Genomic DNA, 72,089 nt, shown 5'->3' with positions numbered 1-72,089 from the left:
ATGCATGCTTCTAAATCAGGAAATCCTTTTCTTCTTTCTTTTGTTGGAATGGCTGAAGTTCTTGGCTGGGAGTATAGGTGGGCCTCTTAGAAATTTTCAGTAACTTACTTGGTAAATTTAGCCCAATATTAAGGAGGACATACTGAAGTCCTTAACAAATCATTACTGTTTTCCTTTTGTACAGGCCTCCCATAGTTGCTCATTGTGATCGGAAGCGAGTCCTTTTGTCTTGGGCTCCATATTGTAGAAATGTGGTGCCTCTTGAATATCAAGTTGAGTTTGCAAAGGTCAGGTACCTAACTCCACGCCAGTTTGTTGAGAGGTTATCAACGGATCTTAGAATAAAAGGTGTTGTAGCAGGTACAAACATGTTGGTTTACCTTACAAGGCTCGGTCTTGTGCTGCACTGCCCTACCTAATATTTTTCTTCATGTGCACAGGTGAAAACTACAGATTCGGGTACAAAGCATCTGGTGATGCAGCTGAGTTAGTGAAACTGTGTGAGGAATTCGGTTTAAGTGCATTTATTGTACGGTCTGTCATGGACACCGCAAAGGGATCTTATAATGGAGCAACACCTGCCGTAAATTCAAGCGATAAAGGACAGGTGTCTTCTAGTCGTGTTCGCAAAGCTTTGTCGGTTGGTGACATTGAATACGTCTCCAAGTTACTTGGGAGGAAACACCGCCTTGTGCTAACTGTGACCGAATGCCCCATTAAGGAACGGAAAAACATTATAGTCCCGAAATCTTGCATGGTTAACATGCCACCAGCCGATGGATTCTACGAGAACTGTGAGCTCTTCAATGGAGGGTATCTTGGACTATGCAGGGTGGCCATTAACGCAGAGACCATTGATATCGATTGATTGCGGCCAGCTTATCTTGTCGCACCTCCTTGCAGTGGACACGAACCAAAGACAGAGCCACATCAGCGCCACACCGAGCAGAAGACTTCTTCCACTCCTGCACTCGGTCAGGGATTCCGTTAAGTTGAGTCATCAGAGACTCAAGATCGTTTTGGAGTGTGGCCTCTGGCCAAAGTGCCGGGTCGATCCGTGACATGGCGACCTTCAGTCGAGCCAAGTAGTCCACAGCACCGTCGATGCGAGATTCCAGTCGAAGCAGATTCATGGCAGTTTCATCTTTCACGGGAGAGTTGATTGGATCCAAACCTGGTTCGATCCGCCCAGTCTCCTCTTCAAAGTTCTAGCAAAACTCTGCATTCACGATCCAAGGATAAGTCAATTTTCATACACTGAGTCGACACAAAAAAAAATCAGTCAGAATAGAATGTGCACCTTCAAGCTTGATGAACAACTTCTTGGCAAGACTTCTCAGATAGCTCTCCACATCATCCCTCCTGCGAGCAATGCTTTCTATTTTCTCGCCCTGGACGAGATTCGCCTTCTTCCAGCGCGAGCACTCCTTGTTGGAGTCATTCAGAGCAGACTTCAGCCTGGTATTCTCTTCTTCCAACTGGCCGACCGAAGCCAGCTTCTGTTCAGCCAAAGCGACCCTGTCATCAGCTTCCTTTTGGGCAGTAGCCAGATCCCGGTCCTTCTTTGCCAGAGCTTCTCTCAGCTTTTCTGCAAAGAAATGGTGCTTGATTCAGAAAGAGCAGAAGGGTACTCAAGCCCAAGGCAAACCAGTTGACAAACTCGTCTTACCATTGGCACCATCCTTAGCCTTTTGCAGCTCTGTCTTGGCCAGCTCCAAGTCAAGGTTCAGTTGGATCTGCTGTTTCTCCAAATCAGCAAAGTGAGCTCCCAGATCACAAGATTTCTGCAATCAAAGAGGAGAAGTTATTTTACAGCAAAAAACAACAAAGGCAATAAATACTAAGACTACGGTCGACTGCCCGCAGTCCACCAGTCTCGGGGACTACACCCAGTGGGTGCACTTTGCGTGCCCCCACCGGTTCTGATCCCACTCGACCGGCCCGCCGAAGTTGAGTCCAGGAAGTAAAAAAAAGGCAGAAAGAGAGAAAGTAGAACTCAGACTACAGTCGTCTGCCGGCAGTCCACCATAGTCTCGGGGACTACACCCAGTGGGTGCACTTTGCGTGCCCCCACCGGTTCTGATCCCACTCAACCAGACAGAGTGGAAGAGACAAACTACCAGTTTGGTTTATACATTCGAAAAAATACAACGACTATAGTCGACTGCCAGCAGTCCACCGTAGTCTCGGGGACTACACCCAGTGGGTGCACTCAGCGTGCCCCCACCGGTTCAAAATTTCAATCGACGCACCCAGTGGGTGTACAGATGCAAAGATTTTCGAAAAAGAGTCTTCAGATAACATATCCTAACAAAACAAGCAGTGACCAATTTACCTGAACATTGCTTTGGAGGGCCGAGCTGGCGTCGTAGGCAGCCTGACTGGCGTCCCGCACCATCCTCATCTTCTCCATCATGATGCCCGCCTGACGTATGGCTTCCTTGGCAGCATTCGCTTCGTCCTCCGGGACATGATGGGTCGCAAAAACTGAAGGTGGGTCGACGGGAGCCTAAGCAATCGACGAAGAGGGCAAGGCACTCGATAGTGGCACAGCAAAGGTAACAGAACCCCGATTGGCATCGCCAGTGTCCTGAACGACTGGTTCCGTCCTTGGCATCGACTGTGGCGCCTCGCTTGTAGGAGCCTACCTATTTTTCCTCGTCAAAGGCCTCTCGGGCTCTTCATCATCATCAGGGAGGTCAATAACGTTGGGAGCTATGCAAAGTTCAATCGTCAAAATCACATCACCCAATGGTACACGTTGTAGTTGAATCGACCAAAATAAAGACAGTATGGCAGGAGTCATACCCAGTTTTGACGTGACCGCATCCTCCATCACCTCATCATCATCCCTGTAAGCTGAGGTCCTAGAAGTGGCAGCGCTGGCAGTTCCAAAGTTCGTCCGGTTAAAATAAGAAAAACAAACGGCGCTAAGCGTCGAGTGTATACAGAGGAAAACACTTACGCAGAAGCGACGGGGATGTCAATCTTAATCTTTGGCAACGCCTTCCGGATTTTCGGCTCCGCAACTTTGGGGTGCTTGGGCGCTTTCTCGGCCGGGGTTGGTGAAGAGATCCGAGGACGCTTCGAAGATTGACCAGCTTGAGCAGTCGCCTTTTCACGGACGCTCTGTCGTTCTTGGGCAAGTTTGGATCGCCTCTCCCTGCGAAGAGGCGACTCGACTTCTTCTTCGTCGCTTGAGTCTTCACTTTCTCCATCCTCTTCACCATCAGAAGTCCACTCGCCACTGTTTCCGCCGCTCGCCTCGCCTTCCAAGTCTTGCCCTTGCTCTCCATTGGGCATTGAGTACATTTCAATGAGGGCCTGAAAAAGTAACAATCAAAAGACATTCAGTCGACCGCAAACGGGACATAACATGGAGAGTCGGAAAGTTACTTACAAAAACATACCTGCTCCGGCTGACGCGAGTTGTCGAATGGAGTCACCCTCCTGGATCCCCGAGGGTTGTCTTTGTTGCCAGTGATTCCTCTCAACCAGCTCTCCAAGGTGTCCTCACTAACCTCCTCCGGGTGGATCCGAGTGGTATCTTCGAGCCCAGAATACATCCACATCAGATGATCGCGCGCCTGAAGGGGTTGGATGTGTCGACCGAGCAAGACCTCTAGCAGATCCATCCCGGTCACTCCGTCGCGGACGAGCTGTACGACCCGTTCGACCAGCTCCTTGACCTGCGCCTTCTCTTTTGGAACTATCTTCAGGGGAGCAGGCTTCTCCACTCGAGCCAAGGAGAAAGGAGGAAGCCCAGTCGACTGGCCAAGGGTCGGCTGATCCTTGCAGTAAAACCAAGTCGACTGCCAGCCCCAGACTGAGTCAGGAAGGATCATCGCTGGGAAAGTACTTTTGCTCCTCATCTGGATCCCCAGACCACCGCACATCTGGATCACCCGAGTCCTCTCGTCACTCGACTTGGTCTTTTTGACCGACTGGGAACGGCAAGTGAAGATATGTTCGAAGAGCCCCCAGTGCGGTCAACAGCCCAAGAAGTTTTCGCACATAGACACGAAAGCGGCCAGATAGACTATGGTATTCGGAGTAAAATGGTGGAGCTGAGCCCCAAAGAAGTTCAAAAAACCCCGGAAGAAAGGGTGGGGAGGCAGCGAGAACCCACGATCTATGTGAGTTGCTAAGAGGACGCACTCACCCTCTCTGGGATGCGGCTCAGTTTCGTCAACCGGGAGCCGAGCCGACTTGTGGGGGATAAATCCCCCTTCCACCAGGTCGTCGAGGTCGTCCTACGTGATTGCCGAGCGGATCCAGTCGCCCTGGATCCAGCCCACCGGCAGGCAGGACCTCGACGAGGATCCGCCCCGGTTGGTCCGCTTGCCCTTCACCTTCGCGGTTGCCTTCTTCGCGCGTTCCAGCGTCGCCGTCTTGTCCTTCCCCATGGTGGCAGTTCGAGCTCGAGCGGAGATCCGGCGACGAGACGGGAGCAAGGGTGGCGGAGAAATCGGGAGAAAACAGAGAGAGAATGGTGGCGTGCGGAACAGAGCCCCGGCCCAACGCCTTATATGAGGCTGCTTCCGAGTGGCTGACTGGTAGGCCCGGACGGCACTGCCAAATCCCATGGCGATCGCGCGCCCGATACGTGGCGAAAAAGGTGGCGCGGGGATCGAGGCGGCTCCGCGCTATCCCATCCGTTTACTGCGGCCTCTCCTGTCCTGCGCGCTTCCCGTAATTTAGATCCCACGAAATCCGCGGGCAGCAGAACAACTCGTCGGACCGAAGATCTCCTCCGCACCGTCACTCAGAACTCTTCAAGTATAAGAACTCACTCGACAAAACCTAAGAATGGATCAAGGCGACTGGAAAGAAAGTTGTTGTCATCACTCTGGTCCATTGATCCGAAACAAGGTATGCTCATGACATGAAAAATGAGTCGGAGATGTGCTCAAACCCTTTCCCACTCAAACCTCGATCCATTCGGGGGCTAATGATGAAGCTATGTACCTAGGGTAGGGTCGTGGACCTGTCCAAACTGACCTACCCAAGGACACCTCCAGAAGAAATCACATTTCAATCGACTTGGCGGTGTTTCACTCGACGGACTCGAAGACACTCGACCAAGAAGCAACCACTCGACCAAGATCCAACCACCCGACGGCCAGGAGACCCAAAGTCACTCCGCACGCTAATGGTCGGTCATTAAGTAGCTTTTATGGTCATCATAGCACTTTATTAGGGGCGTTACCAGTAACGCCCGACCTTAATGTACTTAAAACCATGCATAACTGAGGGCCGGAGGGGTCTGGCGGACTCTATATAAGCCACCCCCCTCCTCAGTGTAAAGGGTTCGCACCCCTGTAATTCATACTCTCATAATCCAGTCGACCGCCTCCGGGCTCCGAGACGTAGGGCTATTACTTCCTCCAAGAAGGGCCTGAACTCATAAACCTTGCGTTCTTACAACTTCTCCATAGCTAAGATCTTGCCTCTCCATACTTACCCCCCTACACTACTGTCAGACTTGGAACCACGACAGCTGGGGACCAACTCGCCCCCAGGCCCATTTTTTGCGCCGGCTCACCCCCAGGCGGCGATTTTAGGAGCCCCCTGGGGGGCCAACGGCTGGAGATGCTCTAATCAATGGGCTATGGAGATGCCCACCGATTGATGTTAATGCAAGGAGTAGGGATTGCCATGCAACGGATGCACTAGAGCTATAAATGTATGAAAGCTCAACAAAAGAAACTAGTGGGTGTGCATCCAACTTGCTTGCTCACGAAGACCTAGGGCACTTGAGGAGGCCCATTGTTGGAATATACAAGCCAAGTTTTATAATGAAAACTTCCCACTAGTATATGAAAGTGATAACATGAGAGACTCTCTACTATGAAGATCATGGTGCTACTTTGAAGCACAAGTGTGGTAAAAGGATAGTAACATTGTCCCTTCTCTCTTTTTCTCTCATTTTTTTGGGGGCCTTCTCTTTTTTTTATGGTCTTTCTCTCTTTTGGGGGCCTTCTCTTTTTTATGGCCTTTTTTTTATTCCTCACTTGGGACAATGCTCTAATAATGATGATCATCACACTACTATTTATTTACAACTCAATGATTACAACTCGATACTAGAACAAAGATGACTCTATGTGAATGCCTCCGGCGGTGTACCGGGATATGCAATGAACCAAGAGTGACATGTATGAAAGAATTATGAACGGTGGCTTTGCCACAAATACTATGTCAACTACATGATCATGCTAAGCAATATGACAATGATGAATGTGTCATGATGAACGGAATGATGGAAAGTTGCATGGAAATATATCTCGGAATGGCTATGGAAATGCCATAATAGGTAGGTATGGTGGCTTTTTTGAGGAAGATATAAGGAGGTTTATGTGTGAAAGAGCGTATCATATCACGGGGTTTGGATGCACCGGCGAAGTTTGCGCCAACTCTCAATGTGAGAAAGGGCAATGCACGGTACCGAAGAGGCTAGCAATGGTGGAAGGGTGAGAGTGCATATAATCCATGGACTCAACATTAGTCATAAAGAACTCACATATTTATTGCAAAAATCTACAAGTCATCAAAAACCTCGGCACTACGTGCATGCTCCTGGGGGGATAGATTGGTAGGAAAAGACCATCGCTCGTCCCCGACCGCCACTCATAAGGAAGACAATCAAATAACACCTCATGTTTCAAATTTGTTGCATAACGTTTACCATACGTGCATGCTACGGGACTTGCAAACCTCAACACAAGTATTTCTCAATTTCACAACTACTCAACTAGCATGACTTTGATATTATTACCTCCATATCTCAAAACAATCATCAAGCATCAAACTTTTCTTAGTATTCAACACACTCATAAGAAAGTTTTATTATTAATCTTGCATACCAAGCATATTATGATTTTAAGCAAATTACCATGCTATTAAGACTCTCAAAATAATCTAAGTGAAGCATGAGAGAACAATAGTTTCTATAAAACAAATCCACCACCGTGCTCTAAAAGATATTAGTGAAGCACATAGAGTATTCTATCAAATTCCAAATAATGTATGGCTCTCTCAAAAGGTTTGTACATCAAGGATGATTGTGGTAAACTAATAAGAAAAGACTCAAATCATAAAATACGCTCCAAGCAAAACACATATCATGTGGTGAATAAAAATATAGCTCCAAGTAAAGTTACCGATAGAAGTAGACGAAAGAGGGGATGCCTTCCGGGGCATCCCCAAGCTTTGGCTTTTAGATTTCCTTAGATTATCTTGGGGGTGCCATGGGCATCCCCAAGCTTAGGCTCTTGCCACTCCTTGTTCCATAATCCATCAAATCTTTACCCAAAACTTGAAAACTTCACAACACAAAACTTAAAGTAGAAAATCTCATGAGCTCAGTTAGTGAAAGAAAACAAAAGACCACTTCAAGGTACTGTAATGAACTCATTCTTTATTTATATTGGTGTTATACCTACTGTATTCCAACTTCTCTATGGATTATAAACTATTTTACTAGCCATAGATTCATCAAAATAAGCAAACAACACACGAAAAACAGAATCTGTCAAAAACAGAACAGTCTGTAGTAATCTGTAGCTAGCGCAAGATCTGGAACCCCAAAAATTCTAAAATAAATTGCTGGACGTGAGGAATTTATCTATTAATCATCTGCAAAAATAATTAACTAAATATCACTTTACAAATAAAAATGACAGCAATTCTCGTGAGCGCTAAAGTTTCTGTTTTTTACAGCAAGTTCAATCAAGACTTTCCCCAAGTCTTCCCAACGGTTCTACTTGGCACTAACACTAACTAAACACAAAAAACACAACCAAAACAGAGGCTAGATAATTTATTTATTACTAAACAGGATAAAAAAGCAAAGAACAAAAATAAAATTGGGTTGCCTCCCAACAAGCGCTATCGTTTAACGCCCCTAGCTAGGCATAACAAGCAAGAATAGATTTAGGTATTGCCATAATAGTAAGATAGATTGTTAAAACTCATTTCATATTGTCTATGTTCCGCAGCAAGTTTTCTTTGAGGCAAGTAAAAGTAATCAAAAGGGCTAAATTTTTTGGGACAAAAGTCTCCAAGATCAACCTTGGGAGGTATAGGTTCCTCCTTTGGTCCTTCATATTGCACAACCAATTCATCATTATAAGCATTCTTTTGACAGAACTTTGTGAGCCTATATTCAAGAGAATATACCAATTCATTATCTTGAATAGCTAAATCATCATTAAGTTCAGAAATTCTATCAACTAAAACATTGGTAGGAACCCTTTTTCTAAGATTTTCATTGAAAGCAACATAGTCTAGAGATTGAAAATGCATTATTTCTTCTTGATCAAAGAGGATAGTCTCTATGGGAGGACGGCAAGAATCCACCCTATAATGCGCAAAGATTTCTTTGGCCTCTTTAATTATGAATCGAAACTCATGAGCCAAAAAGATAGTAACGGCATGCTTAACAGAAGAATGCTCAATTTTAGAAAATTCTAGGAAAATCCTTTGTATAGAAGGATGCAAGTGCATGAATTGCCTCTCAAGTTCAACTACAAGCATGGCAATAGCGTCCGCAAGACTACTAGTTCTATGAACAATAGAACTACCCATAGAAGGTAAAGCACCGGCACAAGTAAAGAAATCTTGAATAACTCCTTTTCCAATAATATTACCGCTACCAACACGAAATCTTTTTATATGTGAGATAGTGGGTTCTTTAGTAGGAGCATCAAAATTATTATCGACAATGGTATCCCCAATTTCAAACATAGAGGCAGAAGGTAAAGAACTAGCCATAACGACAAGCAAGCAAACTAACACACGAGCAAACAAGAGCAAACAAGCAAAAGAGGCAAATAGAGAGGGAGGATAGAGAGAGAGAGGGCGAATAAAACGGCAAGGGTGAAATGGGGAAGAGGAAAACGAGAGGCAAATGGCAAATAATGTAATGCGGGAGATAGCGGTTGTGATGGGTACTTGGTATGTTGACTTTTGCGCAGACTCCCCGGCAACGGCGCCAGAAATGGCTCGTTGTCGGGAGTCAAATCTTAACTTGCGCGAACCTCCCCTGCAACGGCGCCAGAAATTCTTCTTGCTACCTCTTGAGCACTGCGTTGGATTTCCCCGAAGAGGAAGGGATGATGCAGCAAAGTAGCGTAAGTATTTCCCTCAGTTTTTTAGAACCAAGGTATCAATCCAGTAGGAGGCTACGCTCGAGTCCCTCGTACCTATACAAAAACAATAGCTCAACGCAACCAACACGCTTAGGGGTTGTCAATCCCTTCACGGTCACTTACGAAAGTGAGATCTGATAGAGATGATAAATAATATTTTTTTGGTATTTTTGGTATAGAGATGCAAAGTAAATAAAGTAAAAGCAAAGTAAAAGCAAAGCAATAGTAAAGTGATGGAGATTGATATGATGAGAAAGAGACCCCGGGGCCATAGGTTTCACTAGTGGCTTCTCTCAAGAGCACAAGTATTCTACGGTGGGTGAACAAATTACTGTTGAGCAATTGACAGAATTGAGCATAGTTATGAGAATATCTAGGTATGAACATGTATATAGGCATCACGTCCGAGACAAGTAGACCGAAATGATTCTGCATCTACTACTATTACTCCACTCATCGACCGCTATCCAGCATGCATCTAGAGTATTAAGTTAAAAATAGAGTAACGCCTTAAGCAAGATGACATGATGTAGAGGGATAGTTTCATGCAATATGATAAAAACCTAATCTTGTTATCCTCGATGGCAACAATACAATACATGCCTTGCTGCCCCTTCTATCACTGGGAAATGACACTACAAGATTGAACCCAAAGCTAAGCACTTCTCCCATGGCAAGAACAACCAATCTAGTAGGCCAAACCAAACTGATAATTCAAAGAGACTTGCAAAGATAACCAATCATACATAAAAGAATTCAGAGAAGATTCAAATATTATTCATAGATAGACTTGATCATAAACCCACAATTCATCGGTCTCAACAAACACACCGCAAAAAGAAGATTACATCGAATAGATCTCCACGAGAGAGGGGGAGAACATTGTATTGAGATCCAAAAAGAGAGAAGAAGCCATCTAGCTACTAGCCATGGACCCGTAGGTCTGAAGGAAACTACTCACACTTCATCGGAGGGGCTTGGATGATGATGTACAAGCCCTCCGTGATCGATGCCTCCTCCGGCGGAGCTCCGGAACAGGCCCCAAGATGGGATCTCGTGGATACAGAAAGTTGCGGTGGTGGAATTAGGTTTTTGGCTCCGTCCCCGATCGTTTGGGGGTACGTGGATATATATATAGGAGGAAGAAGTACGTCGGTGGAGCTTCGAGGGGCCCACGAGGTAGGGGACGCGCCCTAGGGGAGGGGGCGCGCCCCTACCCTCGTGAGCACCTCATGGCTTTCTTGACGGAGGGTCCAAGTCTCCTGGATCTTATCTGATGAGAAAATCACATTTCCAAAGGTTTCATTCCGTTTGGACTCCGTTTGATATTCCTTTTCTTCGAAACCCTAAAACAGGCAAAAAACAGCAATTCTGGGTTGGGCCTCCGGTTAATAGGTTGGTCACAAAAATAATATAAAAGTGGAAAATAAAGCCCAATAATGTCTAAAACAGTAGATAATATAGCATGGAGCAATCAAAAATTATAGATACGTTGGAGACGTATCAGCGCCAGGAGCTGCACATTAGGCTCGTCATCAGAGGAGTCGGAGGAGAGTACGACGACCTCGTCCACCTCGTCGTCAGAGGAGTAGTCGCCAGAATCATTAGAGTAGTAGTCGTCAGAGGACTCGGCGTCAGAGTCCTCGTCTGGCCCGAGGACCCATGGATTGCACCTCTCCCAGTAGGCGTTGTTGATGGGGGCTGGGAGAGCAAGGACGGCGTCGGTGATTTCATCTGCGGCGGCCGCCGGCATGGTGGATGAGCGGTACATCCACCAACGGGCGCGCTGCCTGGGGTCGGGGGAGCGCTGCACCTCGTGCATCGCCCACAGGAGAATGGTCGCCGGCGGGACGATGCGGCCGGTAGGGAAAGCACGCTGCCTTTCGGCATGTGTCATCACCTTCACCAGGCCGCGGGCATGGTTCCTCAGCATCGCCAGACTAGGGAACCAGCGCGCGATCTCCTTGTACTGCGCGCGCAGCTCCTGGTTGTTGTCGGCGAGCTCTTCGATGGCCAGCTGCCAGTCCATGGCGACGGTGGGGTGGCTGTCGGCGGTGGTTTCGACGGGAGAGAGGGGGAAGTGGAGTGGGCGGTGCGGGCGGCGAGTGGGCGAGTGATCGGAGAGAGCGGTGGGTGGACATGTATTAAAGGCTGAGAAACCGAAATGACGAGTTATACTAAACGCACGTTCACCATGCTGCCGACCGCAATGCACTCTCAACACAGTACGTGCCTAACTAAATATAAGTAAAATTGCGGATGCTACTCAAACAAGATCACTAGCACTATCCCATTGGCATTGAACGCATGGTTACTACCCACTGGTCCTGGGTTCGAGCCTCAGGCCAAACTATTTTTGTGCAATTTTTTTTGTCGACGTCGAGGCACCCTAAATGCCCAAGTGATCACCATCATAACAACACCATGAAAACTAAGATCATCATATCAACTATGAAAACTATGATCACCAACATATCAATTATGATCATCAACATATCAACTATGAAAACTAAGATCATCATCATATCAACTATTAAAACTATGATCACCAACATATCAACACCATGAAAACTAAGATCATCATCATATCAACTATGAAAACTATGATCATCATCACAACAACAGAATGAAAACTTCTTGAAAACATCATAACTAACTGGTATGATAGTGCATCACAACCATTAGGTACATTACATAGTCCGCCACTTGGACTTGAACTAACTGGTTTCAACATGAAATTCTTAATATTCTTCATCACAAACTAGCCAAAACAGGCCGAATTAAACATGTTTCAACATGATATCACTTCTTGCAGCCTTGAGAACAATTGAACCAGTCAGACATCTTGTATGATGGCTTTCTCACTCTTCCAGTACCTGACACTCTTGGTGGTATGAATGTTCTCTTTGCCCTTGTCCTAGCAGCACTAGCAGAAGATGAACTAGGTCTATCAGCAACAGCAGAAGATGAACTTGGTCTTGTTGGAGCAGGAGCAGAAGGAGCTGCCCTAGGTGCAGCCCTAGTTGCAGCTGGAGCTGATGGAGCTGTCCTTGGTGTTGCACTGGTTGCAGCAGGAGCTCTTGCCCTTGCTGCTGGTGGAGCAGATGGAGCTGCCATTGGTGCATCAACTCTCCTGTTTTCTTGCAGTGACAACATATAGACAGATTAGAACTTAGTATTAAATATACACAAGATTTAACCTGCAGTGACAACATATATACACAAGATTCAACCTGGTGTTGGTTCCTTCTCATTGCTAGGGCTGGCTTCAGATTTTTGTGGCAGCTAGTGTACCTATGACCTGTCAAGTTGCAATTGCTGCATGTTATTGTTTTCATCCTTGAAGTATCTTTGGGAGCTGGCTTATCAAACTGATTCCTTCTCCTCTTATTCTGCTTCTTTCCTCGCTTGTCTCTGAAAACTGGTGGTTCTATGTTAGGGTCCCAGTATTTGGCCATAGATCAGGCCCAGACACATGATACACAATTGGATTGTAGGCTGCTTGGTACATTGGTTTCTTGAAGAAATCACTAACAAAATCTTCTGGATGAAGTTTTGCCTTATTAATTGCAGAAACACCATGCTTGCAAGGAACACCAGTCATGTCCCATTTACTACACCCACATGTGTGCACTTGTAGATTTACTGCATGTGTGCTTTCTCCACTGCTAACCTGGTATAGATCAGGTCCTGCTTTGATGGACTGGCAATATCTAGCATGGTGTTTTGCTTCTTCTAGTTTTTCAGCATATGTTGGGCATATCTGCCACTTGGTTGTCCCAGTCTTGGTCCTGTTTGCATTGAACTTAACTAGCAATTTAGTTCTGATGCCATCAACCATGGTTTTAATTGGTTTCCCTCTCACATCAAGTATCATTTTGTTGAAAACTTCACTAATATTGTTAACAACCAAATCAGTTTTACAATTTTTATCCATGGCATGTCTAGCCCATGTATGCTTGGGTATCTTTCTAGGCCATTTCCAAGCTGCCTCACACTCTCTTTTCATGCCTTCCATTGCTTCATCAAAACCATGCTCAGTATATGAATAACTAGCCTGATCCATATACTTCTTTAACTCTTCACCTCTAAAGCCAGCTGTTTGAAAGTTCTGATAAATATGTCTAAGGCAGTATCTTTGAGGGCAATTTGGGAAGACATTGTTTATGGCTTTAAGAAGGCACTGTTTAAATAACTAGTGTTCAAAATATAGTATAACAACAAACAATTTGACAGTACTAAGCATGGTAAAACTTCAGTAAATATAAGAGTGATGATGTGCGAGGTACCTTTTGTCTATCAGATATGATAGTGTAGTTGCCATAGTTCCCTGACTCACCACCAAGAGCATACTTGAGCTGGGTTAGAAACCAGGACCAGCTGGCAGTGTCTTCCTTGTCAACAATTGCAAATGCAATGGGAAAGATGTTGTTATTACTATCTCTTCCAGTTGCAGCCAATATTTGTTGCCCTGTTGTCAACTTAACAAAGCAACCATCAACACCTAAAACCAAACAGAACACATTAGTACCAAACATAACCAAATGCAATGGGAAAGATGTTGGGAAAATAATTATGCAAGTACCTATGAAGGGTCTGCAACCATTTATGAAGCCCTCTTTGCAAGCATTGAGGCACATGAACAAGCCATGAAATCTAGGGTTTTTGCTAGGCCGAGTCTTTAAATGCTTTGTTGTAACAATGCATCTACTTCCAGGATTGGTATCCAACACAACTTGGAGGTAATCCCTTATCCTAGTGTATTGTGCCCTCTGATCTCCTTGGACAACTTCCTTAGTTGCTTTCCTTGCCCTGTAGACCATGTGAATGGACACTTCAATTCCATGTTTTTTCTTCAAATTGTCCATTATTTCCTGGACTAGTGTGTTTATGTCAGACCTTAACTATTGCTCACACTCATGTGCCAACCACCTAGCAGTCACTTTGGTGCTCTCTCCAACAGCAGGGAAATTGTGGTACAAGTTCATTTTATTTATGCAAAATTTCTTCTCATGTGCAATTTTGGAAGCAGCAATGAAAAAGGACAGTCATCTGTACTACAAACTACAATAATTCTATCTGAGCAATTCCTATGAAATGAGTAGTTCCTGTTTTGTGAGATGTGAAATGTAAGCAGTGCCCTTCTGAACTGCTGCACATCTAGGAAACAAAGTTTCTTGACAAATTGTTCTTGTGGGTTTTCCCTCTTCTCATCATACCAAACCCTAACTTTATTCTTTTTGGCCTTGCTCTTCCTACCATTTGATGGCTTAAATGGTGGAAGCTAAGCCCAATCATTCTCTTCCTGACTTAAGTCACCTGGGTTGCTCTCCTCATCAGATGAAGGTGCCCAGTTTTGCTCTATGATTTGATCCAAACTTGCATGGGATCTTGTTGTCGGCCCCTTCCCCCTCCTTACTTCCTCCTATGCTGCTGCTACCTCCTGCACTGCTTCCTCCTACACTGCTTCTTCCTCTCAAGCCCTCATCTAGTGGCTCCTCTTGTCCTTCCTCTTCATCTCTTCCTTCATTCTCCTCCTCCTCCTCATCTGATCCATATAGCTCTTCTACATCAATGTCTCCTTCAAAGTGATATAGTGGATCATCCCTATGCCTCTTCATTGCCTCCAACCTAGCCAATATGTTCTCATCTTCTAGATCTTCATCCTCACTTTCACTATCAGTGAACTCCTCAGCAAGCAGCTGTGGGAGTTTTCTTTTTGCTGCCTTGTACTTCTCTCTTTGTATCTTATTACTCATGTACCTCTGAATTTCTTCATTTCTTTTCTGCTCCGTCATCTGCTCAATGTGCTCTTGCTCTTGGTCTGTCTCCATGAAATACTCATGCCTCTCATTACCATTATCCAAAGCAAACTCGGGTTCACTTGGGCCCTTTTGCTTCAACAAACAAGAGCTCTCTTGTGTGTTCATTACTTGGACTGGCTGTGGTTGGGGTTTCACTTGGCTGGGGAAAAGAACTCCTGAATTGTCTACCTCATAGACAACTGGTACACCTATTTCTGACAAAGGAACCTGCTCTTCATAAACATGAACAATGTTCAAATCAACTGGTCTAGGTGGATCACTTCTCATAACTGTAATGTTAACAACATTCTTTCCTTTACTAGCTATTGAAGGAAATATGCCCTAGAGGCAATAATAAAGTTATTATTTATTTCCTTATAATCATGATAAATGTTTATTATTCATGCTAGAATTGTATTAACCGGAAACATAATACATGTGTGAATACATAGACAAACAAAGTGTCACTAGTATGCCTCTACTTGACTAGCTCGTTAATCAAAGATGGTTATGTTTCCTAACCATGAACAATGAGTTGTTATTTGATTAACGAGGTCACATCATTAGTTGAATGATCTGATTGACATGACCCATTCCATTAGCTTAGCACACGATCGTTTAGTATGTTGCTATTGCTTTCTTCATGACTTATACATGTTCCTATGACTATGAGATTATGCAACTCCCGTTTGCCGGAGGAACACTTTGGGTGCTACCAAACGTCACAATGTAACTGGGTGATTATAAAGGAGCATTACAGGTGTCTCCGAAGGTAGATGTTGGCTTGGCGTACATCGAGATTAGGATTTGTCACTCCGATTGTCGGAGAGGTATCTCTGGGCCCTCTCGGTAATACACATCACATAAGCCTTGCAAGCATTACAACTAATATGTTAGTTGTGAGATGATGTATTACAGAACGAGTAAAGAGACTTGCCGATAACGAGATTGAACTAGGTATTGGATACCGACGATCGAATCTCGGGCAAGTAACATACCGATGACAAAGGGAACAACGTATGTTGTTATGCGGTCTGACCGATAAAGATCTTCGTAGAATATGTAGGAGCCAATATGGGCATCCAGGTCCCGCTATTGGTTATTGACCGGAGACGTGTCTCGGTCATGTCTACATTGTTCTCGAGCCCGTAGGGTCCGCACGCTTAAGGTTACGATGACAGTTACATTATGAGTTTATGCATTTTGATGTACCGAAGGTTGTTCAGAGTCCCGGATGTGATCATGGACATGACGAGGAGTCTCGAAATGGTCGAGACGTAAAGATTGATATATTGGAAGCCTATGTTTGGATATCGGATGTGTTCCGGGTGAAATCGGGATTTTACCGGAATACCGGGAGGGTTACCTGAACCCCCCGAGAGCTATATGGGCCATAGTGGGCCTTGGTGGAAAAGAGAAGAGGCTGCCCTAGATGGGCTGTGCGCCTCCCCCTTCCCCTAGTCCTATTAGGACTAGGAGAGGTGGCCAGCCCCCTCCTCCTCTTTTCCCCCTCCGCGAATCCTATTCCGACTAGGATTGGGGGGGGGAATCCTACTCCTAAAGGGAGTAGGACTCTCCTGCGCCCTCCTCCTTGGCCGGCCAGTCTCCCCCCTCTACTCCTTTATATACGGAGGCAGGGGGCACCTCTAGACACACAAGTTTATCCACGTGATCTATTCCTTAGCCGTGTGCGGTGCCCCCTGCCACCATATACCTCGATAATACTGTAGCGGAGTTTAGGCGAAACCCTGCTGCTGTAGTACATTAAGATCGTCACCACGCCGTCGTGCTGACAGAACTCTTCCCCGACACTTTGCTGGATCGGAGTCCGGGGATCGTCATCAAGCTGAACGTGTGCTCAAACTCGGAGGTGCCGTAGTTTCGATGCTTGATCGGTTGGATCGTGAAGACGTACGACTACTTCCTCTACGTCGTGTCATCACTTCCGCAGTCGGTCTGCGTTGGGTACGTAGACAACACTCTCCCCCTCGTTGCTATGCATCACATGATCTTGCGTGTGCGTAGGAATTTTTTTGAAATTACTACGAAACCCAACAGTGGCATCCGAGCCTAGGTTATTTATGTTGATGTTATATGCACGAGTAGAACACAAGTGAGTTGTGGGCGATATAAGTCATACTGCCTACCAGCATGTCATACTTTGGTTCGGCGGTATTGTTGGACGAGACGACCCGGACCAACCTTACGCGTACGCTTACGCGAGACCGGTTCCCTCGACGTGCTTTGCACAGAGATGGCTTGCGGGCGACTGTCTCTCCAACTTTAGTTGAACCAAGTATGGCTACGCCCGGTCCTTGCGAAGGTTAAAACGGAGTCTATTTGACAAACTATCGTTGTGGTTTTGATGCGTAGGTGATATTGGTTCTTACTTAAGCCCGTAGCAGCCACGTAAAACATGCAACAACAAAGTAGAGGACGTCTAACTTGTTTTTGCAGGGCATGTTGTGATGTGATATGGTCAAGGCATGATGCTGAATTTTATTGTATGAGATGATCATGTTTTGTAACCGAGTTATCGGCAACTGGCAGGAGCCATATGGTTGTCGCTTTATTGTATGAAATGCAATCGCGATGTAATGCTTTACTTTATTACTAAACGGTAGGGATAGTCGTGGAAGCATAAGATTGGCGAGACGACAACGATGCTACGATGGAGATCAAGGTGTCGCGCCGGTGACGATGGTGATCATGACGGTGCTTCGGAGATGGAGATCACAGGCACAAGATGATGATGGCCATATCATATCACTTATATTGATTGCATGTGATGTTTATCTTTTATGCATCTTATCTTGCTTTGATTGACGGTAGCATTATAAGATGATCTCTCACTAAATTATCAAGAAATGTTCTCCCTGAGTATGCACCGTTGCGAAAGTTCTTCGTGCTGAGACACCACGTGATGATCGGGTGTGATAGGCTCTACGTTCAAATACAACGGGTGCAAAACAGTTGCACACGCAGAATACTCAGGTTATACTTGACGAGCCAAGCATATACAGATATGGCCTCGGAACACGGAGACCGAAAGGTCGAGCGTGAATCATATAGTAGATATGATCAACATAATGATGTTCACCGATGAAACTACTCCATCTCACGTGATGATCGGACATGGTTTAGTTGATTTGGATCACGTGATCACTTAGAGGATTAGAGGGATGTCTATCTAAGTGGGAGTTCTTAAGTAATATGATTAATTGAACTTTAATTTATCATGAACTTAGTACCTGATAGTATCTTGCTTGTTTATGTTGATTGTAGATAGATGGCTCGTGTTGTTGTTCCGTTGAATTTTAATGCGTTCCTTGAGAAAGCAAAGTTGAAAGATGATGGTAGCAATTACACGGACTGGGTCCGTAACTTGAGGATTATCCTCATTGCTGCACAGAAGAATTACGTCCTGGAAGCACCGCTGGGTGCCAGGCCTGCTGCTGGAGCAACGCCAGATGTTATGAACGTCTGGCAGAGCAAAGCTGATGACTACTCGATAGTTTAGTGTGCCATGCTTTACGGCTTAGAATCGGGACTTCAACGACGTTTTGAACGTCATGGAGCATATGAGATGTTCCAGGAGTTGAAGTTAATATTTCAAGCAAATGCCCGGATTGAGAGATATGAAGTCTCCAATAAATTCTATAGCTGCAAGATGGAGGAGAACAGTTCTGTCAGTGAGCATATACTCAAAATGTCTGGGTATAATAATCACTTGATTCAATTGGGAGTTAATCTTCCAAATGATTGCGTCATTGACAGAATTCTCCAATCACTGCCACCAAGCTACAAGAGCTTCGTGATGAACTATAATATGCAAGGGATGAACAAGACTATTCCCGAGCTCTTCGCGATGCTGAAAGCTGCGGAGGTAGAAATCAAGAAAGAGCATCAAGTGTTGATGGTCAACAAGACCACTAGTTTCAAGAAAAAGGGCAAAGGAAAGAAGAAGGGGAACTTCAAGAAGAACAGCGAGCCAGTTGCTGCTCAAGAGAAGAAACCCAAGTCTGGACCTAAGCCTGAAACTGAGTGCTTCTACTGCAAGCAGACTGGTCACTGGAAGCGGAACTGCCCCAAGTATTTGGCGGATAAGAAGGATGGCAACGTGAACAAAGGTATATGTGATATACATGTTATTGATGTGTACCTTACTAATGCTCGCAGTAGCACCTGGGTATTTGATACTGGTTCTGTTGCTAATATTTGCAACTCGAAACAGGGGCTACGGATTAAGCGAAGATTGGCTAAGGACGAGGTGATGATGCGCGTGGGAAACGGTTCCAAAGTCGATGTGAACGCAGTCGGCACGCTACCTCTACATCTACCTTCAGGATTAATATTAGACCTAAATAATTGTTATTTGGTGCCAGCGTTGAGCATGAACATTATATCTGGATCTTGTTTAATGCGAGACGGTTATTCATTTAAATCAGAGAATAATGGTTGTTCTATTTATATGAGTAATATCTTTTATGGTCATGCACCCTTGAAGAGTGGTCTATTCTTATTGAATCTCGATAGTAGTAATACACATATTCATAATGTTGAAGCCAAAAGATGCAGAGTTGATAATGAAAGTGCAACTTATTTGTGGCACTGTCGTTTAGGTCATATCGGTATAAAGCGCATGAAGAAACTCCATACTGATGGACTTTTGGAACCACTTGATTATGAATCACTTGGTACTTGCGAACCGTGCCTCATGGGCAAGATGACTAAAACACCGTTCTCCGGTACTATGGAGAGAGCAACAGATTTGTTGGAAATCATACATACCGATGTATGTGGTCCGATGAATATTGAGGCTCGTGGCGGATATCGTTATTTTCTCACCTTCACAGATGATTTAAGCAGATATGGGTATATTTACTTAATGAAACATAAATCTGAAACATTTGGAAGGTTCAAAGAATTTCAGAGTGAAGTTGAAAATCATCGTAACAAGAAAATAAAGTTTCTACGATCTGATCGTGGAGAATATTTGAGTTACGAGTTTGGTGTACATTTGAAAAACTGTGGAATAGTTTCGCAACTCATGCCACCCGGAACACCACAACGTAATGGTGTGCCCGAACGTCGTAATCGTACTTTACTAGATATGGTGCGATCTATGATGTCTCTTACTGATTTACCGCTATCATTTTGGGGTTATGCTCTAGAGACGGCCGCATTCACGTTAAATAGGGCACCATCAAAATCCGTTGAAACGACGCCTTATGAACTGTGGTTTGGCAAGAAACCTAAGTTGTCGTTTCTTAAAGTTTGGGGCTGCGATGCTTATGTGAAAAAGCTTCAACCTGATAAGCTCGAACCCAAATCGGAGAAATGTGTCTTCATAGGATATCCAAAGGAAACTATTGGATACACCTTCTATCACAGATCCGAAGGCAAGACTTTTGTCGCTAAATTCGGAAACTTTCTTGAGAAGGAGTTTCTCTCGAAAGAAGTGAGTGGGAGAAAAGTAGAACTTGACGAGGTAACTGTACCTACTCCCTTGTTGGAAAGTAGTACATCACAGAAAATTGTTTCTGCGACACCTACACCAATAAGTGAGGAAGTTAATGATAATGATCATGAAACTTCAGAACAAGATACTACTGAACCTCGTAGATCAACCAGAGTAAGATCCGCACCAGAGTGGTACGGTAATCCAGTTCTGGAAGTCATGCCACTAGATCATGATGAACCTACGAACTATGAAGAAGCGATGGTGAGCCCAGATTCCGTAAAGTGGCTTGAAGCCATGAAATCTGAGATGGGATCCATGTATGAGAACAAAGTATGGACTTTGGTTGACTTGCCCGATGACCGGCAAGCAATTGAGAATAAATGGATCTTCAAGAAGAAGACTGACGCTGATGGTAATGTTACTGTCTACAGAGCTCGACTTGTCGCGAAAGGTTTTCGACAAGTTCAAGGGATTGACTACGATGAGACCTTCTCACCCGTAGCGATGCTTAAGTCCGTCCGAATCATGTTAGCGATTGCCGCATTTTATGATTATGAAATTTGGCAGATGGATGTCAAAACTGCATTCCTGAATGGATTTCTGGAAGAAGAGTTGTATATGATGCAACCGGAAGGTTTTGTCGATCCAAAGGGAGCTAACAAAGTGTGCAAGCTCCAGCGATCCATTTATGGACTGGTGCAAGCCTCTCGGAGTTGGAATAAACGTTTTGATAGTGTGATCAGAGCATTTGGTTTTATACAGACTTTCGGAGAAGCCTGTATTTACAAGAAAGTGAGTGGGAGCTCTGTAGCATTTCTGATATTATATGTGGATGACATATTGCTAATTGGAAATGATATAGAATTTCTGGATAGCATAAAGGGATACTTGAATAAAAGTTTTTCAATGAAAGACCTCGGTGAAGCTGCTTACATATTAGGCATTAAGATCTATAGAGATAGATCAAGACGCTTAATTGGACTTTCACAAAGCACATACCTTGACAAAATTTTGAAGAAGTTCAAAATGGATCAAGCAAAGAAAGGGTTCTTGCCTGTGTTACAAGATGTGAAATTGAGTAAGACTCAATGCCCGACCACTGCAGAAGGTAGAGAGAATATGAAAGATGTTCCCTATGCATCAGCCATAGGATCTATCATGTATGCAATGCTGTGTACCAGACCTGATGTGTGCCTTGCTATAAGTTTAGCAGGGAGGTACCAAAGTAATCCAGGAATGGATCACTGGACAGCGGTCAAGAACATCCTGAAATACCTGAAAAGTGTTGGAAATATGCCCTAGAGGCAATAATAAATTAGTTATTATTATATTTCCTTGTTCATGATAATCGTTTATTATCCATGCTATAATTGTATTGATAGGAAACTCAGATACATGTGTGGATACATAGACAACACCATGTCCCTAGTAAGCCTCTAGTTGACTAGCTCGTTGATCAATAGATGGTTACGGTTTCCTGACCATGGACATTGGATGTCATTGATAACGGGATCACATCATTAGGAGAATGATGTGATGGACAAGACCCAATCCTAAGCCTAACACAAGATCATGTAGTTCGTATGCTAAAGCTTTTCTAATGTCAAGTATCGTTTCCTTAGACCATGAGATTGTGCAACTCCCGGATACCGTAGGAGTGCTTTGGGTGTATCAAACGTCACAACGTAACTGGGTGGCCATAAAGGTACATTACAGGTATCTCCGAAAGTGTCTGTTGGGTTGGCACGAATCGAGACTGGGATTTGTCACTCCGTGTAAACGGAGAGGTATCTCTGGGCCCACTCGGTAGGACATCATCATAATGTGCACAATGTGATCAAGGAGTTGATCACGGGATGATGTGTTACGCAACGAGTAAAGAGACTTGCCGGTAACGAGATTGAACAAGGTATCGGTATACCGACGATCGAATCTCGGGCAAGTATCGTACCGATAGACAAAGGGAATTGTATACGGGATTGATTAAGTCCTTGACATCGTGGTTCATCCGATGAGATCATCGTGGAACGTGTGGGAGCCAACATGGGTATCCAGATCCCGCTGTTGGTTATTGACCGGAGAACGTTTCGGTCATGTCTGCATGTCTCCCGAACCCGTAGGGTCTACACACTTAAGGTTCGATGACGCTAGGGTTGTAAAGGAAGTTTGTATGTGGTTACCGAATGTTGTTCGGAGTCCCGGATGAGATCCCGGACGTCACGAGGAGTTCTGGAATGGTCCGGAGGTAAAGATTTATATATGGGAAGTCCTGTTTTGGTCACCGGAAGAGTTTCGGGGTTTATCGGTAATGTACCGGGACCACCGGGAGGGTCCCGGGGGTCCACCAAGTGGGGCCACCAGCCCCGGGGGGCCACATGGGCTGAAGGGAGTGTTCCTTGGCCTACATGGGCCAAGGGAACCAGTCCCACTAAGGCCCATGCGCCTAGAAGGAGAGAGGGGGCAAACCCTAATGGCAGATGGGCCCTAAGGCCCATATACCCTGCGCCTCCCTCTCCTCCCCCTTGTGGCCGCCACCCTTAGATGGGTTTGGGGCTGCCGCCCCTCTAGGGGTGGGAACCCTAGAGGGGGCGCAGCCTCCTCCCCTTCCCCTATATATATGAGGCCAAGGGCTGCCCCAGAACACACGTGATTTGATCTCTCGTTGGTGCAACCCTGCATCTCTCTCTCTCCCTCCTCTTTTGTGGTGCTTGGCGAAGCCCTGCAGGATAGCCACGCTCCTCCATCACCACCACGCCGTTGTGCTGCTGCTGGATGGAGTCTTCCTCAACCTCTCCCTCTCTCCTTGCTGGATCAAGGCGTGGGAGACGTCACCGGGCTGCACGTGTGTTGAACGCGGAGGTGCCGTGCGTTCGGCACTTGGTCATCGGTGATTTGAATCACGACGAGTACGACTCCATCAACCCCGTTCACTTGAACGCTTCCGCTTAGCGATCTACAAGGGTATGTAGATGCATTCTCCTTCCCCTCGTTGCTAGTCTCTCCATAGATAGATCTTGGTGACACGTAGGAAAATTTTGAATTTCTGCTACGTTCCCCAACAAAAAGGACTAAGGATATGTTTCTCGTATATGGAGGTGACAAAGAGCTCACCGTAAAAGGTTACGTTGATGCAAGCTTTGACACTGATCCGGACGATTCTAAATCGCAAACCGGATACGTGTTTACATTAAACGGTGGAGCTGTCAGTTGGTGCAGTTCTAAACAAAGCGTCGTAGCGGGATCTACATGTGAAGCGGAGTACATAGCTGCTTCGGAAGCAGCGAACGAAGGAGTCTGGATGAAGGAGTTCATATCCGATCTAGGTGTCATACCTAATGCATTGGGTCCAATGAAAATCTTTTGTGACAATACTGGTGCAATTGCCTTGGCAAAGGAATCCAGATTTCACAAAAGGACCAAACACATCAAGAGACGCTTCAACTCCATCCGGGATCTAGTCCAGGTGGGAGACATAGAGATTTGCAAGATACATACGGATCTGAATGTTGCAGACCCGTTGACTAAGCCTCTTCCACGAGCAAAACATGATCAGCACCAAAGCTCCATGGGTGTTAGAATCATTACAGTGTAATCTAGATTATTGACTCTAGTGCAAGTGGGAGACTGAAGGAAATATGCCCTAGAGGCAATAATAAAGTTATTATTTATTTCCTTATAATCATGATAAATGTTTATTATTCATGCTAGAATTGTATTAACCGGAAACATAATACATGTGTGAATACATAGACAAACAAATTGTCACTAGTATGCCTCTACTTGACTAGCTCGTTAATCAAAGATGGTTATGTTTCCTAACCATGAACAATGAGTTGTTATTTGATTAACGAGGTCACATCATTAGTTGAATGATCTGATTGACATGACCCATTCCATTAGCTTAGCACACGATCGTTTAGTATGTTGCTATTGCTTTCTTCATGACTTATACATGTTCCTATGACTATGAGATTATGCAACTCCCGTTTGCCGGAGGAACACTTTGGGTGCTACCAAACGTCACAACGTAACTGGGTGATTATAAAGGAGCATTACAGGTGTCTCCGAAGGTAGATGTTGGGTTGGCGTATATCGAGATTAGGATTTGTCACTCCGATTGTCGGAGAGGTATCTCTGGGCCCTCTCGATAATACACATCACATAAGCCTTGCAAGCATTACAACTAATATGTTAGTTGTGAGATGATGTATTACGGAACGAGTAAAGAGACTTGCCGATAACGAGATTGAACTAGGTATTGGATACCGACGATCGAATCTCGGGCAAGTAACATACCGATGACAAAGGGAACAACGTATGTTGTTATGCGGTCTGACCGATAAAGATCTTCGTAGAATATGTAGGAGCCAATATGGGCATCCAGGTCCCGCTATTGGTTATTGACCGGAGACGTGTCTCGGTCATGTCTACATTGTTCTCGAACCCGTAGGGTCCGCACGCTTAAGGTTACGATGACAGTTACATTATGAGTTTATGCATTTTGATGTACCGAAGGTTGTTCGGAGTCCCGGATGTGATCATGGACATGACGAGGAGTCTCAAAATGGTCGAGACGTAAAGATTGATATATTGGAAGCCTATGTTTGGATATCGGATGTGTTCCGGGTGAAATCGGGATTTTACCGGAATACCGGGAGGGTTACCGGAACCCCCCGGGAGCTATATGGGCCATAGTGGGCCTTGGTGGAAAAGAGAAGAGGCTGCCCTAGATGGGCTGTGCGCCTCCCCCTTCCCCTAGTCCTATTAGGACTAGGAGAGGTGGCCGGCCCCCTCCTCCTCTTTTCCCCCTCCGCGAATCCTATTCCGACTAGGATTGGGGGGGGGATCCTACTCCTAGAGGGAGTAGGACTCTCCTGCGCCCTCCTCCTTGGCCGGCCAGCCTCCCCCCTCTACTCCTTTATATACGGAGGCAGGGGGCACCTCTAGACACACAAGTTGATCCACGTGATCTATTCGTTAGCCGTGTGCGGTGCCCCCTGCCACGATATACCTCGATAATACTGTAGCGGAGTTTAGGCGAAGCCCTGCTGCTGTAGTACATCAAGATCGTCACCACGCCGTCGTGCTGACGGAACTCTTCCCCGACACTTTGCTGGATCGGAGTCCGGGGATCGTCATCGAGCTGAACGTGTGCTCGAACTCGGAGGTGCCGTAGTTTCGGTGCTTGATCGGTTGGATCGTGAAGATGTACGACTACTTCCTCTACGTCGTGTCATCGCTTCCGCAGTCGGTCTGCATTGGGTACGTAGACAACACTCTCCCCCTCGTTGCTATGCATCACATGATCTTGCGTGTGCGTAGGAATTTTTTTGAAATTACTACGAAACCCAACAGCTATGTGATCCAACATTTCTTCCACCTTGTCATCATCAGTTAATTCTTCCATTCTTGACACCCGAACTCCTGGATCTCTAACATAATACATAAAATCCCTTCAACTATAGCCTTCTACCTCTATTAGGGCAATGAGATTCCAGAAGGTTATGTATGATAAACAGATTGTTCTTTCCAAGTTATCTCTGTCTAGGAAATAGAACCTCACTTCCCATTATTCATCATCCAAGCTATAAATTCAGATAAAGTTCATTTAATTTTACTGTTAAGTAGGTCAGTTAACAGGTATAAGAATAAGATGAAATAATTCATTTAACAACGTTAAAATTATTGTTAAGAGGTCAGATTGGTGTTAAATGGGTCAGTTCATAGCCCTATTAATAAGTTGAAAAAATCCAGTTAACAGTGTTAAAATTGGTGGCAACAGAAATTTCTGATTCAATTTACAATACTAAAGTTGGTGAAGACCAGTATTTGATCAAACAACAAACAGAGAGGATTTCTGTCAAATTATTCATGTTAAAATTAATTTCTATGACACCAACAATCATGTGACAGAGAGGATATCATATAACACTAACCCTAATGCTAGAACCCTAACCCTAGAACATAAACTGTACTACACTTACCCAAGAACACTAACCATAGAACCCTAACCCTAGAATGCCAATCGGGGAAATGACAAAGAAGGAGGAGGATGACTTACTCCACACCGCCGAAGGAGGAGGCAAAATGTTGGCTGCCCGTCGTACTGGCCTTCACCGCCTGGGATAACGCAGTAGCCGCCGTGTATTCCAATGACTTCGGCGGCGACGACGGTTGGGGAAGAGGCAGCACGCTCGAGGGATTGGAGCTCCCGCAGAACTCCGGTGGATCTCCAGGACCGCCGCCCGGAGCATCCTCACTGGCAGCAACTCTGCCGCCGCCGTCCACGCCGCCAGGTTTCGTCGTCGCCATGGATTGGAGCTGGAGGGAGAGGTCTGGTCTGGTCGGGTGCGGGCGGTCGGTCTGTCCGGCGCGACCAAACCGCGTCGGTCTTAACCAAACGGCGCCGTCCGCGCGTCCGTTAGGCCACGTCACCCAAATTGGGCCCCACCTGTCAGAAACGCCCTCAACCGCGCCAAATGACATGTTCAGTGCACTCTGCAAAACTTTTACTGAATGCGCGGTTGAAAAAGATTAGCGACCAGGTTGTTTTCTGCAAGAGAAGCCCCAAATGTGATGGTTTCTTGCAATTCACTCGAATTAAAGACAACATAACCTACCGGTAGCAGTGACCAAACCACCATTGAGTCATTGGATACACGCGTGTGAACAGACACTGGTTGATATAGATGCTGCAGAATCATAGGAACATAAGTTTTGTTTTTCTCTGCTATATGCCATAGATGAGGAGCATCGGGATTATTTCTAGCAAAATTCCTTGCTTCCCATATGTGCCACAGAGTTTCTGTTAGAACAATACAGTCAAGTCCAACAACCACAATTTGGGAGAAATAAAATCACACCGCTTGGACTTAATAACATATGCTTTTTTTACCAGTTTTCAAATCTTGTGGACAGAACAACAAAGCATGCTCTACAGATTCAGACGGCCCACAGAAAATGCATAGCTCGGAAGTTGGTACTTGGCAACGTAAAAGTTGAGTCCCAGTTGGTAAGCAATCTTGAGAAAATCTCCAAAAGACCACCTTCATCTTATTAGGAGCCTTAACAACCCAGAGAGCTTTCCATTGTTTTTCTTGGATGGATCGGTCCGAGATCTAGCCCTGGCCCTTCCTGCATTGGCACACCAAAAACTTATTCGTACGAGCCAAATCGTATGCTGATCAGACCGAGAACTCACCAAACCTTGTTAAGGGCCACCTGGCAAGATCCTCCCACCGGGGGTTGATGGGGATGTGTAGTATAGCCGAGGCAACATCAGGTGTGAAGAAGGGTCGCACCGTTTCCTCATTCCATGTTCCACCGTCCTCATCCAGCAAACAATGGACCTTAGAAAATACAGGAATGGGGAAGATAAGCTGAAGAATATCCGGAGTTATGGTGGGGATCCAATGATCATAAATGATATGAACTTGTTTTCCATCATCAATCCCCCATTGTGCACCACATTTCAGCAGATGACGACCAGGAAGAATGTTGCGCCACGTAGCCGAGGCCGACCTTGGTTGCTGCATTCCAGAAGCTAGAGTGAGGGTAATACCGACCCTTAATCACGCGAGCACACAAAGACTTCGGTTCGGTGATCAAGTGACAGCCCTGTTTGGCAAGCATTGCCAAACTGAAGAACCTCATATCATGGGCTGGGAACCAATACCAAGATCTCCAATGAAGCTTCTTTTTGCCATCCTCTCTGCCCCACCACTTGTCGGCAATAATCTGCCTAAATTTGTCACAGATCCCCTTTGGAAGTTCAAAGCAACTCATGATAAAAGTCAGAATCACCTATATGATTGATTTCAACAAAATTTCTTTTCCAGCACGAGAGACAGGACTATCAGACCATCCATAAATGCACTTCCAACCTCGACCAGGCAAGAATTTGAAGGTACTAGTAGGAGATCTGGCCACCTCCGTAGGCATGACCAAATAAGTGGTAGTGAAAGCTTCATAAGAAATTCCCAAATCTAGACTTCAGTCTCTGTTTAACATTTTCCGGGCAGTGACAACCAAAGAATAGAGAGGATTTATCCTTGTTAATCAACTGACCCGACCGAGAACAATAATGATCCAGAGTAGACTCCATAGCATCCACCCTGCGCATGTCGCTTCTTGCAAAAAGGAGATGTGAGATAGGTGAAACAGAGTGACAGTTCATAATACCATGCGGCTCACCATAATTCCCCTTGTGAAGTAACAGGCTTGACAATCCTTCACTGCATAAAAAGAAACAGTCATGGCTGATAGGATCACTCTAACAGATTCCTCTCAAAGGCACCACGTGCTCAGTAAGCTCTCCGTTGACCCTGATAGCATAATGGAGATTTGTGACACTCTTCATCACCGAATTGATCCATGCAGGGGCAAAACCAAGCTTGGAGAGACAACCATGAAGCTAACTCCATTCAACACGATCGTAAGCTTTCATCATGTCAATCTTCATGGCAAAGAAGGGCTGTTTAGCACGTTGTTTTCTAATTGTGTGCAAAGGTTCATAAGCAATAAGAGTATTGTCGGTAATTAATCTGCGAGGGACAAACACACTCTGAAACTTGAAAATGACAACAGATAAGAATACCTTTAAACGGTTAGGCAAAACTTTGGAGGCAATTTTATACAACACATTGCATAGACTGATAGGGCAAAAGTTCTTGAGTTGCTTGGGTCTTGCGACTTCGAGAATCAGAACAATCACCGAGTCACATAAACCATTCGACATAGCCTTCCCTTCCAAGAAACTCCTATAAATTTTCTCACCCAAGAAGTCCCAGTGGGTCCGATGGAAAAGAGCCGAAAAACCATTTGAATCGGAAACTTTCATAGGCCCCATCTGAAAAAGGGCAGCCTTGATTTCCTCGTTAGTGTATGGCTCACAAAGAACATCATTCATCTCATCGGAAATCTTGTGAGGAATAGCATCAAAGCGAGAGAGCAAGAGATTGAGAATTTCGTGTGCTGCTTTTTTTTTTTGCTTCACTATTTTTTGGCAGCTATAGTAGTCGTGACTCTGTAAAAAATCCGAGCAGACTGCCGGACACATACATTCGAGAGAGAAAAAACCTGCCGGACACACACATGTCCGACCGTGGTCCGGCGGAACCTGCTCGCGCCTCCACCTCCATTCCGACCCGAACCTAAGAGGAAGGTGCGAACCGGACCTCATCCGACGACGGGCAAAGGGCGGAGACGCGAAACAAGCAGCGAGCCAACGAAGCAGCCTCGGCACAGCACAGCACAGGCGGCGAACCTGAGAAGGAACACAGGACAGGAGTGGGCCGCATCGCATCGCACCGCACCGCACCCGCGTGGTGGGATGGAGCGGGGCGGCACCGCCGCGCTCGCCTGCACCTTCCGCTCCTCCTCCTCCCCCTCTCCGGTTTCCCACTGCTCGCCTCTCCTCCGCCCCCGTAGACGCCCGCCCGCGGCCGCCGGGGCTCCTCACTTCCTCCCGCCAGCCGGCCGGCGCTTCAGGTAACGAGACAGCCGTCTCCTATCCTCTCCGCGCTTGCTTGCCTTTTCCATCCTCAGCCGAGGAGGTCTCGCTTCCCCTGCGTCCGCGCCTGCGCGCGCAAGCTGTTCGACAGAACGCTTGAACTGTCGGGCGTTGGTGACAGGTGGACCTGCACCGTTGGAGCAGAATTTAGAATTATAACTGTTTAGCATAGTTTTTATATATTTATTAGGTTATAGGATCGGCAGCCCGGGGTCTTTAAACGCCTTCCCAAACCGTGGACTTGTGAGATTTGGACTTTGTAGCCTTGGGGGTGCTGCTAGATTTTGCTGTGGTTATGTTGGTTTGGAGAATTTAACTCCTTGGACAGTTATTTATGGCTGGGTTGTCGACTTACTAGCTTACCCACGTTCATGATGATCCATAACCAAGCCCTACAAAGGTGAAGAATCTCTATGCCTGGAATTCTAGTAGTTGATGAGCGAGAACAAGAATGTTGGGTAAGATTTAGCGAGTGTGAGTTGAAGTTAGCTAGCTTCTTTCATTTACAACTTCATATCGTGAACACTTGTTTTCAAGTTATTAATATAGTAAGCGACGCGTTCAAGCTAGATTTTCGCCACTGCAGCCAAGCTAGGTTGTTTGGCTGGTGTGGTCAACCAACGGGGATGGAGGTAAAGGGGATTGAAATTTCAAAATGTGCATATCTAGAATAGAACAAACAAGTATGACATGCTCTCGACATAAATGCTTATTAATCCCTTAATTCTTGCTGATGCTGTGATGCAAATAAGCCATAAGTGAGCGCTTATTTTGTTTTCATGTCCTATAAGAATATGATGTATAACTGAAAATCAGATTATTAAAAGAGATAAGGAACCTATCGATTATTCAAATTGATTAATCCTAGGAAAGAGGTGCAAATATTGAGATTATCCTGCTAGAAGATCAGGATTTCTATTGCCCTATTGGGTACCACATGGGTCATTTTCCTTGCAAATATATAGCATAATTTCGGCCTGGCTGTTTAGCCTTTTTGTTTTTGAATTTTTGTTAACTTGATTATGCACTGCTAGCTACTGCAGTCAAAATAGGTTTTTAGACACAAGCAAGGGGCTTAAGCGGCACTCATTGACGACATTCAGCCCATTTGGGCGTCCATCGGTTAGTCTGAACGATGCAGATTTAGTAAAAGATAAGATGCTAATTGATTGTGGAGAAGAGCAAGACTGTGTGCTTGGTAAGTTCTGTATGCCCTTTCTTCCTCTCGCATTAACAAATTCCAAAATCATGCTGTTAATATGTGCGTAAAACCAGTACCTTAAACCATTGTGTGCTTGTAATTTCTGTTGCCTGCAAAATTTTATTGTGGCAGCTCAGAAACTTCCTATTCCATAATTACTGGCATGTTTTAGTAATTTCTGAGAAACACTGTTCACATACTCCCTCCGTCTGGGTGCATAGGGCATGCGCGTGTTTCTAGGTCGTCAATTTAACCAACCAAATATATGCTACATTTCACCAAAATCATATCATTGGATTTGTCTATGGATGAAGTTTCTAAACATATAATTTTTGTCACATATAATACATATTTGGTTAGTCAAATTGTCACCTAGAAACACACGCCCGCCCTTTGCACCCAGACGGATGGAGTGCTATTTATGAAGGCAGTGTGGTGCACTGTTTTTGAGTCGAACGACTAGTCACAACTAATCATCGAGTTGCAACTGGCAGGTCGACTCGACTAGTTGGCTGAGTAGAGCGACTCGATCGACTAGTCTCGACTAGTCGTGGTTTTTGAGTCGAACGAGCTAAATTGGCCCCACCTGCCATACTTCTTTCTATTTGATTGCCCAATCCCCCCTGGAAACCTAGATCGCCCAGTTTTCCCCCCGACCCAAACCTCTCCTGCGACCTTCTCCCTTGGTCACTGCCGCCGCCCCACAATCCTGCCGGACGGCGCCGGCGCAAGCTGGTCTGCTCCTCCCCTGGTTGCCGCCGACTGCTTCTGGTCTGCTCCTCCCGTGGTAACTCATGTCAACTAGTCGACCATGCGTCTTGACTAGTCACGACGAGTCAAGAGTCGCTACCCCAGAACGACTCGTCGACTCGAAAACCTTGGTGTGGTGGCAGCTCACTTGCGTGGAAGTTAGCTATCCACGTGCCAGAACCATGACTTGGTTTCAAGGTCTTATGGGTTTCAACTCCAGGCTACCCCAACTTGTTTGGGACTGAAAGCTTTATTGTTGTTGTGTGGAAGCAGTTCAGAGATTGCAGGCTCAAGAGAAGAAATGTGCAATATAAAATCCATACTCAGCCTGAGTCCATTTCTGTGACTCCACTTCATGTTCCTATTACCTATTCATGAACTGTGTATTTTTCATTTCCGTCGTAGGTTTGGTTTGCCAATCACCACCGTTTTTGTGAGCCAGTAGTCTCCTCTAGAGCACTTGTGTATCATGTGAATTGTTCCTCATTGTACATGACGTCTTTGTGCAGTGCCATGCACTGCACCCTTGCTTGGCATGGCACTCTGTTGGGGACATAGCGATGTTGAAGCATCTTGCAATGTGATAAATGTTGGATCTGAGTCAATTTGAATTGTTACAGTCCCAGTCCATAGAACATTGACTTGCATGCATACCCCTAATAAAAATAATTAACAAAGTTGCTTTTATATCTGGCAAATTTCCCTGGAAAAGCACTGAAGCACTGCTCAGTTCAGGAAGTTATTCGTTTTCTATGCACCACTATTTGGTGTTTCGTTAGCTTTCCACTTGATTCTTGATTGGTTTGGTTGAATCTCGGTGCTTGCCAGTTTCACATCCAACCACCCTAGTTAACGAAATATGCATATTTTTTCAAGTCATGTTGTGCACAAATAACATGCTTTGACCCCCTCTGATAGAAGCCATGTTAAGACCATTAAGTGGCCCATGCTTTATCTTTACTCCTTTCCAGAAATTATATGTACATCAGAAGATACAGCACAATTATGGCAGACATCGCGAACACTAAAAAGGAAATTTGCTACCACATATTCAAAATCCTACTTTCCTCAAATAAATATTCCAAGTTCTACACTAGAAATTGCTCGCCGATTTTCACTCTCCTTATGACCTCTTGTCGCACTAACTTCACAGATATTCATTTCATCTGTACAGTTTCACTGAATTTTCAGTGCACATTTCAGATGGGATAGTTGCCTTGGGAAAATTTGATGCCCTTCACATTGGCCACCGGGAACTAGCCATGCATGCTTCTAAATCAGGAAATCCTTTTCTTCTTTCTTTTGTTGGAATGGCTGAAGTTCTTGGCTGGGAGTATAGGTGGGCCTCTTAGAAATTTTCAGTAACTTACTTGGTAAATTTAGCCCAATATTAAGGAGGACATACTGAAGTCCTTAACAAATCATTACTGTTTTCCTTTTGTACAGGCCTCCCATAGTTGCTCATTGTGATCGGAAGCGAGTCCTTTTGTCTTGGGCTCCATATTGTAGAAATGTGGTGCCTCTTGAATATCAAGTTGAGTTTGCAAAGGTCAGGTACCTAACTCCACGCCAGTTTGTTGAGAGGTTATCAACGGATCTTAGAATAAAAGGTGTTGTAGCAGGTACAAACATGTTGGTTTACCTTACAAGGCTCGGTCTTGTGCTGCACTGCCCTACCTAATATTTTTCTTCATGTGCACAGGTGAAAACTACAGATTCGGGTACAAAGCATCTGGTGATGCAGCTGAGTTAGTGAAACTGTGTGAGGAATTCGGTTTAAGTGCATTTATTGTACGGTCTGTCATGGACACCGCAAAGGGATCTTATAATGGAGCAACACCTGCCGTAAATTCAAGCGATAAAGGACAGGTGTCTTCTAGTCGTGTTCGCAAAGCTTTGTCGGTTGGTGACATTGAATACGTCTCCAAGTTACTTGGGAGGAAACACCGCCTTGTGCTAACTGTGACCGAATGCCCCATTAAGGAACGGAAAAACATTATAGTCCCGAAATCTTGCATGGTTAACATGCCACCAGCCGATGGATTCTACGAGAACTGTGAGCTCTTCAATGGAGGGTATCTTGGACTATGCAGGGTGGCCATTAACGCAGAGACCATTGATATCGAGATGAAAGATGAGAGCAGTTTGTCACCAGACAATTTTCAAGAAGTTAAACAACTAGGTATTGAGTTTGGGTGATGTTGCAGCTCCTTTCGTGATCAGCGGCTGGTCTTAGTTTGTATACCCGGTCACCTTTTGGACAATTTTGAGTCGAAGCCTTAGGTGGGAGTTTTTTGTTCCCTAGATGGAGGATATATGACGGAAATGATCAGAGGTATGTATTCAGCCTCATCAAGGTTCATCAATCCGAAGTCCAATTCACAGTTTGATGGAAAGATTATCCTGAAGAAGATTAGACATTGGTGCACACAGCAAGAGAAGCACGGGCACGAAGGCGGCATTCTTTCCTGTGGACTGGCAAATAAAGAGTTTACTGGCTTCAAGCGGCTGTATGTATTGAAACCAAAGAAGAGACTCTTCTTGCAGCATGTCTTAGTCCTAGTACATTGTAGTCTGTACATTTTCAAGGGGTTTTTCAGAGCCAGCCCGTTTTCTATTGCTATAGTTCGCAAGCATGCTCTGTTGCATCAAACAGTGAAGATGATACTTGTTTGTTAGTACTTACTAAATTGCTTAACGATTAAGCAGGATTTCATTACAACAAAAGACTTGTGTCTACCCAGGCTTCTCAAAGAACTTGTGAGCAGCTGGAAACTTACTTTACCATCTGAATATGTTAGTTGTAAGCAGAAAGATGGGAGTCTAAGATTTGTTGTACGCTACAGACGTAGGGAGTGGATGAACCAAATTACTGTTGCCGTGTTTCCGCGTTCGTTTCTGCTGTAGTCGCTGACGCTGTCAAGGGTGTAGGTGCTTGTTACCGTGCCATCGAGGGTGGTCGAGCTGTGGATGCGGCGGGACGGCAAAGCTGAGGTTTAGGATTTGAGTTTTTCCTTGCCAAAGTAGCGTGCGACAATGATGTGTGCCATTTGGATGGAGACAGAGTAGCGTGCGCGTGCAGAAGCCGGCAACAAATGGCATCCGGTCACCTGCCTGACCGTATAGTTGCCACGAACATCTTAGTTGTGAAGAAGGTTTATTTATAGATAGATACACGTGTATGCGCAAAAGATTGGAATTTCAGGTGCGCAACTGCTCATATCCAGCAAAAGAGAACAATTTTCGCGTTGCGCTCCAATCAGATGGTTCCTTCTTCCTTGCATTGTTCTCTGAATCACATCGCCAGTGCTCCGGCAGCTCTCTTTTTAGTTTGTACGTTCAGGCTGTACCTCTGGATCGGATTCATGGCCCGCTTCCGCTTGCCAGAGGATTCACGAATCCTATAGTAGCCTTTTTTTAAGGCGTACGCCCGTAGGCATACGTTACTTGCATTCATACGAGTAAGGAAAAAGTACAGATACACATACAAGAACGGAAATATAAGAAGGATACAGCCAGTGGCACCATCGCACCCAAACCACAAAGAAGCCCATCACAGAATTGAAATCACAGAAAAGCCCTTGGCCCTTGGTGAACTTGAGAAGGCAAGATTACATTCCATCTTCCGAGGGTGCGTTGGGGGATGCACAATTGCACATGGTTTGTTAGTTTTGTTTGATTGTGCGTATAAGAAGGCTCCATTCCACGGCTGCATTGAGACGGTGAAGGCCGGCACTCTCTAGTAGCATCATCGATTTTCTAATGATGAGAAGCTTGGGTTCCTTGGGAAGTAGAGTAAGATATACACCTAAGTAGCTAGAAAAATGCATTTAAAAGAAAAGCTAGCTAGACAATGCCTGGATTTCTTTTCAGGAGTTGTTGTTATTGTTTGGATTTACACGAGGCCGATAAGCATGACAAAAAAAAAACAATACACTGCAGGATAAGATTCAATCCAAATCGTCTGCTAGTTGATCCTTCGCATGTGTACGTCGTTTTATAGTGCAAAGACTAGTCTAGTTGTTTATCTAGGGATTCTTAAGATATGGCTGACATGTCATTTGCTTATTTATACATTTTGCATCCCTTGATTTCCTCGAAGGATCGCTCTCATGAATAATCAATAGGCCACAAAGCATTTCTTTCAATGAGCAACTCTAAACATTCCCTAAATTTTGCCTCCCTAGTGGCTCTTCGGTTTGGAGGAATTTTGTAGGATACCAATTAATACAATTTTTTATATGAAGATCATTTGGTTCAAGAAATTAACCGTGTAAAATTCCTACAGATTGCTTTCCTACACCACAATTTTATAGGAATTTTAAAAAAAAATGAGATCTCTTGGAATTTTTTCTTTGTGTCTATGACAGCTATGTCATGCATCTATAAATTTCATGTAGTAGAGCCAAACAACTCCTAATACTAATTCCCTTGTTCCAGTAGAAATTCGACATGATATCACATTATGTTCCTACGATTTTTCCTGTATTCAAATATCTAAGAACCAAATAGGCTCTATATGACTTGGGGACCCCCCCCCCCCCCCCCTTATTATTTCCCTTCTGCTTTCACATTTAAAAAACAAAAAATAGTGGTTGATGAGCTCTGTGTGTCTCCGGTAAGCAGCAACTGCCTATTGTCCTTAGTGACGACCCCTCTCCGGTTGCTGGAGCCACCGCCCCACATGTCATGGTTCGTAAGCCACCTCTCTTCCGCATCTATATCTTTTGTTGGAATTGTGGTGTTCCTAAGTGGATCCGAAGCAAGAGGTGGAAAATGTGAACGGCGGCAATAATATGATAGTCTTTGTTTTTGAGAAAACGCAAAAGTCTTGCGTTTCGATTCGTTGATAGAAGAAGAGTTTGTACAAGCTCACCTACGAGCACACTTGATGTTACACCACAACGTCACTAAACACTAGCTGTATCAGGAGCCGCGAGCAACGCAGCTAGGCCGCTCGCGCCCGCAGTCGCCCAATGCTTGACTTCCGTCCTAATCGTTTCAAGGAGGCTGGATAGGCTGAGTTGTGCACCGTCAAAGGTGGTCGCATTGCGGTGCTGTTTGATTTGAACCAATGTTCAGCCTACCAAATATTTGGCTAGCTAGAACTTTGGTCAAGGTTTGGCTTGGCTTGCCTATGATTTGGCTGATATTGTCACAAAGACGAATTAGACATGATAAGTCTGCATGGATACATGCCAAAATTTTGACAATCATCCAAACAAGTACTAAAATTTTGGCTATGACCATTTTTTTTTTTGAACCATGCAACAGAACTGCATGTGACAATATAGAAGAAAAGAGATACAAAGTCTTAGAGTACAATGACGACCCAACAACAACAAGAAAAAGGCAAAAAAACTAAGATACAAGCGATCGTAGGTGAACAACGACCTCAGGTATTTAGCGCCCACTTTAGACCAGTTGAGTGCGTCGCCTTTGATTTTGTCCAAGATACGATCAATTGAGCTTTACCAAATATTCTATTGTTGTGCTCATTCCAAATTGTCCAAACCACTATGACATTTTTTTTTGATAGAGTGGACTCCCTTGAGTCATTCACCAATGGGGCGTGATTTTTTTAAAAGATCAGCCAGATCGCAAGCCGTCAGATCTGCCGCATAGAGCGGCCGAGCGCGCCTTGATCATTGCAACACATGCATTATTGCAGAATTATTTCTGCAACACAGGTCTTGTTGCAGAATTTTCTTGAACTACTCTTTCATTGTAAATTTTTTTCAACTCGGGTTTTGTTGACTTTTTTTTTGCAACTACGGTCTTATTGTAGAAAATTTCTGCAACAGAGGTTTTGGTGCAAAACATAAACCCATTGTAGACCATTGCAATATTGCATATGTTTCAGAAGCATAGTCCTTGTTTCAAAAACATAGCCCTGTTGCAGATATGCATTCGATGAAGGATGGTATGCGGTCTTTTATTTAGACGTGTGTCATGCAGGGAAGGTGATGAACGTGGCCACTGTGATCCGTCGGATGATGGTAGGTGTTTCCCTTCACCAATTAGCGCACCTTACAATTATTGTATTTTCTAACAGAACACAATTGCAGATGTTTACACATATGCACTTACATTTATGCGATGCATACTTTATTTTTGTGAGTACCTTTGAAATATTGAGTCGGCACAACATTGAAATTGACGAAGTAACGACAGGCGTCTCGTAGTGGATAGGGCGTTGTATGTTCACTCTAGTACTCTACAAGTTACATTATACGTTGATTTGACAAATATAATGCCAACTTTTGCATGTACAACAACTTACAATCAAGTCGAGCAGTACATAGTATCCGAGCCTACACCAAATAAACATGCATACACAAGTTTTAACGCCCCAGACTGGGGTATGTCACCGTCAAAGAATCAATGAAACCACAGCCAGACTGGGGTATGTTCACTCTGTTAAAGTCTACTCTAGAACCGGCGGCCGCTGCACCTGCTGCCATTCTGCCGCCGTTCGGACCTCGCCCGCAGCACGGACAGCTGCGCCTCCCACACGTCCCTCGCGAACCCATCTGCCGGCGGCCTCGCCGACGCCCGGCCCGTCCTGAGCTGAGCGTCGTACTGCACCCTCGTGGCAGGGTCGGACAGCGTCTCGTAGGCGCGCTGGAGCTCGACGAAGAGCTCCGTGGACTCGGCCCGGCGCGATGGCGGGCACACGTCCGGGTGGTACTGCAGCGCCAGCCGGCGGTACGCGCGCTTGACCTCCTCCGCGCCCACGTCCGCCGAGTGCTCCAGGGACAGCACCTTGTAGTAGTCGCCTCTGCTCGGCGAGCGGACACCCGCGCTCGCGGCCGCCGCCGCCTTCACCCTGCAGTTGCAGTGTCCGCTCCTCCGGCCAAAGCCGGCGCCGAAGCCAGCAGGCTTGCCCGCGCACCTCAGCGCGGCGGAACTGGAGCTGGCGGTGTTCATGGATGGCTAGCCGGTGAAACAGAGGAGGAGGAAGAAGAAGAAATGTCTTGCTGGTCAGGTGATCTTGATCAGGGCGAGCTGCGCTGTGGCGGATGGTGATGTTGGAGAATGAACGGAGATACCGATAATATATAGGCGAGTGGAAGCCGATCGCGGATGAGACAAACGAGGCGTGCCGTTGGTTGCTGTGCGCGTGCGTTTGTTGCACGGGCGCCCGCGGTTATTAACGTCGCCGTCGCCGGCGATGGAGCCGCAGTGCAACTTGCAAGGTGGTGGTGGACCGGTGAAATGGCGCCTTGCGGGGCCGGGGGACATGCTGGGCCGGGCGGTAAGGTTTAAACGTTAATTCTTTTTTCAGGCCGCTGTTTAAGCGTCAGTTTCTCCGGGAAAGTTCGACGAAGGTGCGCGCCATCAGTTTGTATGCATGGTGTCATGGTGACGATCGAAGAAGCGCCCGGCCGTGTGCACTGTGCACCAGCCATAATTTAAGGTGGGCTGAGGCGAGGCTGCCCCTGCCTGACTTTCCTACCTTCGCCTCGATGGTTCACCCCCAACCTCCGCTTCGCGGCCGGCCGGAGCCGGCCGCCGCCTGATTTTTCATCGTCGCCGTATGGATCTTGGGGACCAATGCAACAAATGAGAAAACTACTGGCTGTGAGATGGCGGTATAAGTTGAACGGTCGGCCAATGTCTTATCTTGTGAAATTCACATGACACATGGCGCGGTGAACATGACTTCAGTCGACCGTTTTCAGAAGAAAAAAAATGTATTTAGTCGACCTACACGGCTACAGCTAACCAGAATTAGGTCACCCAGGTTCAAAACAAAGGTCACCCCAAGGCGAATTACCAGCCACAAAACTCGTATTCTAGAAGATAAAAATGATTGCTTAACTTATAGTATAATGCTGAAAAAAAGTTAGTCAAGGCGAACTAAGCAGTTGGTTTCTACACCAAGGTGCATGTCCTATAGCATTAAACTCACCTAGCTAGCGAGAGAGGATTTGTGGCACGCAGGTCTCACATCACACAATCCTCGGGCGTGCTTTTATTTTTGGCTTCTGATTTTCAAATTTTTTTATCTTTTAAATGAAAAGTCCAAATTAAGTCATGCTTTCATATTCATGTTGCTCGTGACGAGTGCGTTCAAATTAAGTTATGCAGTTGGGCAGGGCTTGGTAGGTGCGTGCCCCTGCACCCGCGTGTCCCTGTGAATTTGCGCTAACTAATAGATGCATGGCCAATTCGTCGGTGGGTATCAACAACTCTTTTGATGACTATCATTTCTGTTTGCTATTTGGCACAACATGCAATTTTTTTTCCGAAACAAGGCAAAAAGGTTGCCATTTTCATTAAATAAGGAAAATGATTTGTGACAAAGCCCAACAGAAGGGCAAGAAGAAAAGGTCATCACTCTCGTAGCATTACAAAACCCAAGTGCTTAGCGTGCACGAGCGCCCACAATCTAATTTGCTCTTTGATGTTGTGCATGAGGACCGTGGAGGGAGACGCGGTGTTGCAGAAGACCCTCGCACTGCGCTCCTTTCAGAACTCCTAGGATATCAACATTAGCATGAAGGACATGGACTTTCTCGAATGGCCTCTAGCTTGGGCGACTCCCCACTATTGTAATCTATAGATCGTGTAGGCTAGGGATACGGGATAGATCGATCTGTACATACACTTCTCCTTGGCTCGAGGAGGCCGCCGTGTCGGTCATGGTGACGAGTGGGCGGCGGCGGAGCTTCCCATCGCTTCAGTGCCTCCCTCTGGATCGGATAGGGTTAGGAGTGGGGAACAGTGGCGGTGACGAACCTCGTGTCCTGTGCCCCTGATCCCCACCTCCTCTTTATAGCACTGCACGACAGGGGCCCACCAGCCTTCCTTGGGCTGGACGCCCCCGATCAGGGCGTGGGTCAAGAGCCCAATGAGCCGTTGGGCCCATTGGTGGAGAGATCAATCTAACATTCTCCCCTTTGATCTCATCATATACTTTTAACTTTTATACTTTGAAATAACTCTTTTCAAAGTACTCGTTCCATCACTGATTTGCATGTAGAGCATGTCTCATCATCACGGTTCATTCCCGATAGAATCAACACCTACAACGCACTCCTCTGTTTTGAAACAGATTCTTTAACCTTGGGCCCTTTTATTGTCCGGAAATGTTAGACTATACCATAAAACCATGTCGACTGTGTGTTCTCCGAACACACTGGGCGGTAAGCCTTTAATAAGCAGATCTGCAAATACTTGTTTGTTGCTTTCATGCTCCAAGCATTTCAACATAATTCCGGACTTTCTCCTTAACAACGTATAACTTTGTGTCAATGTGTTTGGCATCAACACTTGACTCGTTGTCATAGGAGCGAAAGACTTAAAATAGTTATCGCTGTTGTCAACCATTATCAACTCCGGGTACAGGTCTCCTTAACCATTTTGCCTGTCCCTCAGCCTCATATCAAGCTATAAAATATCTTTGCATCACATTGATGATAATTGTTTCATTCTTTGGAGCTTTTCCACAAAAAAACCTCCAAGTATGAAAGTTAGCGACAATTGTGGATTTCGCTATACATTTCACAAGTCATGTCTTTGTACTAACAATCTTTTGAGAGCACTTATTTCTTTCAGCATGAGGCCGATATCTTTGACTCCATTCCAGTGATCTATATATGGACTAGACATTGCCAAAACAACCCGGATACGTGGACTGTCTCAGGGTAAGGTATTGAGCTTCCAACAGCTAAAGCATACGGCACCATATCCATTTTCAATCTTTTCTCATCAACTTTTGGAACACCATAGTTTCCAGTTCTGTTACCCTTGACTATAAGAACAGGCGTAGGTTTTCTCGCATGCATACTTTAGAGACCTTTCTAAGCATGTCCATGCGACATTACTAATACCCCTTTTTATTCTTTTCTTGGTGAATCTCGATAATTATAACGAGAGACACTCTACTGAGAACATTCGTTTGAACTTTGAGAACAAAAACTTCTTTTCTTCTCCTGTAGTAGATTGACATGACTACTAGCAAGCAGGACGTCATCCACATGCACAGGATTATGAAATGAATTTCCCATTCTATAACTTTATACAAACACAATTGTCCTCACATTTCTTTAACCCAAAACAACATTTGATTGCTTTAGTCCATAAAAGACTTCTTCAGGCAGTATCCCCTGTGTTCTTTACTTTCATCTGATGTAACTCAGATCATAATATCTTTCATCTGATGTAACTCAGATCATGATGTGCTACCAACACTCATTGTAATCTATTCAGTGCAAAACGCACAAAAACCTTTTGATTTAAGTCGTGTTTTACACCTTTACGTATTTCCTTTGGAGTCAGATTGTGCTTGTAGATTCTTTACAGCCTACTGTTTTGGCTCCATTGGAAATTACTCATCAGTCCCAAACATCGTCGGGATTCACTAATTTCATTTCATCTCACATAGTCTCTTATCATTTAGATAAGTAGACACTTCTCAAAACTCGAATGAGCACTTTAAATGAGGTGGGATCAACCTCCATTTGAATTTCACTAACATAGACTTTATAGTAATAAGAAGTATCTGATTTTCTCATTCCTTGAGACCATCAGTGTCTCAGGTACTGGCACTTCTTTCATATGGGGCTGTTGTTGCTCTGTCATTGCCAAGAGGAAAATTAATTATATAGTCTTTCATTTCCAAGAGGCAACAAGTTTTACAGGGACCTGTGTCACAAGATCCATGTGTACTCATTCATCCTTTATAGAGCTAACATCAGGTGTTGTATAGGTCATACAACATGCTCCCCCTGATTACTCCATCTTCACTAAAAATGGAGTATCTTTAAACTTTATTATTTGGGTTTATTCTGCTAAAACTTTCTTCTTTATGGTACTTTTAAGCACCATCTTAGTATTCCTTAGTCTGCTTTCGGAATTGTAAAATATCCAGGAATACAACTATTTCTTTTCTTTAGGGGTATTAATATGACCGTCATACTCCCCCAGACGATCACATTCTTCATCACATTATCTAAAGTATAGGGGAGTTTCATCATTCTTAATTTATCTCATATATCTTTCTCCCCCTCGAAATGTGGCAAGAACTTTTCTACCACAATTTCGAAAAACCATTCATAACTCTTGTGAATGAGGAAACTTTGATTATCTACTTCATTTATCAGGAGTACTTTTCCTCATTCCATTTCAGAAACTCAACAAAGTTCTTTATCATTAGTACTTTTGCAAGTCACACTTGCACATCATTCTTATCTTTAGGTTCGTCTGTAACTTTTATTCTCTTTGGATTTATTGAGTGCTTAATGACCGTTACACATAAGATGTACGGTCGATACTAGGAAAGCATAATAGCTACTCCATACTTTTCTCCCAGAGTGGGACATATTAAAAGCACATGCGTCATCATGTCTTTCTCCTGTCATACAGGATAAGTCTGAGAAAATTTCTGCCTCCATATGGGTTACGCAGGGAATTTTCCCACACTTTTCCTGCCATGCGGGTTTTATCATAATCATCTTTTCCCGCCATGCGGGTAATTCCAAGGGACATACATGCCAGAATTGGCTCTTTTGACTGCATATTCAATCATCAAATTCAGAAATAAATCCGAATGCTCTTTGACACACATGTTTGATCCGACGTTGGTCAAATTAAACACGCATGTTGCTTGTTTCATTTCAAATCATGTTATCTGAAAAACCTTCTTCATAGAGAGTACATGAAAGACATTCGTCAACCAAGACTCTCAATGATCTATCTCTTTTCTTTTGAAGCCATTCTTTAGAGAGAACATACTCCCTCACGTTATGACCTTTCTTGGTCATCTTTCGGGTCACAAGTAACCAACCATTCGCTTTCACGAATGAAAGCATGAAAAACTTTTAGTCTGAGAAAACTTAGCAAATAATCAACAATAATGAGCATAAAAATAACCCTACATTGGTCTGGTTAAAAAATATGCACATTAAACTTTTGCAAAACTTCCTTTTTATACTCTAAATCATCGTTGTGGTAGAATTAGAATAAAACTCATTCTTCTACATTAATTCCATATCACCGTTGGGCGGAAATGGAAATAATGCATATAACTCATAAACAATGTGATGATAGTATTTCTATTAAACTACTTTGCTCGGAAATAATCATCATCATCAACTTTATTGCAGCAGAAGCAAGAAATATACATTTCTCTAGTTCAAGAGCATTTCTTTATCCTTAACTGTTCTCTGAAAATTGATCACTATGATACAGAATTTATCAGAGATTTAAGCTTTGAACATAAGACTCATAGAATTATAGTACTGTTATCAACAACGTTGGTCAGAAAATAACAATACCATATTTTAACGTAAAAACATATCTTTCTTTTGTCATAGCAGAGACTATCCGCATCTGATTTCACCCACAGGGGAAAAACAATGCTAAGATCAATTCTTCCAACTAAATTTTCCCGTTGGTTCCAATTTAATTGGAGGATAAAACTTTTACTTTGCAGCGGAAAACATGAATAAAAAATTCATGAACTTTATTCTTTTCGGAAGAATTTTCTTTTTCCTTTTAAAATGTTAAAACTTTCATTTATTTGCAGCGGAAAACATGAATTAAAAAATTCATGAACTTTTTGCTTTTCAGAAGCATTACTTTTACTTTTCTATTTACTAAACAAAATATTTCTCGAAATAATTTGAATAAAAAAACTGTATTATATATGCCCAAAAAAATGGACAGAAAAAAAACAAATAAAACCGGCAACTCAGCGTGGCCTCGGCCTAGCGCGAGCCGCTGCTGGCTTCGGCCCAGCGCGCCGCTGTGGCTAGGGCCAGGCGAGACGCAGGCGAGGCGCAGCGCACGCGGCCAGCCAACGGCCCGCGCGGACAACCTGCGGCCTGCCCAGCGAGCGCGATGCGGGGTGGCGCTGCCTCTCCCTTTCGGCCCAATGGCCCGCTCCGCTCTAGGGTTTTGATCTGGTCCGTCCGTGGGGATCCTACAGCCACGCGCGACTTTCGGTTGGTCAAAACCAGTCCGCAGACGCCTTGTTGGGGAACGTAGTAATTTCAAAAAAAATTCCTACGCACACGCAAGATCATGGTGATGCATAGCAACAATAGGGGAGAGTGTGATCTGCATACCCTTGTAGATCGACAACGGAAGCGTTAACTTGGTTGATGTAGTCGTACGTCTTCACGGCCCGACCGATCAAGCATGGAAACTACGGCACCTCCGAGTTCTAGCACACGTTCAGCTCGATGACGATCCCCGGACTCCGATCCAGCAAAGTGTCGGGGAAGAGTTCCGTCAGCACGACGGCGTGGTGACGATATTGATGTACTACTGTCGTAGGGCTTCGCCTAAGCACCGCTACAATATTATCGAGAACTATGGTGGAAGGGGGCACCGCACACGACTAAGAATATGATCACGTGGATCAACTTATGTCCTTAGGGGTGCCCCTTGCCTCCGTATATAAAGGTTCAAAGGGGGGGGGGGCGGCCGGCCAAGAGGAGGCGCGCCAGGAGGAGTCCTACTCCCTCCGGGAGTAGGACTCCCCCCCTTTCCTAGTTGGAATAGGATTCGCGGAGGGGGGGGGGAGAGGAGAGAGAGGAGGAAGGGGGGCCGGCCCCCTCTCCTTGTCCTATTCGGACCAAGGGGGGAGGGGCGCGCGGCCCATCTCTGGCCACCTCTCCTCTCTTCCACTAAGGCCCACTAAGGCCCATATACCTCCCGGAGGGTTCCGGTAACCTTCCGGTAATCCGGTAAAATCCCGATTTCACCCGGAACACTTCCGATATCCAAACATAGGCTTCAAATATATCAATCTTTATGTCTCGACCATTTCGAGACTCCTCGTCATGTCTGTGATCACATCCGGGACTCCGAACAACCTTCGGTACATCAAAACGCATAAACTCATAATATAACTGTCATCGAAACCTTAAGCGTGCGGACCCTACGGGTTCGAGAACAATGTAGACATGACCGAGACACGTCTCCGGTCAATAACCAATAGCGGGACCTGGATGCCCATATTGGTTCCTACATATTCTACGAAGATCTTTTATCGGTCAGACCGCATAACAACATACGTTGTTCCCTTTGTCATCGGTATGTTACTTGCCCGAGATTCGATCGTCTGTATCCTATACCTAGTTCAATCTCGTTACCGGCAAGTCTCTTTACTCGTTCTGTAATACATCATCCCGCAACTAATTCATTAGTTGCAATGCTTGCAAGGCTTAAGTGATGTGCATTACCGAGAGGGCCCAGAGATACCTCTCCGACAATCGGAGTGACAAATCCTAATCTCGAAATACGCCAACCCAACATGTACCTTTGGAGACACCTGTAGAGCTCCTTTATAATCACCCAGTTACGTTGTGACGTTTGGTAGCACACAAAGTGTTCCTCTGGCAAACGGGAGTTGCATAATCTCATAGTCATAGGAACATGTATAAGTCATGAAGAAAGCAATATCAACATACTAAACGATCGGGTGCTAAGCTAATGGAATGGGTCATGTCAATCAGATCATTCAACTAATGATGTGATCCCGTTAATCAAATAACAACTCTTTGTCCATGGTTAGGAAACATAACCATCTTTGATTAACGAGCTAGTCAAGTAGAGGCATACTAGTGACACTCTGTTTGTCTATGTATTCACACATGTATTATGTTTCCGGTTAATACAATTCTAGCATGAATAATAAACTTTTATCATGATATAAGGAAATAAATAATAACTTTATTATTGCCTCTAGGGCATATTTCCTTCACGCCTCTCTGCCGAAACCCTAGCCACGCTGTTCTCTCGTCGGGATCTCGCGGGCAGCGCAGAGAGGGGCTCTGCCCCGGCCGCCAGCAACGGCGGCGGATGCCAGTGCGCCGGCGAGCCTCTCCTTCCTCTCCCTCTGCTTTTCTCCCTCTTCTTTCTCCTGTGGCAGAGAGAGAGCAGCGAGGTCGAGCCCTCCTGTGATCCACTTCGCACCCGCGATCCTCCCTAGCCGTCTGGCATCCGCACGAGGCACCTTGCCGGCCGCCGGCGACGGCTTACACCACCGCGCCGCGCGAGACCCGGTCACTTTCTCTTCTTTTTCCTTTGGTTCCTGTCCATGTCCTGTGGCAGAGCGAGGGAAAGAGGGATGCAGATGCGCCCTCCTCTATTCCCCTGTGCGCCCGCGGCCGGCGGCCTGCCGGCAATGGCGGGACCCCACAACGGCGAGCCTTCCCCCTCCCTTCTTTCTTTTCCACGAGAGAGAGACAGAGAGGCGTAGTGACTCCCCCTCCTTTTACTTTTCTAGCGAGATAAAACGGAAGAAGGAGCGCGACCACTTTGCGCCGTGGTCATCCTCCTCGTCGGTCGCGCGTCCTCCCTTGCGGCGAGCGCGGCGCCGTCGAGGGATTTGGTCGCGGTGCTTACCCCCTCCCCCTTTTTTTGTTGTCTTCCTTTCTTTCTTTTCTGGCGAGCATTTGATAGCTCCGGTGGTTCTTCTTCCGGACGCCTCGGCTTGCCGATGCACGTCCGAATCGAGAGGAACGGCGCGGCCTTGCGGCGGCGTGATTACTTTGCCCTTTTGCCCCTCTTGTTCTTTTAGGGTTAGGGTTCATGGGGAGAGGGAAAACTTTTTGTGATTTCTGTGTATTTGCTTTTGATTTAATCTCTACCCGAAAACCGATGCCTTCTCCTTGCATCTGATACCATTGTTGTAATCTATAGATCGTGTAGGCTAGGGATACGAGATAGATCGATCTGTACATACACTTCTCCTTGGCTCGAGGAGGCCGCCGTGTCGGTCATGGTGGCGAGTGGGCGGCGGCGGTGAGGAGGCAGTGGCGGCGGCGGAGCTTCCCATCGCTTCAGTGCCTCCCTCTGGATCGGATAGGGTTAGGAGTGGGGAACAGTGGCGGTGACGAACCTCGTGTCCTGTGCCCTTGATCCCCACCTCCTCTTTATAGCACTGCGCGACAAGGGCCCACCAGCCTTCCTTGGGCTGGACGCCCCCGATCAGGGCGTGGGTCAAGAGCCCAATGAGCCGTTGGGCCCATTGGTGGAGAGATCAATCTAACACCCACCACTCGTTGACGCTACCTATCGAGCTCCGTTCCTGGGGTTTGATATCCAGAAGGCCAAGCCAGTCAATAATGTCACACCAAACTCTCACCGAGAAGCGGCCGTGGCAGAGAGATGAGTCGAAGTTTCTTGGATTTGCTTACAAAGAGGACACGGCCTGGGAAAAGCACTTTGAACTTTGCTCGAATGACAAATTAACAATGAATAATGTTGATTCATCTTCTGCATATTCTATGAGATTCGGTGGCTGCATTTAGATAGTGAAGGCCGGCAATCTTCATTAGTCAGTCACGGGTTCAGGTTTGCTTGCCGACCCTCTAACTAGAAATATGCGGCTTCCTATGTATAGTAGAATATCTACCTTGCTAGCTTACCTAAAGCTTGGCCAATATGTAAGACAAGAGTGACGATAAGATGCAAACCAGATCGTATCCGCATACGTTGCATTTGCAAAATTAAAAAAAAAATTGATAATCCTAGTGCATGAATGATGTGTACCATGGATGCGATCCAGCCAGATACAGGCCTCCTCACCAAAAGCTCAGTCTTGTCGTGTCCCGCCGCAAATCGACATGCTCGACGTGATCAAGAGCTTATATTGACTATTTCCCTCCGGAAAACGAGAGAGCTTAATTGACTATTTGTATCCCTCATGCGTAGGTTATAGTGTTTATGCGCACACTGGTTTCATACTTGGACTTAGCCAACCTAGAAGAGTTGGTGTTGACGGTATTCCGGCATCTTGAGCCTCAGTGGCATTGTGGTTCTTTTTATATTTTATATCTTTAGTACCATTGTGCTTGTGTCATGGTGGTTTTCTGCATTTGCAGTATAGTTTACAGACCGGAAGCCGATCTCTTTTGTGGTTGTATCATTTGAATACTAAGCGAAAATCAATAAAAGATTATATTTATAAGGAAAAACTTGTCTATGACTTGAAAATAATTTGCTTCCGAAAAGGAGAATAACCTCCGGCCTCTGCATCAATCGATGCATGCATACAACTGACTTGAAAATAACTGGGGAGCAATAGTCTTGTTATGCGCTTGGTGAAAATGAAATGCAATGGAGATGTCACGTACTGTATCGAAAATTCAACCATGTTCATCCACGTACGTTCATACATCATTATCGGAAAATAAATGACGCTTATATATCAACCGATGCAGAGACATGGTGCTATCCTTTTAAAAAAGTCCTTAAACTAACTGTGAAACTGAAATAGCCGGCTCACCGAGTCCTTAACTAGACTCCTAGCCATGTTCTATATCTGAGCAGAAGGGTAGGCATTAATCTTCGATGCCCTAGGAAAAGCCGGTCTGGCTCCGCAAATAATGGTGCTTGTTCCCCTTCCATTCCATGCAGGCCAAGCCTTTGTTATATAGTCCATAGTTAACCTTCAGAAATGAAGAAATGGGTGGGTATTTTGAGAGAGTAGCTTTCAGGGCAGCTGCACCTCTCCTTGTTGTGGATTTCTAGAACTCTATCAAATAGAGAACCTGAAGCTTCATTTCCTTGCTTGCCTGAGCCCTTGACCATCAACCATAAAGGCACACATTTTTAGAAGGGATGAGAATTGCTTACGTGCTTGTTAGGCTGTTTTAACTTTCTTGGCCATGTCAATCCAGACTGAAGTTAAATATGTTTCTTATCCCAGCAAAAAGAAAAATGGGGGTGCGACGAAGCAATGTTTATCGGACACGAGTATCTGATCGCTAGTACAATGGGACCTCTTATCTGAACACCGATTATAACAAGGAAAGGAAGATAATGTTTGCAGCGCTGCACTTGCCCGCGTCGGACGAGGGCTACGGACAACCAGGGAAAGAACGATAATCTTCACCCGTCATGGTCGATCCAGATCGTGTAAATTAAACCAGCAGCAACACAATTTTCGCGATCAAGGCCATTCAGATTCGCCTCCTTTGGTTTAGAGGAATTTCATAGGAATTCTAGAGGATAGAATTTTTATAGGATTTTTTCCTTTAGAGCCCTTTGGTTCATAGGAATGAATTCCTATTCTTACATGGGATTGGTTCCCATCCTCCACATTTTATAGGAAAATAAAAAAGAGCCTAGACTCAATGGAAAAATTCCTTTGGTGTCAATCAAATGACATCTTGTTTCCTATTCCTACTCATAGAATTTGAGATACATGTCATCTCATTTCTTACAAGATTCCTATTCCTATGATAATCCTATCCTATGAACACAGTATTTGGTGGCTGCAGACATTCATGCATTGAAAAAACACAGTTGACACTTGACAGTGAAGGGCCGGCAACCTCCATACCTGCATGAACACGCATTTGCTAGTTTTCCCGTCAGTTTACTTCGTCTCCGTGAATTACGCGTTAGCTGCATACTCCTCGCTGAAGTCTACTCAACGTACTCTGAACCAGTACGTCCGTCCGTCTCCGTCCAGTGCATAAGACAAAGTGCACGGCCAGTCGACCAGATTCACACACACCGGACATATTTTACTTGCAACAACTGACGCACGAATGCTCCATTGACCGACCGATCGATCGGTAGGTATATTTTGTTTTGTACGAGACTCTATAAAAGATAATTGCTTGAAAGTTTCACGAACCGGTAGGTGTGGCCTGCGTGTTTTAAGTTTTGCTTGTGCAGCTGACCAGATCAAATGCTCCTACTACCAGGAAGGCCGTGTCATGTGAGAAGGGGCAGGTACGGATAAATAGACCCTGACAAATGTGTGTTCAAAGGTAGATAGCACAATGCAAATCAAGGACTGCCAAAAGGTTCGGTCTTTTGACTCTTTTCTGCCGTGATCGATCAAGTCTAATTCAATTGCTTAGAGCTACAAAAAGAGAAATCTAATATGCTTGTGAAGACTAAAACCTTGCTGGTTTTCCGCCGGACTCCTTGGAATCTGAATGTTCCCTGTTGATCTAAAGTGGCTGAATGTTAATTCTCACTTTTATCTTCTTCTTTTTTTGCGGGAATCATAGGGTATTTATTCCAAGGTTATAGAATTACAATCTTCAACGACTAACTCACTAACACACGGAGGGGGATGGTTTAGCCAGCACGCAGTGCTATCCTCGTTCCGTACAAATGTCTCTAAACAATGTGCAACTCTATTCTAAAAGCGAGAAATTTTTACCGGAACAACTACCCTATCATTTATGGAACGTTTAATCTCAGTAATCAAATGACCATATGCCAATCTGTCCAAAGAATCATACGTGAGCACTTTAAGAGCAACTGTGCAATCGGATTGAAGTTGTATAGGTAAGCTTGATCTTTCAAGTTCCAAGAAGAGCCCTTCCATCATTGCTTGGATTTCCGTTTCTAAGGCATCATTGCAATGGAAGAGTTTTTTATATGCTGCAAAGATCATCTTGCCGTTATTATCTCGTAGTAAGAACCATCGACCGAAAAGGCGACCCAACCCTGAGTTTGGTTCGGCCATGGTGTGTTTGCGGGAGTAGCAGTCTCAGACGCCAGATTATTTGTCACCACGTCTAGGGCCATTGAAGATTTTTCCTTTGATAATTTCTTCTACACTGAATGAAATTTGGCAATACGAATTATAGTAGCTACTCAGAAAAGAGCATGACACCTCCACACCTGGTATAGATTTGCCAATGTGAAAGTTCACTAGTGGTTGGGGCGCCACCTGGTGGCGCCTCTTGAGGCAAAATTGTGCGCACCAGTCAAGCTTTCGTATTTGTTAATGTCTTATGACAACATGTGTAATTCAGCAAAAAAAAAAAGTCATCCAGATGAGCATAGCGCTTCAAATATAAGACACGGTAAAAACTGCAGGAGATAAGTGTTCATTCATAAAGCAGAGCAAGCGTACTAGTTTCATAGATACTAAAAGGTGTTGTTTCATATATACAAACAGGTTTATTTAACAGAGAAGATTGTGAAGCAAAACAAGAATTGTAAAACGGCAAGACATTTCAATTCTGGGATTCAATTGACAGTGACCGACCAACTACGCATTGCAGTTTAGTGACTTGAGGGGAAAACCGATGTATTTTAGCCACAGAGAGACATTTCCTTGGAAGTTCCGACACGTTCGATGATCACCAATTGACTGCTTCCCAACCTGAAGCAAGAAAGAGAAGTACGACGAGTTTAGATAAGATGTTCATCATTATGAGTTTGATATCGGATGAGATAAAATACACACAAATCCATATCATAAAACAAAACAATTCCTAACAACAACAAAAAACGAACATGCATTGTAATTTTCCCTGCATAAATAAAATAACTATCCGAGCGTTAACCCAAAGTTCTGTATTGAAGCAGGTAGTCTAAAAATTTCGAGGCTATTTCCTGTAACATCATCAATTTCTGGATACAAGTGTAGAGCTGTAGAAGGAAAAAAAAAAGAAAATGAAGCAGATCTGCTGCTTCATTTATAAGTTTAAATAGTATGCATCATACCATTTCTATTTTTAATAGAATGTAGACCTTTCCCAAAATTGCATATTTGGTACAGTCTAGATGACAGCAAAACAATTATAAGACTACAGTCTATGCACATTTTAGTTTCTATTCATGAACACAGGTGAAATGTGTAACAATAACATATGGTTTCCTTCAACAGCTGATCTAAGTGTAACTCCTTCAGCTGCATACCACTAATCCATGTTTTGGGATCCTTATAGGAAAGAGCTGATGGTGTGGGAGATATACCACGCCGTTGAAGTATCAAGTACCAACATAATATGCGCAAACTAAGCATAGATGATGTTTATGATACAACAAATAAAAGACATAGATAAAGCCCTTGCATCCTGGGTTGTGGTAGACACATGATATATTGCTGAAACCAGCAATCATATATTTAGAAAATACACAACTTTATGAAAACAGAGAGAAACAATTGCAGAATTGAAACTCCTAATGTAGAGAAGGAAACTGTAAGCAAAGGCTATAATTAAATTACCCTGTGAAATCCCATTCTCCTGCCTTAGTTCCCTAGATTTCATTGTGACAATTGAACTCTCAGCTTGACATAAAAAGGACATGCCTCTCAGTTAGCTCGCAGATAAAGAATATTAACATTGATTTCTACTGTTTGATGCACACAAATAGGAAAAGGGGCATAGAAATGTGTAAAACTGCACATTTCAATGGAAAAAGAAACTTTAAATAAGTACTACCTTTAATTCTTAGTTCATCTGCATGCACATGTTAGAAAGTTAAAACAGAAACTCAATCCAACTAAATTGAATCTTTGAAAACAATGTCAATATTCCAATAAAAGAAACAGGGACCATTATATGAACTTTGCAGCAGTTATCTCTATATGATAGTAGCACTGAGGCCCATGAGCATTATACCTTCCCATCTTTTACCTTCATGCTGACAAAGCACATTTTCTGTCAGCTATAATTAGTATGAATGTACCATAAAACAGAAGCAAGCTACCTTCAGTTAATTCAAAATGTTCTTAGCACTTAAGTAGTAAAAGTATGCTAGTAAGTACCAGATACCAAGTGAGTCAATGACAATCTGCCCATGGAAGTTGTCTGGGAAAACTTATCTGTTATCAAACAACATTATAAAATTCACAAGCTGAGATGAACAACCTGAGACAAACAACATTAGAAAATTCCAGCAGTGTGAACAACAAACACATGAAACAGATATGATCAGACATAGCACCTACTAACTTTTGTTTTTCATTTAGGAAACAATATAACTGAAAGCACACGATGACACGGATAACCAAAATAAACTAAAAATCGAGGGAAACATGTGATCATCAGTAGTGATAGAGAGGGAGAAAGGGAGAAGGAATCCCATTTTCTCAAAGTCCTCGCTTGATTTTCTGATGAACTATCTTCATTCTTGTTTTTTTTTTTGCGGGAACTATCTTCATTCTTGCTATAGATGAACATTCTGCTAGTGAAGAACAAAATAACATAAGCACATTTGCAGGGAGGAGAAGAAAAGAAGTGTATAGCCAAGCACCTATTGTGGGCTCCAACATCCATGGCCTCCAACCTCTTAATCCCTCCTCTTTGTCCATGCGCAAGCCGGCGACTGCACGAAGTGCGCTTCCAGTAGTCCTCCATGGTCTGCTACACCACGGCAGAAACAGAGGAGAATAAGCAAAGGAAGAGAAATACAAGGGATGAGAAAGGAAAGGAGCTCCCTGCACGCAAGGTTAGTGGTGGCGGATCTTGTCGTGCTCCCATCTGGTCTAGGTAGCAATGACCAACAATTACGGGAACTCGTCGCCGGGCACACCAGCCGACGTTGGTTCGTCCACCCAGTCGAGGTTGTCGACGAGGCCACCCCCGTGAGGCCACCGTCACCGTCCCCATGGGTTGCAGGGCCTCCATCGCTGACGGGAGGGGGATGTCGCGGCGTGGGGCAACGGAGAAAGGGGAGAGCGAGCGAGACGAGGAGGTTGCGTGGGATCAAGGAGAAAAAGGGGCTCGCGTTCTAGGGGAGGTAGTATTTTCTATTTTTTTTTTAGATAGAGGGGAGGTTGTATCTGGGCAAAGGCCTACTGTACGTTGACATCACATCCCACCCATCGCCATCTCCGACGCCCCACGGGTCAGTGAACCGCACTGCTGCACACGCACACAAGCGCCGGCGCGGTAACCGGCGCTGACACCGCTGAGGACGAGGTCGAGGTTAATATTACAAGCACAACAAAGCAAACACACAAAGAAATTGACAATAGGACCTGCAGCTACTGAACTCGGGTGCGCACGAGGTGACGCGAACCGGCGGCTTCGCACGCCCCAAGCGCAGAGCGAACCAGCGCCTTCCAACTGGCCACGCACCACACCAGGAATTGCTCCGCGCAAAGCTCTGTCGCGATTGGCCGCCATTTATGCAATGCTTGCGTCGGCAGCGTTTTTGTCCCTAGCTAGTCTGACGTGGACACACCCAATGAGCGACCTTGATGCACACCTTATTGTTTTGGATTACTTCTCGACCATTACTTGTTGCCGCACGCCCCTTCATGGCTAACTGCATATGGCTGCTAGGAAGAATAATGCGTTCGCTCAAGAAGTTAAGATTGATGAGCTAGAGGCAGACTCCCATATGCTGTCGGAGATAAGAGATTAAATAAAAATGGTGAATTCGTTTTAATTCCACGAGGCTCGGTAGTTTTGGGAGTGCTTTCCAGATTTGTTGGACCACATGGCCAGCGCCATGCCTATTGACCTGTTTATATCCTCGCAAAAAAAAAAATCTGTTGGTACGTTCGGAACGATTCTACACCGGTCAATATATAAGTAGGGTGTGTTTGGCCTTCCAATCACAAGCCGACTTTAGCTCAGTTGGTAGAGCGGAGGACTGTAGTGTTGCAGATAAATCCTTAGGTCGCTGGTTCGAATCCGGCAAGTCGGACTTTTTTTTTCTTCTGAACAAGTATTTTCTTTTTTAAATCACATTGCTAAAGGTCGACTTTTTCTATCCATATATGCTTGTGGGAAGAATCTACTTGAAAAGATTCGTATACATTTTTGTGTTCATCTTCTGCTTAAGCAGTGTATCATGATCAGCTAAAAAAAACGATGTTCCTGTGCGTCTTCAAGAAAAATACAAACATATGCATGCATTAGAGCATTTCTAACTAACTAGTTAGAAAAGGATAAGTCCGGTTTTTCTTCTCTAACCAGAAACTAACTGAACCTCAAAAAATGTTAGGGGAGTAGGAGCAAGTTCAATAGCCCCCCTAAAAACTTTTCGTAAAAGTCATTTTACAGAATGACTGTATCATTTACCGGAAGTTTTCAAATGGCCACTTCTCTCAGTCCCGTTAACATTGTCCCATATTATTTTTTTCCTATTTTTAATTAAAAAAAACTAGCTAATAGCTCAGGCCCGCAAGTTAGTGATAGGGCCACAGGGGCTAGGAGCGGCGCGTGCATGGCGGGCGGTGCAGCAGCACGCCCGTGAAGCTTTAGGCGGTTATCCGCCCGCAAGACGGAGAACGTGATTATGCGGGATTGCATAAAAAATCGGGTTTACGGGGCTGTTGGAAGCTTTTTTGCCCCAACTTCCCGTAAAGGATGGTTTTTTAGGATACAAGAGCTGTTGGAGTTGCTATAAAAAATTTACTCCCAACCACTCACGGTTCTTAAATTTACTTGTCCTCGCGACCACGGAGTAAAAAAATCAACAAGTCACTTCTCCTTGTCTCCCCAATCCTCGTTGGCGTGCCCCCAACCTCACCTAGACCCACTCCGACATCGGTGCCCGCCGATAATGTTTGGATCCCACCCGGCCACTCCCCATGTGGATCGACGCCGCCACGAGCGGTCCCGAGACCGTGGCTGTGGCGGTGCTTCTTCCTCCCGCTCCCGCCTCCATGGCTTCCCCGACCTTCCACCGCCACAGAGGCAATACATGAACGTGCCACAACGAAGTTGCAGAACATGGGTGGCGGAGATAACCGACCGCAATACCCACGAGAAGATATGGTCGGCTCCTTCCAGTCCGCCGCGCATGACATCATGTCGGTCCTCCTGCACGGCACCGACGCTCGCCTCAACTTCCATGAGGGGTTGCCGTGGATGGAGCCCGTCGACCCGACGGTGGCCACCGCACGGGAGAGGAGGAAGACCGGGAGGCCCGCGAGCGCCTTGTGGCATCCCACACTGTTGAGGACTACATGACGGAGCTCCGACGCCACTACTCGAAGCGCATTGAGACCGAGCGCCAGCTGTACATGCGGTACGCGGCTGGGACAAGGCCGGTCATCGGTCTCTCCAGTGACTTCGATGGCGGGTGTGACGACGACGATGGTGGCAACGGTGCATGGCAGGACCCTATGATTGGAGGGTTGGCCGAATCGGGTTGGGAGAGGTTCGAGAACGAGACAGCTACCAGGTAGTTTTAGTAAGTTCTAGTCTAAATTTTGGTTAAGTTATCTAAAATTGCACCAAAATTCATTTGAGTAAGCTTTAAGTATTACTTTGAACCAAAATTGTGTTTATGTGTCACTCAATTTTTTTAATCCCCTAATATTGGGGATAGGATAGAAACAACTAATTTTTTAATCCACTCAATTTATAGGACTACATTTGCTCCTCTAAATTTTGAGGGATCGGTTAGAGTTGCTCTTAGAGCATCTACCGCCAGACTTCACAAATCTAGACCCTATATGTTTGCAGACTATGACCGGCCACCCTTATATTTTGGACATTGCAATCATAGTCTTCATTTCTAGATCCCAAATCCATACTAGCACATGCAATGTAAAATTCATCTACATACATTTCTAGCCTATCTAATCATCATCGTACATGCAGTCGGCCACATGGTCGGGCGAAACTCCGGCACGTCCTCCTTGTCCTCCTCCTAGGTCAAGAGCTCCTCAAACACCATGTGCGCCTTGTGGATATAGCAACAGTTGGCATCGATCTCGAGCTTCAACTGGATGGACTTGAGGATGGCATGTTGCTTTGCCGCCTCCTCTGCTTGGGCGACCTCGAATTCCATCATCGCGTCTTCCATGGAGAGTTCAACATGCTCTGGCGTAGGATCTGCCTCGTCCTCCTCCTCATCTCTGTATGACGGCTCCATCTCCTGCACCTCCGCGTTAGGCACCTTGTATTTCTCGTCCCTCTCCTCCTCCAGAGTCCGAAGGCAAGCCGCTTGCCTCCATTTCTACTAGATGCCCCCCCCCCCCGGGTGTTGCAGGGTCAACATCTTGTATTAGGTAACCATTTGGCAAATCATGGCTACTGCCAAATGGCGAGCTCAGAACTTAAAAACAGGGTGCAGACAAGGCCCCATGGCGGTGTGGTAGGGATGGGAAGGGTGGAGATGGGGCTAGCTAGGGTTGATATCATTGTCCGTCTTAAATAGCAGATTCTGTCCCCTCGGATGGCACGCCGGAGCAGTCACATGAATGCGCACATGTGAGCTTCCTCGGATCGATGGATTTCTGCGTGTTTCCTCATGGGTCCTGCCCGCCAGTTTGACGTGGCGGACGTGTCCGGGCACACGCTAGCCTCCCCATATCCGCTCTAGATATGGGCTAGGTATGGGCCGACGTTGGTCAGCCCAGACGTTTAGGGTCGGTTGGGTTGCATTTTCTTGACTGGGCCATCCACCTGGACGTATAAGGACGATTTGAGGGGTTCGGCTGTAGATGCTCTTAGATATTAGTGTAATGATAAGGCCCGATCGATTCACAAACTTGAGGTGGCGATGGCATTGTCTCTGTGCCGGTGAAGAGAGGACTCTTGATTCTTGAAGATATTATAGTTCATAAGTCACTTGGTTTTAAAGAAAATCTCTTAGACACGTAATGCAAACATAGAAGCTCGTCTACATGAATGTATACCCACCGCTATGAACGCATGCGGATTTACCCTATGCCAAAAACATCATCTTCTCCTATAAAACGAGCATCGTCAAAAAGTCTGAAATATATTCAGAAAAATATGAGCACCCGTTCCAAGTCCAGATGGGCTGGTTTCATCATCCATCTGAGCTATGTTCAGTTCATGATTTTACATTGATTCTCTTGGGATGAACCCTTAATCAATATATCTTCACGTAGTTTGGCATAAAACATACCATTTCTTGCAAGGAATTTCAACCGGTTTGTGGAACTAATGCGGATCCCAATATTATTTTTTTAGATATATAACCCGGTGCGTGTCGTGGTACAAAACATCAGGTCTTATGATTAAAGGTCATGTGTGCTTGCTTTGCTTGTGGGTATGAAGGGAGCAACCCACGAAACTCACATGTCGTGGTTCGGAATCTCGCCGGCAAACAACACGATGATCTTTGTTTCAGACTGTTTTTCATTGACGCAACGCCTCAACCGCCCTATTTGAGATCGTTCATTTGATGGTGCAATGGTGGGGGACATGAAGCATGTGGCTCTCGACTTCAACTCTGTGATCTTCAAGCACATTCATCGGCAAATTAATATCTATACTCATATGTTAGCTAAATCTTGTTTGAACTTTAGTTATCTTTGTGTTTTTCTTTCTACTCCGGAGTGTATCCAGAAGACTCTAATCCGCAAAAAAAAGGAAGACTATGTAATTTGTTTACTTAATTAATAAATGTCGATGTTTCTCAAACAAAACAAAAAACTGCATGGGCAACATGAAACCTTTGCGGCATTCCATATTCTCTGGGCTAAGAAAACTATGTTTGGGCCGCCATTTTGTCCGTACCGCTTACACATGCTTGTCATGGTTTTGTAACCCTGGCCAGTTTTCTCTCCTTTTTATCGGTTTTTTCCCATCTTTGGTTTTTGTTCCTTTTATTATTATTATTATTATTATTATTATTATTATTATTATTATTATTATTATTATTATTATTACTATTATTTTCTATTCAATTTACCTCTCTTGGTTTTTATTTCTCTTTAAACTTTTATAGAAAAAAAATATATTCCTAAAGCACAAATTTTCTAACGTATAAATCTTTTGCATGGACATTTTCTGAAATGATATTTTTAAAAACATGCAGGAACATTTTCTAAATGTGTGGATATTGTTTTCTAAATGTACGAACATCTTTCCTAAATACACTAAGAATTCTCTCGAAACACTTTATAACATACATGATTTTTTTAAAATAAACATAAACATGTATTTACATGATTTTTTCACATAAACATGTATTTTTTAAAATAATGTATAAAACGAAAATATGATTTTTATTTTGCAGTATATATATTTTATTACCTCTCTAACTCACATTATTAAATAAAAACAATGTGTAACCATTTTTCTAGCAATTGGGAAACTGGAAGAAAAAAAAAACAATAGGACTGATTCATATGCCCATGTGTGTGTGTGTGTGTGAACATTTTTAAAAATGCATGAAGATTGTCTTTAAAAGATGCGTGCACTTTGATAAACTACATGTATATATTTTGATATGATTGAAAATTTGTAAGAAACATGTAAATATTTTTTCTAAAATGCACGAACATTTTCTGAAAGCAAGTAATTTTTCTTTAAAATGTATTAAACATATTTTTAAATGTGTGACCTTTTATGAAAGATCTTCATCATGTGTTTAGAAAATGTTCGTCGTGTATTGCAAAAAATTCATCATGTATTCAAGAATTGCTCATGAAAAATATGTGTAAAAGATAAAATCAAAAAATAAACCTGAAAAAGAAAGGAAATAAAAGGAAAAATAGAATGACCAGTAATAAGAAAAAAGGAAAGTGAAAACAGCGAAATATAAATCAAAAAATTGTGCAAATCCAGCTAATGACCAATAAACCGAAAGAAAAGTGTACATCCGAAATAGCGGGAAATCATATGCACAACGTTGTTTGTAATGAGAGCAACTTCTGTAAATGGGATGGCGAAGTCATTCTGCCTCTGTGTGGTTTGGCAGCTCGAAACAGAAATGGGGCCTTTCCCCTTGCTTGCCGCTCGAAATCACTCCATTGGATCCAACACCTGTTCTCCAAGCTTGTCCTTGCATGCGTTAGCAGCCCATTGAGCTCTTCTAAAAAAAAGCAGTCCCTTAATTGAGCTCTCCCTAGCCCATCAAGATTTCTATGAGTCAATTGAGCGATGCATTTATTATAACTATGAAGGTGTTCATTTGTATCGCAGCATGGCAAGCTCGGATTGTTTCCCTTTTGCCGTTAGCTGGATTCCTGGAGACATTCCCGTGTTGAGTGCAACATGGCGAAATGCATATGGGTCCTTGTGGATGAGGACATGGTAGGGCACTTAGTCACATGCTAGTTTCAACAGGGTAGTGGTAACCCCACACATCTTCTTCACTAAATCTTTATACCGCATGATCTTGCCGACCCCGGGACCCAATGAGCTTACGGTGCTATGAGAGATCAAGCTACCACTTAAGATACGTATCTTCTTGTGGCAATGGGTGCGTGGCCGCCTGCCCTCGGGCACGGAGGTCCAGAAGCGTAATGGCCCGGGTGATGGCCTTTATCCCTTATGTGGCGTACCGGAAGACTCCAACCATATCTTCTTTCGGTGCCCGACGGCACATTTCCTATGGAGCTTCTTCCGGGAGGTTGTGTGTGTGGGGGGACATGGTGTCATGATAATCTTCCAGACTTGTTTAGGGAGATCCTTGACTCCCCCCTATTAGTAGGCCTTCCCTTTGGGTGGCAATGGGTACCCTGGCGTGGATCCTTTGGAATTGTCGCAATAAATTGGTGATAGAGCACATGATCCCTTGCCGTGTGACTGACTCCATCTTCAAATTGTGTGGATTTCTACAGCTTTGGAGACCGCTTAGCAAGTGGCACGATTGTGGCTTCACCGACTCCATCATCGTAGGTCTTCGTTCCTCTGCTGCCGCGATGTCCCCGCCATCACCACTACCACCACCACTAGGACCTGATTAGAGTTGTTTTTATCATGCTTTTGGGGCTAGTTTGGCTATGCCCCCAGCCGGACCTTGTTTATTTGATGTTTCTCGTCTGAACTTGTACTCGTATGTTGTTGGATACTTGGCGGTATGCTTTATAATATAAAGCGGGGGAAAACCCTTTTTCATAATATGGACAGTGAGGAGAAAACGATTCACAAGCATATTTTCAGCTTCGTTTATCTAAATACGCGTTTGTGTCTCGATATATCTCAGAACTTCATGAGTTGGGCAAGGTGCATGCCTGACTATCTAATGAACCTCCAATAATGGCTTCTAGGGTACAGTTGAAGTGGATACCCCATCCTCCAAGCTACCCGAAAATCAATTTTGATGGAGAAATTTCCATAAATGGCAATCATAGATATGTTCTTATTTCTGCTGCGATGGGAGCAATGATCATTGTCCTTTTGAGAATAATTTATCCTATAACACCTGAAGCTCTCATGTGACGGGAAGCACTTGCATCAGCCAAAGATTTAGCTTTACATCATCTGCACATCTCTTCATACGGCAAGATCACGGTCGATGACATTCAAGCAAACTCTGGAGGCCATCATGGTCCAGTTATGAAGGAAATAAACCAAGCGAAGGGAAGCTTTGAAAGTGTGACGCCCCCGATTCAATCATACACTAATCATACACGTAAACGTGTACGATCAAGATAAGAGACTCACGAGAAGATATCACAACACAACTCTAAACACAAATAAGTTATACAAGCATTATATTACAAGCCAGGGGCCTCGAGGGCTCGAATACAAGTGCTCGATCTTAAACGAGTCAGTGGAAGCAACAATATCTGAGTACATACATAAGGTTAAATAAGTTGCCATAAGATGGCTAGCACAAACTGGAATACAGGTCGAAAGAGGCGATGGCCTCCTGCCTGGGATCCTCCTAACTACTCCTGGTCGTCGGCGGCCTGCACGTAGTAGTAAGCACCCACGATGTAGTATGGGCCGTCAAAGGTGGCGGCTGGATCCGGGGCTCCAGCATCTGGTTGCGGCATCTAAGAAGAAAGGAAAAGGGGGAGCAAAACAACCGTGAGTACTCATCCAAAGTACTTGCAAGCAAGGATCTACACTACATATGCAATGGTATCAATGAAATGGGTAATATTTGTGGACTGAACTACAGAATGCCAGAATAAGAGGGGGATAGCTAGTCATATTGAAGACTACACTTCTGGCAACCTCCATCTTGAAGCTTGTAGAAGAGAGTAGCTGGTAAGTTCACCAAGTAACAACGTATAGCATAATCCTACCCGGTGATCCTCTCCTCGTTGCCCTGTGAGAGAGCGATCACCGGGTTGTCTCTGGAACATGTCAGAGGTGTGTTTTATTAAGTATCCAGTTCTAGTTGTCATAAGGTTAGAATACAACTCCGGGTCGTCCTTTTACCGAGGGACATGGCTATTCGAATAGATAAACTTCGCTGCAGGGGTGCACCACATTACCCAACACGCTGGATCCCTCTGGCTGGGCACACTTTCCTAGGTCATGTCCGGCCTCGGAAGATCAACACATCGCAGCCCTACCTAGGCTCAACAGATAGGTCAGCATGCCGGTCTAAATCCTAAGCACGCAGTGTCTGGGCCCATCGCCCATTGCACTCCTGCACGTTGCATGGGCGGCCAGAAGCAGACCTAGCCTCCCTAATATAAGAGCAGGCGTTCCAGTCCAATCTGGCGCGCGCCGCTCAACCGCTGACGTCAAGAAGGCTTCGATTCATACCACGACGTCGAGTGCCCATAACTGTTCCCGCATAGTTGGTTAGTGCGTATAGGCCAGTGGCCAGACTCAGATCAAATATTCAGACCTCGTTAAGCGTGTTATTTTGAAGTAACCGCGGATGACGACCAGGACCAGACCCACATGTCTCCTAGATGGTCACAACCTGCCATGTCGCTCCGCCACAAAGTAACACTCGGGGGGCCGTCGGAAACCCAAGCCCACCACTACGTGGATGGAACCACCTGTCCCTTCAGCCTCACATCCGAACAGTATCATAAGTGATGTAGCAGTATAGTAGTATATAGTATATATCTGTGATCACCTACCAAAGTGATCACAGCCCAGTAGTATAGCATGGCAGACAGACAAGAATGTAGGGCCACTGATGAAGTACTAGCAACCTATTCTAAGCATTAGGATAGCAGGTAAAGGTATCACTACTTCAGGATGCTGCTAACGCGACACTACGATCAGAGACCCTTCGACGAAACTGTGTGCAATGCAATTGTAAGGATCGAAATAGCAACTAACAATTTTTAACTTTTCTTTACCAATTTAAACTTTGCATCAAAGTAGGTTGTCTAGATATGCAACTAGTTGAGCAACCTATATGATGCAACAACAACAAGTACACAAGCAAGCAAGAGATGCAACACAAAGTAAACTTGCACAAGTAGAGGTACGAGATAACCAAAAGTGGAGTCGGTGAAGACGAGGATGTGTTACCGAAGTTCCTTCCTTTTGAAAGGAAGTACATCTCCATTGGAGCGGTGTGGAGGCACAATGCTCCCCAAGAAGCCACTAGGGCCATCGTATTCTCCTCACGCCCTCACACAATACGAGATGCCGTGATTCCAGTATTGGTGCCCTTGAAGGCGGTGACAGGCCCTTTACAAACAAGGTTGGAGCAATCTCCACAACTTAATTGGAGGCTCCCAACAACACCATGAAGCTTCACCACAATGGAATATGGCTCCGCGGTGACCTCAACCGTCAAGGGTGCTCAAACACCCAAGAGTAACAAGATCCGCAAGGGATTAGTGGGGGAATCAAATTTCTCTTGGTGGAAGAGTAGATCGGGGCCTTCTCACCCAATCCCTAGAAAATCAATGAGTTTGATTGGCTAGGGAGAGAGATCGAGCAAAAATGGATCTTAAAGCAACAATGGAGCTTGGGGATGGAAGAGGTGGTCAACTCGGAGAAGAAGACTCCCCTTATATAGTGGAAGAACAAATCCAACCATTGTCCACTAAATCAGTCTGCGATGAGCGGTACTACCGCAGCAGAGATGTGGTATTACCGCCAGGGCCTGCGGTACTAGCGCATGGCACTGCGGTACAACCGCTGGGGCAATAGTAGCTAAACCAGCCCTGATGCGTTGAAGCAGAGGGCGGTAGAACCGCTGGCGCGGTACTACCGCTCCCCCTTGCGGTACTACCGCAGGGCCGGGATAGTCTAGATTGGGAAGACATGGACATATAAAAATACATCCGTGGAAACTTCCGCTGAGTTTTGATCTATGCAAAAATCCGACGCGGTACTACCGCAAGCCAGGAGCAGTACTACCGCATAGGGCGCGGATGTAAAAAATTACATACGCCCCTACCCCCGCTCGTGTTGCTGAGCCTAGCCTGAGGCCACGGTACTACCGCGTCCGAGAAGCGGTACTACCGTGAGCACCTACGGTACTACCGCACCCAAGGATGGTACTACCACAGGGGCCTGCGGTACTACCACTCTGAGGAGCAGTACTACCGCATGCCCCAGTTCAGCAACACTAGAAGTCCTTCCTTTTGCAGAGATACGGAGAAACGAAGGATGCTCCAAAGAGCCAAAGGAAAGGTGGTGCAAAAGAAACATACGTGTACGTGTTGATTCCACCCAAACCTTTCCAATGCGGACCCACTCTTAATAGTACGGCTTTCCTACGACTCAAATCCACCGAAAAGAAACATAGTGAAACACCGTCTTCAATAGTCTTCGAGGGGCACCAAATCGTCTTGTGCCTAGACATGATATATCTAAAATGCTCAATGCACACGATTAGTCTGCAAAAGCATTGTCATCAATCACCAAAACTACTAAGGGATAAATATGCCCTTACAATCTTCCCCTTTTGGTGGATTCATGACAATACGGGATTTGCACATAGGGATATAAAATAAAGCATAGGCAAACCCAACATCTAGAAAGTATAGACGGGCTCCCCCTAGATGTGTGCACTCTGGAGATGTGCTTTGGACTCCATGACACACATACTAGGATCAACACTCCCCCTATATTTTATAGACGAGGCAAGATACTACATATGAGCATAAGTTAACTGGCACAAGATAGCATAAGCTCACAGGCTACTAAGCATGAAAGACAATAAGATACGCTAGAGTGCATATGTCTTACACCATATGATAAGGGAAAATGACTCATAACAAACCAAACCAAAGCAAACGAGGTCCAATAGAACGAAAGCAAACACGACACACAACACGCAAATCCCTACACTCTCCCCCCCTTTGGCATCGAGACACCAAAAAGGCGGAGAGGACACCTACGACACAGGTGGTAGCCCCAGCTGAAGTGATCACTTGTCACGCTCCTCGTCGGACTCGACAGCGGGGATGGGCTCCTCCTCAGATCTAGTCCACTGATAGCCCTGCTTCGCCATCCATTCTTCCTATGGAGTGATGTTCTTCTCGAACCCACTTGATATCTCCTTGCCAAACATCCTCAAGATCCTCTTGTCGCGACGGCGACTCTCCTTCTGAGCAACATGAGACCTGTACTGTCCCTTGGCCTGCATGTAGAACAGAGCCTTCATCTTGTTCTTCGGCTTCTTAGCCCAAGAAGGCTCAGAAGATGAAGGCGAGTAGCCGGCAAAGTTGTCCGCATCTGCTTCCTCCTCCTCAATCTCATCCTCATCCACATCCATCTGAGCAGCCTCTGCCTCTGCACAGGTAGTGGTATTATCCCACTGAGGCTTGATGCGGATCTTGATGGGCTCGTGATGGATCCAGTCGGGGGCCTGAAAATCATCATGGGGATAGAGCTTCTCCCAAGTCTTCGAGATCAAGTGAAACAGGTAAGGACCATAGATGGGTACCTTACAGTTGAACACCGCAAACCGTAACTCACACCACATGATATGTGAGACATCAAGTGGTTGCATCTGAGCACGACGCGCCTCCTCATAGATGAGCATCATATCCACGAGATAGGCATGTACCTTATCCTTGTCACCAATGCGTGGAAAGAGGGAGTTACGGAAGATCCGATGCATGATGTCAAGGAATGGGTTCAGCACCCACGCCTTCTTGCCACTGGGAAGCTTCTTCTCAACATAGTACTGTTGAAGCTTGTTCTTGCTGGTAGACGCGGGGTTGGCATGAGGGCGAACACCAACGGGCGTGTTGAGCCCCTCACCACGAACCTGTAGCAGATCCATAAACTCCTTCCACTTAGCGGTCATCCGTTGTCCATTGGTCATCCATGTCATGATCCGTTCCTCATCAGTATGGAAGTGGACCGAAGCAAAGAACTGGGCCACAATATCAGGGTCAAAGTCCAAGTGGGAAGTGATCAAGTCCTCAATGCCAAACTACTCCACCAGGTCCAAAGCCTCACCAAAATATGCCCGATGTTTATCTTGCCTCATATGAATCATATCAATCCAGTGCACGTCCACGTAGAGGTTCTGCTTGGCCTTGAGCACATCCAGAAAGATAAGGTTCTGCTGCTTGGTCCAGAACAAACCATTCCCTCTGAAGTTTGCACGGGGATTCACATAGGGGTTGATCTTCCTTCGAGTGACAATCTCAGCTAGTGGCATCTCATCCATGCCCATTGTTGGCTCCTTGGTCTTGGTTGCGGTTGACTTGGTTCTGCGTTGGGGGGCATTGGAGCCCTATGGAGCCTCATCTTGGTTACGCAGGCGCTTTGAGCCCGTGTCGCGGATGGGATTCGACCGACGGACATTGGAACCGGAGCCACCACCTATGACACACAACACAAGAACATGCAAGTGAAGCGAGACGGATCAATGCAAAGACCACAACAAAACAAATGAAACAAGTAGAAATAACATTGGGTAGCTGCCACAGGGAAGGTTCGACTTCAACGGTAGTACCGCACCATTGTGCGGAACTAAAATTTTACTGCTGCTCCAGCCGCGGAAGTACTGCGCCGGGATGGCACGGTAGTACCGCACCCGAAGCGGAAGTAAAATTTTACTTCCGCGCCTCGCGCGGTAGTACCGCTCCCGAGGAGCGGTAGTACCGTATGAGGTGAAAGTGGCCAGAACGGTAGTACCACACGGTAGGTGCGGTAGTACCGCACGGGGTCAGATCCGGGGTAAATCAGATCTGGGCTCAGCCGCAACAGTGGAGTGGTACTACGGTTGATCAAAAATTCTGTGTGGCAACATACCAAATAACATCTATACTGCACTACTACTCTCCTACATCCTACTCTTGCAAAGATTTGGCCTAAAATCTCAAGAACAACATGCATCTCCCCAAAAAACCTAGAGACAAAACAACGAGGCAAAGAGAGAGGGATTTGGGGAGAAACCTTGTTCCATGGCAAGAGGGCGAGGTGGGGAACGATTCCACCGGTCAGAATGCGAGGAGAGCGGCCGGAGACAGAGATCCAGCGAGGTCCTCCGGCGCCGTTCTTGGGCAGGATAGAGAGACGGGGTGGGGAAAAGAGATGAATGGGTATGGGGGAGTTAGAACTCCCCCTGCCCCGCTCTTAACCCCCACCCGCTTGTGAAGGCGCGGTAGTACCGCGGGTCCTCTGGTAGTACCACCCGGGCGGAAGTACCGCACAACGGGCGGTAGTACCGCTCCTCCAGCGGCAGTAAAAAATTACTGCCACAATGGAGGCGGTAGTACCGTGCCGTGGACGCAGCTGTGCTACCACAGAGCAGCCCACCTCCCGCGGTAGTACCGTGGCATGCCACGGTAGTACCGTACCCCAAGAAAGTGCAAGTTTCGCAAAAAGAGAGGGAAATGGCCTTTGCAATGCAACCTTCAAGCAACCGAACACACAGAAGAGAGGCAAACACACGAGGCAACTCAAACACGCGCACGACAAAAACAGAAAGGACAAAAGACAACAAGGACCAAACACGCGATACAACCTCTCCAAAGAGAGGGCGGTGGCCGGAGCCACCTATGTTTGAGTTAATTGGTATGGCACCACGAAGAATTATCCTTGGGCCCATGACCAAAACTCGTCTTTGAAGCACAAATACCATCACAAATGGCTAATGTGAAAGATTTGATCAATTTATGCATAATGGGGGGAGGGAGAGTTCATTGAGAGAACAACACTCCCCCTATGTCCATGCCTACACCTAAACAAGATATCAAGTTGAGTGTGGTGGGGTGTGCAAGGGTTCAAGCCACATTGCTCGAATCAATGATATTTAGCTCATGCCTTAACTCACGAAATCTTGCTTCATCCAAAGGCTTGGTGAAGATATCTGCAAGGTTATCATGAGTGTTGACATAGTTGAGGTCGATCTCCCCTCGCCTAATATGATCATGGATGAAGTGATACCGAATCTCAATATGCTTCGTCTTGAAGTGTTGTACCGGGTTGAGAGAAATCTTGATGGCACTTTCATTGTCACACCAAAGAGGCACTTTGTCACAAATGACACCGTAATCTTTTAAAGTTTGCCTCATCCATAGAAGTTGTGCACAACAACTACCGGCGGTGGGAAGCGGCCGAGTGACTATGGCAGGGTGTTGGACATTCATTCCCATTTCTTGCATGGGACCTAAGCATGCAACCAAGGACAAACATTTGATTTTGCAACCCGTTTTTATGGACGGAGCACGTGCATGTAGTTCAATTTTGAATTATGCACATAAATGCCTAGAAAACTCAATTGACGTATAAAAATGTCCAAACGATCCCCGAAAAAATCCAAAATTTAACACGGCACTCATGTTGTTCTATGTTGACACGATTTTTTTTTGAAAGCAATAAGAGGCAACATATATCATTCCGTCCCCCAAGGTGGCACGTACCCTACTGAAACCATGAGGCTTGTTGTGAGAGAAACTCTGGTTTGCGAGAAGCTTATACCCACACCTGCCCCAAATGGGACTATTTTACCACGGCATGTCGCTACCGTTCCATCATATCATGTCAAGTTTCATGAATTTCAGACGAGTTTTCTATTTACTAGAATTTTAAAACCATGTAACTCAATGTTAGCGGCCGAGCGACAGTGTCAAGGTGTTTGACATTCGTTCTCATTTCTTGCATGTGACCTAATCTTGCAACCAAGGACAAACATTTGATTTTGCAACCCATTTTTATGGACGGAGCACGTGCATGTAGTTCAATTTTGAATTATGCACATAAATGCCTAGAAAACTCAATTAACGTATAAAAATGTCCAAATGACCCCGATAAAATCCAAAATTTAACACGACACTCCTGTTGTTCTATGTTGACACCAAGAAAAAAATTGAAATAAAGAATAGGCGTTTTGTCTACAAAGGTGACACGTTTCCCTAATGGAACCATGAGGCTTTCTTGTGAGAAGCTCTGGTTTGTGAGAAGCATATACCACAACCTGCCCCAAATGGTACAATATTTTTTACCCCAGCATGTTGATGCCATTCCATGATAGCATGCCAAGGTTCATGAATTTCAAACGGGTTTTGGATTTACTAGAATTACAAAAGCAAGTACCTCAAAATTTGCCGCAGAGCCACGGTGACGTGGTGTTCAAAATTCATCCCCATTTCTTGCATGGGACATAAGCATAGACCCATGGACACATATATGATTTTACAACCCATGTTGGTGCACCAGACCATGTGCATGTGCATTAATTTTGAATTGTGCACCTACAATGGATAGAAAACCAATTTAATGTATAAAATTTCCAAATGAACCCTGAATAATTCCAGTTTTTTATGACACACATATAGTTGCATGTTCACTGCAGATAAAAGGTCTAGCAATTCAAACACCGTCCATTGCCGCTGTGACCCTATTATGTAATACAAATCAAGACGAAAAATCAAGTATATCCCACACTGTTTATTATCACCAACCGTGTGAGATGCAACACAGAGTATCATGGAGCATGGTAGGATTATAGTATGCATATGGCTTACATGAGAAAGTGCGATGGCTACAGTCCACAGCCCGCTCTGAATAAGGGACCATGTCTGATGACTCTTTGCACGCTAGTTTTTTCACTGAAGCGATTCCAAAATTTTGGCTTGTGCGGAAATATCTACCTCCCCACCCTCTTACCCAAATCCACATTTCCCCCGTTTCCGCCTTCCTTTCCAAGTTGAAACCTTCACTCCTTGCTTGCAGCGCTGCCTCCTCGCCGGCAACCCTCCTTCACGCTCCTTGGCCTCGCCTATCCAGGCAGGTAATCCATACCCGACACCTGTTGGGGAACGTAGTAATTTCAAAAAAATTCCTACGCAACGCAAGATCATGGTGATGCATAGCAACGAGAGGGGAGAGTATCGTATACGTACCCTCGTAGACTGTAAGCGGAAGCATTATGACAACGCGGTTGATGTAGTCGTTCGTCTTCATGATCGACCGATCTAGCACCGAAGGTACGACACCTCCGCGATCTGCACACATTCAGCTCGGTGACGTCCCGCGAACTCATGATCCAGTAGAGCTTCGAGGGAGAGCTTCGTCAACACGACGGTGTGATGATGGTGATGTTGTTGCTACCGGAACAGGGCTTCGCCTAAGCACCGCTACGATATTACCGAGGTGGATTATGGTGGAGGGGGCACCGCACATGGCTAAAGATCAATGATCAACTTGTGTGTCTATGGGGTTCCCCCTGTCGGTGTCAAAACCGGTGGATCTCGGGCAGGGGGTCCCGAACTGCGCGTCTAGGATCGATGGTAACAGGAGATAGGGGACACAATGTTTACCCAGGTTCGGGCCCTCTCTATGGAGGTAATACCCTACGTCCTGCTTGATTGATATTGATGAATATGGGTGTTACAAGAGTTGATCTACCACGCGATCGTAATGGCTAAACCCTAGAAGCCTAGCCTGTATGACTATGGTAATGGATATCTCCTTTCCGGACTAACCCCTCCGGTTTATATAGACACCGGGGGGATCTAGGGTTTACATAGAGTCGGTTACATAAGAAGGAATCTTCATAGTCGGTCTCCAAGCTTGCCTTCCATGCCAAGGAGAGTCCAATCCGGACTCAGGTACTGTCTTTGGCCTTCATGTCTTCACAGCCCATCAGTCCGGCCCAATAGATAACAGGTCGGACGCCCGAGGACCCCTTAGTCCAGGACTCCCTCAGTAGCCCCTGAACCTGGCTTCAATGACGAGGAGTCCACCGCGCAGATTGTTTTCGGCATTGCAAGGTGGGTTCCCTTTTATCCGAACTTCAAGATAGTCTTCGGATGCGATGGCAGTATCCAGACCTGTCATACACCATACATAACCATAGAGAGAATATATATTTTTACACGAGTCTAATCCGCTGATAGCTTTTACAATATGACATCACATCTGTCCGGTCATAATTTCGGACAGTTTTTCGTCTGCCGCTCCATGTTTCGAGACGCGGTTGCCATTGGCACGTTTTGTCGAAGCAGAGATCGTGCCCCCTTATTACAGGATTCTCATCAATACGGGCGTGGGTAACCCAAATGTGCCGTTTATACAGCCCTTGGGAATAGGCGAATCTTAAGGCGAGTGAGGAGGCGTTCAATATTTGTTGCCTTTATAAGGGGATAAGGATTCCCTCTTCCTCTCTCACGCCCTCTCTCTGTCTCTGCCTTTCCCATCTCGAGTTCCAGCGCCCAAGTTCTCATCTTCTTCCCACCCAAGCAACCATGTCCGGATCCGGATGTCAGGGCAAGTGGATGGTCTCCTCCGTCAAGGAGGAGAACATTACGGAGCTTCGGGTGGCCGGATACTTGGCGAAGGAGATCGCTCACCGCCTGCCGGCCGAGGGACAAGGCGTCACCATGCCGAAGCCCACCGAGAGGGTGGTGTTCCTCCCCCATTTCTTCCACGGGCTAGGGTTTCCAATCCACCCTTTCGTCTGCGGGCTGATGTATTATTAC

At 45.2% G+C, this 72,089-nt stretch overlaps 3 protein-coding genes, 1 long non-coding RNA gene and 1 other non-coding gene across 7 annotated transcripts in view; 3 read left to right on the top strand and 2 right to left on the bottom strand.

Annotated features, from left to right (window-relative positions):
• LOC125509193 (FAD synthetase, chloroplastic-like) overlaps positions 1-883 on the top strand; it is a 4,436-nt gene extending 3,553 nt beyond the window's left edge. For both annotated transcript variants that reach the window (XM_087526170.1, XM_087526171.1), the window contains exons 3-5: positions 1-77; positions 185-360; positions 441-883. The exon at positions 1-77 is cut by the window's left edge and continues 59 nt beyond it. In XM_087526170.1, coding sequence (XP_087382296.1) covers positions 1-77; positions 185-360; positions 441-868 — 681 coding nt within the window. In that variant the 3' untranslated portion in view covers positions 869-883. The remainder of the gene's footprint in view (positions 78-184; positions 361-440) is intronic.
• Positions 884-29,593: 28,710 nt separating this feature from the next.
• On the top strand, positions 29,594-34,609 carry LOC125509188 (FAD synthetase, chloroplastic). 2 transcript variants are annotated; one of them, XM_048674101.2, is made up of 5 exons: positions 29,594-29,909; positions 30,975-31,129; positions 33,086-33,221; positions 33,329-33,504; positions 33,585-34,609. In XM_048674101.2, the coding sequence occupies exons 1-5, from the start codon at positions 29,752-29,754 to the stop codon at positions 34,079-34,081; spliced, it is 1,122 nt and encodes a 373-aa protein (XP_048530058.1). In that variant the 5' UTR covers positions 29,594-29,751; the 3' UTR covers positions 34,082-34,609. The 2 variants fall into 2 exon arrangements, with proteins under 2 accessions (XP_048530058.1, XP_048530057.1); XM_048674100.2 differs by having other exon boundaries at positions 30,966-31,129.
• Positions 34,610-38,098: 3,489 nt separating this feature from the next.
• Positions 38,099-38,930, bottom strand: LOC125556050 (chaperone protein dnaJ 20, chloroplastic-like). The gene has a single exon (XM_048718852.2). The coding sequence runs from the start codon at positions 38,810-38,812 to the stop codon at positions 38,315-38,317; it is 498 nt and encodes a 165-aa protein (XP_048574809.1). The 5' UTR covers positions 38,813-38,930; the 3' UTR covers positions 38,099-38,314.
• A 12,748-nt stretch (positions 38,931-51,678) lies between these two features.
• LOC125509189 (uncharacterized) lies at positions 51,679-54,458 on the bottom strand. The gene is made up of 3 exons (XR_007283998.2): positions 53,861-54,458; positions 52,830-53,788; positions 51,679-51,980 (listed from the first exon to the last, which is right to left on the bottom strand). It is a non-coding gene; the product is annotated as an uncharacterized LOC125509189 (long non-coding RNA).
• A 718-nt stretch (positions 54,459-55,176) lies between these two features.
• On the top strand, positions 55,177-55,261 carry TRNAY-GUA (transfer RNA tyrosine (anticodon GUA)). The gene is given in 2 exon segments: positions 55,177-55,213; positions 55,226-55,261. It is a non-coding gene; the product is annotated as a tRNA-Tyr (tRNA).
• The last annotated feature ends 16,828 nt before the right edge of the window (positions 55,262-72,089 follow it).

This window comes from Triticum urartu, chromosome 5A (assembly GCF_056163025.1).
Source record: "Triticum urartu cultivar PI428250 chromosome 5A, HENAU_Tu73, whole genome shotgun sequence".
NCBI classification, from domain to species: Eukaryota; Viridiplantae; Streptophyta; class Magnoliopsida; order Poales; family Poaceae; genus Triticum; species Triticum urartu.
Note: the sequence above shows the minus strand (reverse complement) of the source record. Positions and strands in the feature narration are given on the sequence as shown.

Coding starts and splice junctions, on each gene's coding strand:
- LOC125509188 (XM_048674100.2), top strand. CDS start 29,752: ATGGAGCGGGGCGGCACCGCCGCGCTCGCCTGCACCTTCCGCTCCTCC. Junction 29,910..30,965: donor CCAGCCGGCCGGCGCTTCAG/GTAACGAGACAG, acceptor ATGCACTGCTAG/CTACTGCAGTCAAAATAGGT. Junction 33,505..33,584: donor AATAAAAGGTGTTGTAGCAG/GTACAAACATGT, acceptor TCATGTGCACAG/GTGAAAACTACAGATTCGGG.
- LOC125556050 (XM_048718852.2), bottom strand. CDS start 38,812: ATGAACACCGCCAGCTCCAGTTCCGCCGCGCTGAGGTGCGCGGGCAAG.